Source organism: Pongo abelii, chromosome X, assembly GCF_028885655.2.
Source record: "Pongo abelii isolate AG06213 chromosome X, NHGRI_mPonAbe1-v2.0_pri, whole genome shotgun sequence".
NCBI classification, from domain to species: domain Eukaryota; kingdom Metazoa; phylum Chordata; class Mammalia; order Primates; family Hominidae; genus Pongo; species Pongo abelii.
The window spans coordinates 41,681,464-41,742,411 of NC_072008.2; the positions used below are offsets into that span (position 1 = coordinate 41,681,464).

The 60,948-nt window shown below is 45.3% G+C and overlaps 1 protein-coding gene and 1 pseudogene across 2 annotated transcripts; one reads left to right on the forward strand and one right to left on the reverse strand.

The window, feature by feature from the left end:
- The first annotated feature begins 32,329 nt into the window (after nucleotides 1–32,329).
- Nucleotides 32,330–57,713, forward strand: NYX (nyctalopin). Of its 2 annotated transcripts, none has more exons than XM_009234747.3 (3): nucleotides 32,330–32,503; nucleotides 32,836–32,913; nucleotides 54,490–57,713. In XM_009234747.3, the coding sequence occupies exons 2-3, from the start codon at nucleotides 32,877–32,879 to the stop codon at nucleotides 55,896–55,898; spliced, it is 1,446 nt and encodes a 481-aa protein (XP_009233022.2). In that variant the 5' UTR covers nucleotides 32,330–32,503; nucleotides 32,836–32,876; the 3' UTR covers nucleotides 55,899–57,713. The 2 variants fall into 2 exon arrangements, with proteins under 2 accessions (XP_009233022.2, XP_054400458.1); XM_054544483.1 differs by lacking the exons at nucleotides 32,330–32,503; nucleotides 32,836–32,913 and adding exons at nucleotides 47,432–47,449; nucleotides 48,441–48,444 and having other exon boundaries at nucleotides 54,490–55,938.
- Nucleotides 52,860–53,786, reverse strand: LOC103889038 (gem-associated protein 7-like; annotated as a pseudogene).
- Nucleotides 57,714–60,948: the final 3,235 nt, after the last annotated feature.

Below are 60,948 nucleotides of genomic sequence, written 5' to 3' on the forward strand. Positions count from 1 at the left end.
CCAAAAATATTTTTGCAACATAAATAATTTAAATATTTTGATTTTTCCTACTTGCTTTATTATTATTATTATTTGGTTTTTTTTTTTTTTTTTTTTTTTTTTTTTTTTTTTTTTTTTTTTTTTTTTTTGAGACAGAGTCTTGCTCTGTTGCCCAGGCTGGAGCGCAGTAGCACGATCTCAGCTCACTGCAACCTCCGCCTCCCGGGTTCAAGCAATTCTCATGCCTTAGCCACCTGAATAGCTGGGACTACAGGCCTGTGCCACCACGTCCAGCTTATTTTTGTATTCTTAGTAGAGATGGGGGTTTCGCCATGTTGCCCAGGCTGGTCTCAAACTCCTGATCTCAGGCGACCTGCCCACCTCGGCCTCCCCAAGTGCTGGTATTACAGGCATGAGCCACCTCGCCCAGCCCCTACCTGCTTTAATTTAAATTTTTGATGTAAATATATTTAAAATGTGTCCAATTTTAATAAAATCTAAATTTTATTTTAAAATCCTTTAGATAATTACTATGACCAGATCAGAAATCGTGAAATTTTTTATTGTAGTAGCATAATTAGTGATTGTGTAAAATAAAGACAATAAAATAAGCTTTATGGACTACATATGCTAATATATGAATTAGGTATATCTTTATTTTATTACTCATCCAAACTTCTAGAATACACAGACATGCACAAACGTAACTGATTCCAGTAGTCTTTGATATTTTACTGACTTTCAGCCAGTCATTGTGAAGGTGTACTTGTCAAGATAGGAGAATAGAACACGTTTTATTTATTTAAAAGTTTGTTAGTTTGGTGTATAATCTTAAAATCTTTAAGGCGGGTTGTGGTGGCTCACGCCTGCAATCCCAGCACTTTGAGAGGCTGAGGCAGGTAGATCACTTGAGGCCAGGAGCTCGAGACCAGCCTGGCCAATGTGGTGAAACCCCATCTCTATTAAAAATACAAAAATTAGCTGGACATGGTGGCAGGCACCTGTAATCCCAGCTACTTGGGAGGCTGAGGCAAGAGAATCGCTTGAACCTGGGAGGCAGAGGTTGCAATGAGCCGAGATCGCGCAACTGCGTTCCAGTCTGGGCCACAGAGTGAGACTCTGTCTCAAAAAATAAATTTTAAAAAATCTCATGGGGCGCGGTGGCTCACGCCTGTAATCCCAGCACTTTGGGAGCCCAAGGTGGGACAGATCACTTGAGGTCAGGAGTTTGAGACCAGCCTGGCCAACACGGTGAAACCCATCTCTATCAAAAATACAAAAATTAGCCAGGTGTTGTGGCGGGCGCCTGTAATCCCAGCTACTCAGGAGGCTGAGGCGGGAGAATCACTTGAACCTGGGAAGTGGAGGTGCAGTGAGCTGAGATTGTGCCACTGCACTCCAGCCTGGTCAACAAGAGCGAAACTCCATCTTAAAAAAAAAAAAAAAAAAAAAAAGGCCGGGCGCCATGGCTCACGCCTGTAATCCCAGCACTTTGGGAGGCCGAGGCGGGCAGATCACAAGGTCAGGAGATCGAGACCATCCTGGCTAACACGGTGAAACGCTGTCTCTACTAAAAATACAAAAAATTAGCTGGGCGTGGTGGCGGGCGCCTGTAGTCCCAGCTACTGGGGAGGCTGAGGCAGGAGAATGGCGTGAACACAGGAGGCAGAGCTTGCAGTGAGCCGAGATGCTCCACGGCACTCCAGCTTGGGCGACAGAGCGAGATTCTGTCTCAAAACAACAACAACAACAACAAAACTAACTTTAGATATATGGGTATAGGGGGCCTCCTTTTGTACTCCTGTCCCGGACAGTTTAAAGTTGCCAAATTGAGCAAATAAAAATATGGATGTCCAGTTAAATTTGAATTTCAAATAAACAAGGCATAACTTTTCTAGTGTTAGCATGTTTCATGCAATATTTGAAATACACTAAAAAGTTACTTGTTTATCCGAAATTCAAATTTACTGGGCATCTTCGAATTTATCTGGAAATCTTACCCGGATTCTTCAAATGTAAGGAGCAGACTTATCGGCCGAGAATTCTTACTGTAATTCAACTTTGTGTAACCTGATAGAGTTTTCTTTCAGTCTTCTTCATTGCAAAGTACAAAACAGAGAAGTGTCTAAAACTTACATGTGTTGTTTAACAGATGTTTCTAGAGTGAGCACCCACATCGGCAACATCCAAACCAAGAAATACATCGCCCACACCGTGGAAATCTCCCAGGTGTCCCTCTTGATCACAGTTCCCATCTTTCCTCTAAAAATAATCCCTCTCTCGACTTTTTTTTTTTTTTTGAAACAGAGTCTTGCTCTTGTTACCCAGGCTGGAGTGCAATGGCATGATCTTGGCTCACCACAACCTCCGCCTCCTGGGTTCAAGTGATTCTCCCGCCTCAGCCTCCCGAGTAGCTGGGATTACAGGCGCCTGCCACCATGTTCGACTAATTTTGTATTTTTTAGTAGAGATGGGGTTTCTCCATGTTGGTCAGGCTGGTCTCGAACTCCTGACCTCAGGTGATCCACTCACCTTAGGATTACAGGCGTGAGCCACTGGGCCCAGCATCTCTTGACTTTTATACTTTAACTATTCATGTGTGCATTCTTTGTGTTTGAGTTTTAGAGACATAATTCATACTGTGTGTATTTTTTGGCTTTTTGGGGAGGTCTAAACACTATATGTTGTGTCTTGTAGCTCTAATTTGTTCACTCTCATTGTAGTATAGTATTCCACGTTATGTATACTGCATAATTTTTTTTAAGAGACAAGGTCTTGCTCTATCACTCAGGCTGGAGTGCAATGTCGTGATTATAGCTCACTACAGCCTTGAAATCCCGGGCTCAAGCAATCCTTCTGCCTCAGCCTCCTGAGTAGCTGGGACTGCAGGTGCACACCTCCTCATCCAGCAGATATACATAATTTATTGATCCTTTCTTCTGTTGATGCACAGTTAAGCTATTTCCAGTTTGGAGCACCTATAAATAATGCTTCCATGACTCATGACGGTTTTTTTTTTTTTTGAGATGGAGTCTCACTCTCACCCAGACTGGAGTGCAGTGGCGCGACCTCAGCTCACCACAACCTCCACCTCCCGGGCTCAAGCGATTCTCCTGCCTCAGTGTCCCGAGTAGCTGAGATTATAGGCATGCGCCACTATCGCCAGGCTAATTTTTGTATTTTTAGTAGAGACGGGGCATGTTGGCCAGGCTGGTCTTGAACTCCTGACCTCAAATGATCCACCTGCCTCAGCCTCCTAAGCTGCTGGGATTACAGGGGTGAGCCACCGCACCCGGCCCTACCATGACTGTTTCTGCACGTGTATCCTAGCGCACACATGTCAGGATTTTAATAGGAACACTCTAGATTTTAGATTACCTAACTATGGGGATTAAATAAACATCCAAATAAAATGCATTGTACAAATTGAAAGTCTGTGCTTCAGAGACACATGAATGGAAACAAAAATGAAAAGTTCTAGATTTCATCTTACCTAATTCAGTGCACAAACTATTATTATAGTTTAAACCAGAAAAGTGTCACTTTTATGTATACATGAGAATATACAGTTCCATCCCCTTTTGCTTCCTTTACTTAAGTTTAGATAGCCTATGCTTTTAGTTTGTGGATTTCTGAAGTTCCCAGTCTTAGGAAAAGTGGAATACAAAGTAGTCATCTTCAATTTTCTTGGTCATCCTTTTATCTTGCAAGTTTTGTGACATCCACTTGCTTGTTACGTCAACTCAGCTGAATTCGCCTATAATTATGGTGTCTGCGTGCAGGAAGCAAGGCTGGAAGACAAGGCAGAAACAGCTCCTGCTGACCCAGATCAATTTTTTCCAAGTGAAATCTGCAATTAGGCCAGTAATGGTATTTTCCTGGAGAAAGAATTGAGTGAATTTAGGAAAAGAGTTTTAAAGCTCAACATGCATGTGTCTGGGGGCAATTCAGATGCAAGATAATTGAAGAGTTTGTTTCAGCATTTACTCACCCCTTTCTGTAACAAACTTATTTTCAGTAACACCAACCCTGTCTTTTGGGAGGAGGAGCTCCCCTCAAGAGGGAGGAATAGAAAAGTTTTAGAAAGAAACACAGAGGATATATATATATATGGAAAAGCCTTTTAAAACAAGTTCCAAAACTCAGAATCCACAAAGCAAAAAAATTGGTAGTTTTGATTATATAAAATTTAAAATGTCTATATGACCAAAAGTACCCTAACTAAAGACAAAAGATAAATACAGACCAAAAAGAAAACAAAACAACCTTTGAAATACACATGGTAGTATGTAGACTAGTTTCCTGAGTATAAAAGGAGCTCTTTTTTTTTTTTTTTTTTTTTTTGAGATGGAGTCTCACTCTGTCTCGCAGGCTGGAGTGCAGTGGCCCAATCTCAGCTCATTGCAACCTCTGCCTCCTGGGTTCAAGCGATTCTCCTGCCTTAGTCTCCCAAGTAGCTGGGATTACAGGCACCTGCCACCATGCTTGGCTAATTTTTGTCTTTTTTTGTGGAGACGGGGTTTCGCCATGTTGGCCAGGCTGGTCTTGAACTCCTGACCTCAATTGATCTGCCCACCTCAACCTCCCAAAGTGCTGGGATTACAGGCCTGAACCACCATGCCTGGCGGAGCTCTCTTAATGAGAAAAAGGAACAATAATCCAGCAGAAAATGGGCAAGAGTCAGCGACCAGTAGTTTAAAAAAAGAATGAAATACAAGTGGCTAATAAACATGTGATAAGATGCTAGATACAATTCCTAACTAAATAAATGCAAATTAAAACTCTTTTAGTTTGGCTGGGCAAGGTGACCACGCCTGTAATCCCAGCACTTTGGGAGGTTGAGGCAGGCAGATCATAAGGTCAGGAGATTGAGACCATCCTGGCTAACACGGTGAAACCCTGTCTCTACTAAAAATACAAAAAATTAGTCAGGCTTGGTGGCATGCACCTGTAGTCCCAGCTACTCGGGAGGCTGAGGTGGGAGAATCGCTTGAACCCGGGAGGTGGAAGTTGCAGTGAGCCGAGATCGCGCCATTGCACTCCAGCCTGGACAACAGAATGAGACTCTGTCTCAAAAAATGAAAATAGTTCAAGTATCCATCTATAGGAGACTAGATAAACTGTGGTCTATTCATAAAGGGGAATCATACAATAGAATACTGTATATGTGAATATGAACACCCTATCATGTGAATATGGATATATCATGCAGAGGAATTCATACAATGGAATCCTCGCTATTTAGCAATGAGAATGAATAAACTACGTGCCAACAGCATGGATAATCACACAGATGTAACACTGAGCAAAAGAAACCATCTACAAAAGAAGATGTACAGTTTATTCTATTTATGTACAGAAACTGGCAAACTAATTTGTGGTTTTGGAAGTTAGGATTGTGATTATCTAAGGGACTGGGTGGGATTTGCTGGAAATGGGGTCCACTGGTGCGGGGCAGGGGGGCTTTTGGGGTTAGGGCCACATGGGTCATGCTCATTTTGCAGAAATTCATGGAGCTGTATCTTATGGTGTGTGCCCTTTTCTGTATCCAGATTACACCTCAACAAAAAGTTCAAAACCAAATCCAGTTAATATAAAGAATAAACAAATAGAAGGTGGCCGTTGGCTAGATTGTGCTGGTGGCATTGGGCAGAGCTGGGGCAGGCTGGTGGGCGCCTGTGTTGTCCCGGCCTAATGGTGCCCTGTTGGCAGCAGCTCCCCAACCCCTGCGCCCTGCAACCTCCAAGCAGGTCAGGCCTGGGCACATTTGTGCACTGAAGCTCCAAAAGCTCAAAGCCCTGGTGTGAGCTCCCAAATAAAACCTGAGCAGGGTATGCTCCCCTCACATGCATGACCTTAGCGTCTGCTGCTTAGCATTGCATTAAAAAAAAAAATCTGCATTGACATCTGGAATCTGGAGTGGTGAGCAGGGCTTTCCAGCAGGTACAGGGCCTCCTTGACAGCCAGGACAGCAGTGTCTTTCTATTGCAGGCAAGATGCAGAAGCGCAAGTTCGAACAGGAGCTGCTGGCTTCTTGGCAGAGAGGCTTAATTAGCTTCCTGCAGAAGGCGGTTTCATTTTTAACATTCGAAAAAGTTATCCAAGCAATTCTCTGTAACAAAGAATCTAATGAAATGCAATCTTGTTTAATCCATTTCTATGTAGCAGTGGCTCTAAAGTGTGGTTCATGAAGCTTTGGGGACTCCTGAGACCCTTTTGGGGGGGTCCCATGAGGTTAAAACTACTCTCATAATAATACTAAGATATTGTTTGCCTTTTTCACCATCATTCTCCCTCCAGTATACCATGGCATTTTCCAGGGGGGTATGATGTTTCCTGTCACAACAGACTGAAGGGAGACACACAGAGATAATTCAGCTGTCTTCTATTAAGCCAGACATGAGAGATTTGCAAAAATCAAAAACAGTGCCACTCTTCTGGCTAGTTACTTTTGGTTTGGAGAACATAATTATTTTTTATAAAAATATATTTTTGTTAATATATAATAGATTTATTATTCTTATTTATTTATTTATTTTTTTGAGACCGGGTCTTGCTCTGTTGCCCAGGCTGGAGTGCGGTGGCACGATCATAGCTCACTGCAGCCTCCAACTCCTGGGCTCAAGCAATCCTTCTGCCTTAGCCTCTCAAGGAGCTAGAACTACAGGCACACAACACCGCACCTGGCTAATTTTGTTGTTGTTGTAGAGACAGAGTCCTGCAGTGTTGCCCAGGCTGGTCTCAAACTCCTGGCTGGGCTCAAGAGATCCTCCCTCTTCAGCCTCCCAAAGTGCTGGGATTAGAGGCACGAGCCACTGTACCTGGCATATTCTTACTTTAAATGAATCGATGAGTACATATTTCTGTTTTTTTTTTTTTTTTTTTTTGACAGAATCTTGCTCTGTCGCCCAGGCTGGAGTGCAATGGCACAATCTCGGCTCACTGTGACCTTGCAACCTCTGCCTCCTGGGTTCAAGCAATTCTCCTGGCTCAGCTTCCTGAGTGGCTGGGATTACAGGCGCACTCCACCATACCTGGCTAATTTTTGTATTTTTAGTAGAGGCAGTGGTTTCACCATGTTGGCCAGGCTGGTCTCGAACTCCTGACCTCAGGTGACCCGCCTGCCTCAGCCTCCCAAAGTGCTGGGATTACAGGCATGAGCCACCACACCTGGCCATGAATACATATTTCAAAATTTCTGTTTTAATTTCGAATACAGTAAATATTGATAAGATACAACCCACATAACAAACCTCTTTGGGATCATCAATTATTTCTCAGAGTGTAAAGGGATCCTGAGACCAAAACATTTGTGAACTGCTGCTAGCTATTATCGTTAAAAGGTTTTTTTGGAAAAACTTAAAATCTACAGAGAAGTTGTAGTGATAGTAGAGTTGCTGTATAGCCCTGATTGTGCTTCCCCTCATGTTAACATCTTGCACAGTATACGTGGTACATTCACTGAAATTAAGGAGCCAACAATTGGAACATTACTTTTTTTTTTTTTTTTTTTTTGAAATGGAGTCTCACTCTATTGCCCAGGCTGGAGTGCAGTGGCATGATCTTGGCTCACTGCAACCTCTGCCGCCTAGGTTCAAGTGATTCTCCTGCCTCAGCCTCCCAAGTAGCTGGGACTACAGGCATTCTCCACCATGTCTGGCTAATTTTTGTATTTTTAGTATAGACGGGGTTTTGCCATGTTGGCTAGGCTGGTCTCGAACTCCTGACCTCAGGTGATCCTCCCATCTCGGCCTCCCAAAGTGCTGGGATTACAGGTGTGAGCCACTGTGCCCAGCCTGGCACATTACTATTAACCAAACAATGGACTGGCTAGATTTCCCCAGTTTTTTCCATTAATGTGATTTTTTTGTTCCAGGATACAGTGTGAGCTAGTATTTGCATTTAGAGCATGTAGCTTTTTCAAAATTTTCCACTTTCAGTCACTTTTTACACTTTTTATGACGTATAACGTAGTACAGAAAAATATAATACACATACATATCAGAGGCCCATCGCTTGTTTATTGGTTTTGTTTGTTTTTTGAGATGGAGTCTCAGCCTACTCAATGCGAAGACGATGATGAAACCCTTTATGACGATCCACTTCCACTTGATAAGTAGTAAATATATTTTATCTTCCTTATGATTTTCTTAACATTTTCTTTTCTCTAGCTACTTTATTATAAGAATATTGTATATAATAAGGGGCCAGGCACAGTGGCTCACGCCTGTAATCCCAGCACTGTGGGAGGCCGAGGTGGATGAATCACGAGGTCAGGAGATCGAGACCATCCTGGCTAACACAGTGAAACCCCATCTCCACTAAAAATAGAAAAAATTAGCCGGGCGTGGTGGTGGATGCCTGTAGTTCCAGCTACTAGGGAGGCTGAGGCAGGAGAATGGTGTGAACACAGGAGGCGGAGGTTGCAGTGAGCCGAGATCGTGCTACTGCACTCCAGCCTGGGGGACAGAGCGAGACTCCGTCTCAAAAAAAAAAAAAAATAGTGACTGTAGGCTCGGTGCAGTGGCTCCTGCCTGTGATCCCAATACTTCAGGAGGCTGAGAAGGGAGGATCACTTGAGCCCAGGAGTTTGAGACCAGCGTGGGCAACATAGCAAGACCTTGTCTGTACAAATAATTAAAAAGAAAAAGAATAGTGACTGTAATGAATTGAAATGCATCAAATAAATATATATTTTTAAGTCCATGAGTTTATAATGATACCTTAAAAAGACAAACACTCATTGGTAGACTCTGAGGGTTACTAGGGCATTATTCTGAAAAGTGCTAACTAAAGGAAAATATTCACACGTGTATCTTGCCTTTGCTTTATGGACTATATTTCAGGGTAACCAAATACAGTAGTTGATAAAGGAAAGTTTTTTTTTTGTTGTTTTGTTTTGTTTTTTGAGACAGAGTCTCCCTCTTTTGCCCAGGCTGGAGTGCAGTGGCACAATCTCGCCTCACTACAACCTCTGCCTCCCGGGTTCAAGCAACTCTCCTGCTTCAGCCTCCTGAGTAGCTGGGACTACAGGCACATGCCACCATGCCCGGCTAATTTTTGTATTTTTAGTATTTTTATTAGAGATGAGGTTTCACCATATTGGCCAGGCTGGTCTCGAACTCCTGACCTCGTGATCTGCCTGCCTTGGCCTCCCAAAGTGCTAGAATTACAGGCGTGAGCCACTGCACTTGCCTTTTTTTAAAAACAGTGTCTCTGTTTGTCACTCAGGCTAGAGTGCAGTGGTTCAATCATAGCTCACTGCAGCCTTGACCTCCTGGGCTCAAGTGATCCTCTCGCCTCAGCCTCCTGAGTAGCTGGGACCACAGGCATGCACCACCATGCCTGGCTAACTTTTTGTTCTTTTGTAGAGATGGGAGTCTCCCTATGTTGCTTAGGCTGGTCTTGAACTTCTAGGCTCACGTGATCCTCCTGCCTCAGCCTTCCAGAGTGCTGAGATTACAGGTGTGAACTACTGTGCCCAGCAGAAAGTTTTTCTTTTTTTTTTTTGAGACACTCTCGCTCCATCACCCAGGCTGGAGTGCAGTGGCATGATCTCAGCTCAGTGCAACCTCCACCTCCCAGGTTCAATGGATTCTCATGCCTCAGCCTCCCAAGTAGCTGGGATTACAGGTGCGCACCACCACACTCTGGTTTTTGTATTTTTGGTAGAGACGGGGTTTCACCATGTTGGCCAGGCTGGTCTCGAACTCCTGACCTCAAGTGATCCACCCGCCTCGGCCTCCCAAAGTGCTGGGATTACAGACATGAGCCACCACGCCCAGACAAAAGTTTTTCTTTATAAAAGAATCACAGCTAATAGATGCAGACATGATAGAATGAGGAAATCAGTATGCTGCAATGACATCACAGATCCTATCAATCCACCTTTTAAAAAATTGTATTTTATTTTTTAGAGATGAGGTCTCACTATGTTGCCCAGGCTGTACTCCAACTTAAACGATTCTCCCATCTCAGCCTCCAAAGTAGCAGGGACTACAGGCAGGCACCACTGCAGCCGGCTGTACCAATTAATCTTAACATGCCCCCAAAATGGCACAACCAGACATCATGTGCTCCTAGTGGGATGGCAATTGATAGAAAGTACAGAGCACCACTACTGGAGAAGTATTCATATTAAAAGAAAAAAAGCAAAACAGCTGGGCATGGTGACTCGCGCCTGTAATCCCAGCCCTTTGGGAGGCCGAGGCGGGCAGATCACCTGAGGTCGGGAGTTCGAGACCAGCCTGACCAACATGGAGAAATCCTTTCTCTACTAAAAATACAAAATTAGCTGGGCGTGGTGGCACATACCTGTAATCCCAGCTATTTGGGAGGCTGAGGTAGGAGAATCGCTTGAACCCAGGAGGCGGAGGTTGCGGTGAGCCAAGATTGCGCCATTGCACTCCAGCCTGGGCAACAAGAGTGAAACTCCGTCTCAAAAAAATAAAAAACAAACAAACAAAATTTTAAAAAGCAAAACAGAAAGACTCCAAGGATAATCAAATCTCCAGACCTAACTACCACTTAAAGAAATATGAGGGGCCGGGCATGGTGGCTCACACCTGTAATCCCAGCACTTTGGGAGGCCGAGGCAGGCAGATCACCTAAGGTCAGGAGTTCAAGACCAGCCTGGCTAACATGGTGAAATCCCACTTCTACTAAAAAAAAAAAATACAAAAATTAGCTGGGCGTGGTGACAGGCGCCTGTAATCCCAGCTACTAGGGAGGCTGAGGCAAGAATCGCTTGAACCCAGGAGGCGGAGGTTGCAGTGAGCCCAGATCACACCATTTACACTCTAGCCTGGGTGACAAGAGCAAAACTCCATCTCAAAAAAAAAAAAAAACAAAAAACAAAAAAAAACACCAAAGATACAATCGGCTAAATATAGACAGGAAAGTTCTACAGGGCAAATGATCCAGTTTTTCCAACAAATTAATGGGATGGGGGAGAGGAGGAGGAAGGGGGACTTGTTAAGTAAAAAAGCCTTAAGAGACATCAATCAATGCCATTTCTGGACAATTTTGAAACAATCAGTAGAAACAAAATATATACTGATTATAATCATTATAAGATAACATTAAAGAATTGATTTTCTGTTGGGTGTGATCATGTTATTATGGTTCTGTTTTTAAAGTTCTTATCCATTAGGAAAAAACACAAAGTATTTATAGTGAAATGATGTCTGGAATTTACTTTAAAATGCCCTGATGAAATGAGTGGTAGGGGAGAATTGAAACAAGAATAGCACGCAGTGGAAACTGGGTGATGAATACATGACATCTCTCCATTTTTGTGTGTGCTTGAAATTTTTCATAATAGCTTTTAAATAGTATGCCCCTCAGGCTGGGCTCGGTGGCTCACGCCTGTAATCCCAGCACTTTGGGAGGCCGAGGCGGGTGGCTCATCTGAGGTTGGGAGTTTGAGACCAGCCTGACCAACATGGAGAAACCCCATTTCTATTAAAAATACACAATTAGCTGGGCGTGGTAGCGCATGCCTGTAATCTCAGCTACTCAGGAGGCTGAGGCAGGAGAATTGCTTGAATCCAGGAGACGGAGGTTGTGGTGAGCTGAGATCGCACCACTGCACTCTAGCCTGGGCAACGAGAGCGAAACATGCCCCTCATTTGGTCCCTTTCAGATTATAACTAAATATATTTGGTGCAAAGAAAATTTTCTATTTTTCTCTGCATTTCTTCCCATGCATTCCTATCAACTTTCCTATATTTCCTTCATCTGAAAGTGAAAATGACCTATAAAAAGTGGAATAATTAGCAATCAGTTTTCTTGTTTGTTAAGATAATCTTAGGAGATGGCTCATCATAAGCAATTTCTTATGGACCCCAAATTGTGCTATTTTTGGCTCAGATGTCTAAAGTGTCAAGATAGGAACAAATTTGTGTACTTTATTTAAAGCCTTTGAATGTCAGTTCTTGGTCAAAGAGAAGGAGAAAGGTTCAGCTCACTGTTGAGCTGTGGGGAGGCAGCTTTATTCTCCCAAAAGCCTTTCCCCCAAGATCCTTCTCCTAGCATTTCATTTTCCTCTTTTGTAAAATGGGGCTGTTTTACTTACTAATTAAAGCCTGTGGAAGCACTTTTAAAGAAGATCCTAAGATGTACGATGCTAGAGAAGTGAAAACTATCATTAATATATTTTAATCATCACATTAAATACCCACATAGACACACCCACCTCTTCGCCATTCAAGCAGATTTCGCAAAGGGGTAATTAACAGTAATGATGTCATCACCATCGCTGCTTTCATCCTGAAAGCTGTAAAGTTTCCAAATACTTACTAACCCCTGATTAGGCTTTTAAAACATACCAAATAAGTACAAACTCCCCATATCTGAGTGAAAGCCTGTGGAGAGAGAAATCTTTTTGCTTTGTGAATGGAGTAAATGATCATTAAAAGTGGCCATATTTTTGGTAAGCCTACCAAAAACCCAGAGGGCAGCAGTAATGAAATAAAATGCTGAGATCGAGTGTTTGGAAAACTCAATGTGACTGCCTCCAAAGACTCTCAGAGACCTGTACTTGTCTTTTAAGTCCTCACCAGGAGGTAAGGAGCTACAAGTTTCCTGTCTCCTGGCACCTGATGGGCAATTTTCCAGCCATTAAATGCCAAGCCTTCTGGAAAGTAGCTGACCAGCGCATTGACAATCCAGACTTCAGCTATAGGAATGAAGCTGTTTGAAATTTGAATACAATGAGCTCAAATCCCTTGCAGTGGGAAACCCTGTTCCCTTTTCCAGAATCTGCAGATATTCCACTAGGATAGTGGGATGGGGCACAGGAGAACCTTGCATTTCACCCAGTGACTTCTGGTTCTGATTTCCGGCTTGCTCAGAACTCTCTGTCATCCACATTTCACCTCTTGTTTTCTCTCCACTCCATGTCAACCCTGACATGAATAAAGCTCCCTTTCCTCGATTTCCCTAAACACCACTCACCAAAGCTGATGTGAATGTCTAGCAGACTTTCACTAGGATTTGGAGGCAGCAATGGAGAGCTGCCTCAAAGAAGAGCACGAGGGAGAGTTTAAAACAGAAGAGTAGATCGCCATCAGCCATCCATCCATCTCCCCCCACCCTCCATTCCCACCAGGGACCCTTTACTGGGCATCTCTTCTACTCAGCTCTGCCTCTAGCCACATTGCGAAGCCATTTCCCTCTCATTCACCCCAAATACCTCAATTTAAAAATTTTTTTTTTAATTTTTAATTTTATTATTTTTTTGAGACAGGGTCTCCCTCTCTATTTTTTTGAGACAGGGTGTCATCCAGGCTGGAGTGCAGTGGTGTGACCACTGCTCAATGCAGCCTCGAACTCCCAGGCTCAAATGATCCTCCCACCTCAGCCTCTCAAGTAGCTGGACTACAGGCGAGCTCCAGCATGCCCAGCTAACTTTTTATTTTTATTTTTTTAAGATGCAGGCCAGATGCAGTGGCTCACACCTGTAATCCAGTACTTTGGGAGGCTGAGGCAGGGGGATCACTTAAGACCAGGAGTTCGAGACCAGCCTGGACAACGTGGTGAAACCGTGTCTCTACTAAAAATACAAAAATTAGCCAGGCATGGTGGTGGGTGCCTGTAGTCCCAGATACTCAGGAGGCTGAGGCGCAAGAATCACTTGAACCTGGGAGGCGGAGGTTGCCGTGAGCTCAGATCACGCCACTGTACTCCAGCCTGGGCAACAGAGCGAGACTCCATCTCAAACAAACAAACAAATAAATAAATAAATAATGATGCAGTCTCACTATGTTGCCCAGGCTGGTCTTGAGCTCCTGACCTCAAGCGATCCTCTCACCTTGGCCTCCCAAAGTGCTGGGATTACAGGCATGAGCTACCGTGCCAGGCCTCAGTTTTTCATTGTTTTCTTATGTTGAGCAGTCTAGCTCTCTCTCCACCTCAGCCCGAGGTCCCCTCAGCTCTGCTACAACCACAATGGTCCAACAGTTTTGTTTTCTAACAAAGACAATTATCCCCCAAGAAGAATTCTTTTCTGTCATTCAGCAATGTTTTGGGCAGTAATTGACAGAAAAACCTATCTAATGATGGCTTAAATTAGCAGCTTTCAAACTTTTTTGGTCTCAGGACTCCTTGACGCTCTTAATTATTGAGGATCTTCGGGTATCAACTCCAGAAAAAAAAAAAATTACTGAGGAGCCCAAAGAACTTTTGTTTGTGAGGGTTATGTCCACCAATATTTACTGTATTACCAATTCAAACTGAGAAAATTTAAAAATAAGTATTCATTAATTCATTTTAAGTGTTTTTGTTTGTTTGTTTGTTTGTTTGTTTTTTGAGACCTTGTCTCGCTCTGTTACCCAGGTTGGAGTGCAGTGGTGCCATCTTGGCTTACTGCAACCTCTGCTTTCCAGGTTCAAGCGATTCTTGTGCCTCAGCCTCCTCAGTAGCTGGGATTACAGGTGTGTACCATTGTGCACCACCACGCTTAGCTAATTTTTGTATTTTTAGTAGAGACAGGGTTTCGTCATGTTGGCCAGGCTGGTCTTGAACTCCTGGTCTCAAGTGATTCACCCGCCTTGGCCTCCCACAGTGCTGGGATTACAGGCATGAGCCACTGCAACCAGCCCATTAATTCATTTAAAAATAACATTAATGAGCTCAATAATACATTTTCATGAAAAAAATTCCAAAACAAAAAAATTAGTGAAAAGAATGACATTGTTTTACCTTTTTGCAAATCTCTTTCATGTCTGACTTAATAGAAGACAGCTGGATTCTCTATCTGCTTCTGTCTATTGAAGAGCTATTAAACATATAGCCTCTGGAAAACTCTACAGTATACTTGTGAGAGAATGAGGATGAAAAAATAATGTCAATATTATTATGAAAATGAGGCCAGGCACAGTGGCTCATGCCTGTAATCCCAGCACTTTTGGAGGCTGTGGTGGGCAGATCTCTTTCTTGAGCTCAGGAGTTCAAGACCAGCCCGGGCAACATAGTGAGACCCCACCTCAAAAAAATATATATATACACATTATATATATATGTATATATGTATATATGTATATACATATATACATACAAACATATATACGTATATACATACACATATATATGTGTGTGTATATATATATATATATAAAATCATGAAAATGTTTTGTCCTTGTGGGATCCCTTAAAGGGTTTTAGGGATCCCCAGAGATCTCCAGAATACCCTTTGAGAACTACTATGTTAAAACATAAAGACATTTATTGTGTATTGATAAGAGGTCTGAGGTAGGTGGGTCCAGGTTGGTTTGGGTAATAATCTCCCCAGGTGCTTTCCTACCTTCCATTCGCCCACCACTGCATGTTGGCGTTTCAGCTTCATGCTTGTTGCAAGATGGCAGCCACAGCTCCAGACATTCTGTCTTTGAAGCATATATTCAAAGGAAGGAGGAAGAAGCTGTATCCAGGGAGGCTGTAACTTTCTCTTCATCGCTCTGTTTCTTACCAGGAAGAGAAATTTTTTTCCAGAAGTACTCTAGCGGACTTCTTCTTGAACATTTTTGGCCCTGATGGGTCCATATGGCTACTCTCAACTGCAAAGGAAGATAGGGAGGCAAATCTCTGGCAAAAGAAAGCAAGATGCCTATGATAGGCTGAAACCCAGCCTCCTTCATCCACTGGAGCTGGGCACAAGTTTGCCCAAACAAAATCAGGATTCTGTTAGCCATGTAGATGGGAGATTGGCTCTGTGGTAAGCAACAAACAGTGCCACCTCCAGCTCTTAAACTAATAAAGATTTCTCCTCCTATACCTTTATCCACAATAAGGAAGCAGAATGCGCAATTGACCATTGGCAGAACCTCAGACATGAGGCTTGGGATTTCTAGTAAAAATGTTCTCGTAGAAATCCCTGGTCAACTTGACCTACCAAGTGGGGTGAAAGTGTAGAAAAGCATTGCCATTTTTTTTTTTTTTTTTTTGAGATGGAGTTTCACTCTTGTTGCCCAGACTGGAGTGCAATGGCACGATCTCAGCTCACTGCAACCTCTGCCTCCTGGGTTCGAGCGATTCTCCTGCCTCAGCCTCTCGAGTAGTTGGGATTACAGGCATGTGCCACCAAGCTGGCTAATTTTGTATTTTTAGTAGAGACAGGGTTTCTTCATGTTGGTCAGGCTGGCCTTGAACTCCCGACCTCAGGTGATCCACCCGGCTCAGCCTCCCAAAGTGCTGGGATTACAGGCGTGAGCCACTGTGCCCAGCCACCTTTCTTCAAACATTAAAATGAACATTAAATCAAATGTGAAAATCCTTCATCATATAGATTCTCAAGGCCATCTCTAAAGTCATTTTATGAATATCTTATCAGAAAAGAGTTTTCTGTGGTTTCCTTGGATGTAAGATTTTTGTGGAGACGACAGAATTCCATGCTAAAGATTATCGTAAAGATTAAAGAATATCATTTCACTTAAGTGGATTATCAAGCAAAGCTATGACTCCACATAATTGCAGTGCAATGATGTCCAAAGATGATGAGCCACAAATTTGAAAACGCTTACTCAATCTTTCAGGAAACATTCATTGAGCAGTCTTGGCACATATAAATAAGAGTATTATTATTATTATTTTGAGACAATTTCGCTCTTTCACAGGCTGGAGTGAAGTGGTGCGATCTCGGCTCACTGCAACCTCCACCCGCCCGGGTTCAAGTGTTTCTCCTGCCTCAACCTCCTAAGTAGCTGGGATTATAGGCACCAGCCACCATGTTCCACTAACTTTTGTATATTTAGTAGAGATGGGGTTTCGCCATGTCAGCCAGGCTGGTCTCAAACTCCTGACCTCAGGTGATCCACTCGCCTTGGCCTCCCAAAATGCTAGGATTACAGGTGTGAGCCACCGTGGCCGGCCAAGTATTATTATTTGAAACTTATACCAAAAGGAAGTCTAGTGGCATACAACACAAAAGTAAAATAAAATAAATTGGGCATCTACAGTAAGACTTTTTAAAATCAACTTTTTTCTAACCAAAGTGAAGAAATTGGACAGGAAGGAAAACAGGACAGGAAAAATAGAATGAAGCCTAGGTTAGCGTATAAAATTCATGATATAACATATACTGGGTTTTTTGGGGTTTTGTTGTTGTTGTTTGTTTGTTTGTTTGTTTGAGACAGGGTCTCATTCTGTCACTCAGGCTGGAGTGCAGTGGTGCAGTCCCAGCTCACTGCAAACTCTGCCTCCTGAACTCAAGCAATCTTCCCACCTCAGCCTCCCGAGTAGCTGGGACTCTAGGTGCAGGCCACCATGCCCGGCTAATTTTTGTATTTTTTGTAGAGACAGAGTTTTGCCATGTTGCCCAGGCTGGTCTCAAACGCCTTGCCTCAGGTGATCCACCCACCTCAGCCTCCCAAAGTGCTGGGATTACAGGCATGAGCCACAGCGCCTGGCTAACATGTATTGTTTGTTGTTGTTTTTTTATTTTTCATTGCTATGAAGTATATTTCCTTTGAGTTTGATTGTCATAAATATCTTGCTGGTTAAATCCTGAGTCAAAACTACAACTTTGGCTGGGTGCGGTAGCTCACGCCTGTAACCCCAGCACTTTGGGAGGCCGAGGCCGGCGGATCACCTGAGATCGGGAGTTCGAGACCAGTCTGACCAATATGAAGAAACCTCGCCTCTACTAAAAAAATACAAAATTAGCCAGGCATGGTAGCAGGCACCTGTAATCCCAGCTACTCGGGAGGCTGAGGCAGGAGAATCACTTGAACCCAGGAGGCAGAGGTTGCAGTGAGCCGAGATTGCACCATTGCACTCCAGTCTGGGCAACAAGAATGAAACTCCGTCTCAAACAAAACAAAACAAAACAAAAAACTACAACCTTGGGATTTGACATTTTAAGAGAAAATTTTTGTTTGTGTTTTTTTTTTGGGGGGGGGATGAGCTTTTTAAAATTTCTTCTAAAGAAAACGGGAAAATGTGCAGAACATGCAGGTTTGTTACATAGGTATACGTGTGCTATGGTGGTTTTCTGCACCGAATGACCCATCCTCTAAGTTCCCTCCCCTCACCCCCCACCCCCCAACAGGCCCTGGTGTGTGTTGTTCCCCTCTCTGTGTCCGTGTGTTTTCAATGTTCAGCTCCCACTGATGAGTGAGAACACGCGGTGTTTGGTTTTCTGTTCCCGTGTTTGCGGAGGATGGTGGACATGTACTGTTTTTAGAGGTGTCAAAGAACAAAGTTTCAAGAAACGGAGTTTTAAAGATCTAATTGGTTTTTATTCGCCATTCATGAATTGAGTAATATCCTGTGTACAAAACAGAAGGAGCTTTGCTGGTCTTGGCAGACTGATCAGCTTTTGTAAGGCAGACCCAGCAGGAAAAAGGAAACAACGTAATGCAAAATCGTATTGGTTAACATCGGGTTACTTCAGGTTACTTCACTTGTTCGGGTTAAAGTAGAAGGGATGCCTTCGTCCATTTTGTGCTGTTATAACAGAATACTTGTGCTATGGTTTGAATACTTGTCCTCTCTGAAACTCATATTGAATCTTAATTTCAAATGCAACAGTATTAAGAAGTGGGGCCTTGGCTGGGCACAGTGGCTCACGCCTGTAATCCCAGCACCTTGGGAGGCTGAGGCAGGTGGATCACTTGAGGCCAGGAGTTCGAAACAAGCCTGGCCAACATGGTGAAACCCCATCTCTACCAAAAAATACAAAAATTAGCCAGATGTAGTGGCGTGCACCTATAGTCCCAGCTACTAGGGAGGCTGAGGCACAAAAATTGCCTGAACCCAGGAAGCAGAGGTTGCAGTGAACCAAGATTGCGCCACTACACTCCAGCCTGGATGGCAGACTGAGACTATGGCTCAAAAAAAAAAAAAAGAGGTGGGGCCTTTAAGAGGTGGTTGGATTAATGGATTGATAGGTTATCGCAAGAGTGGATCTGTTATAAAAGCCAATTTGGCTCTCAGAGCCCCTCTTGCCCTATGATGCCTTCTGCCATGTTATGAACCCAGCACAAGGCCCTCACCAGAAGCCGACCAGATGGACTTCTCAGCCTTCAGAACTGTAAGAAATTAATTTGTGTTCTTTATAAATAATCTAGTCTCGGCCGGATGCAGTGGCTCACATCTGTAATCCCAGCACTTTGGGAGGCCAAGGCGGGTGGGTCACCTGAGCCCAGGAGCTGAGGCAGGAGAATCACTTGAACCCGGGAGGCAGAGGCTGCAGTGAGCTGAGATCATGCCATTGCATTCCAGCCTGGGCCACAAGAGCGAAACTCCATCTCAAATAATAATAATAATCATAATCATCATCATCATCATCATCATCTAGTCTCAGATATTCTCTTATAGCAACAGAAAACAGACTAAGGCAGTTTCAGACTGGGTAATTCATAAAAAACAGAAATTTATTTCTCACTTTTCTAGAGGCTGGCAAGTCCAAAATCAAAGCACCTTAACAAGGACTTTCCTTCTGCATCCTTGCATGGCAGAAGGCAGAAGGGCAAGAGAGGGATAACCTCTGTGTCTTCACGTGGCAGAAGAGCAGGAGAGAGCGAACCTACTGCCACAAGCCCTTTTTATAATGACATTTTTCTATTCATGAGGGTGGTGCCCTCTCTGATTTCTTGAAAGACCCTATCTGACAAGTGAACAGCTTAGGTTTTGGTTTGGTGATATGGAAACAGCATGAGTGACTGCATTTTGGGTTGGTCTGTTGGGGTTTTGTGCAGGAGCTCAGTCTAATCAATGGCCTCCATAAATTGTATTTAACAGAGATGACTTTCAAATTTGATGCTTAACAGCCAGCAGCCAATTAAAAGATGGAAATGCAATTAATACACAATTCCACTGTTTCTAAGGAAAATTTTGTCTCCCAGGCCCACACACATACATACATAGAGGCACTGTGATATTTAAAAAACCAAAAACAAACTTTGAAACCCATCTCTATAATAAATAAGGAGGTAAATCGGACTACTTATTAACATCTTCAACATAGGTGGGGGGCATAATGCCAAGGCAAGTTTCCATAAATGTTATACCACAAATGCTCACCCTGATCAGGCACAGGTACACAGCCCTTTGATGGTCCAGCTTAAGCCAAAAGTAAAATTTCAAGACAATAGAGGTTTGCAAACAGCAAGATGCAAATGAGAGATCAGTACATTCTAACATTAATAAAGGACAAGCTTGACAAGAAAAAGTAAAATAAATCAGTAACAATTTTTTAGAAATAATTGGTACAGGTTGAATTTCAATGAGACTATCTAGTAATCATAGATGATGGGGGTGGGCAGAGAACAAAGAAACAGAGGATAAAGTTTTGAAACTATATCTTTAACATCCCCACATGAGAATTCAAAGTATGCTAAGAACAGAAGTAAATACTGGAACAAAACAGTTGTGTAAAAACCTAATAAATAGAAAGGTTAGAAAAAACAAAAATTAGGCCGGGTGCGGTGGCTCATGCCTGTAATCCCAGCACTTTGGGAGGGCGAGGCGGGAGGATCACCTGAGGTCAGGAGTTCGAGACCAGCCTGGCCAACATGGTGAAACCCTGTCTCTACTAAAATTACAAAAATTAGCCAGGTGTGGTGGCTCATGCCTGTAATCCCAGCTACTTAAAAGGCTGAGGCATGAGAATTGCTTGAACTCAGGAGGCGGAGGTTGTAGTTAACTGAGATAGTGCCACTGCACTCCAGCCTGGGGGACAGAGTGAGGCTGTCTCGGAAAGAAAGAAAGAGAGAAAGAGAGAAAGAGAGAAAGAGAGAGAGAGAGAGAGAGAGAGAGAGAAAGAAAAAGGAAGAAAGAGAGAAAGAAAAACAAAATCTTCTGATGTCATTTAAAAGGAAACAAAGGCCGGCGTGGTGACTCACGCCTGTAATCACAGCACTTTGGGAGGCCGAGGCGGGTGGATCACTTGAGGTCAGGAGTTTGAGACCAGCCTGGCTGACATGGCAAAACCTCATCTTTACTAAAAATACACAAATTAGCCAGGTGTAGTGACATACATCTGTAGCCCAAGCTACTCGGTCGGCTGAGGCAGGAGAATTGCTTGAACCTGGGAGGTGGAGTTTGCAGTGAGCCAAGATCATGCCACTGCACTCCAGCCTGATAAATAGAGTGAGACTCTGTCTCAAAAAAGAAAAGAAAAGGAAACAAAAAGTTTTTTTTTTTTTTTTTGAGACGGAGTCTCACTCTGTTGTCCATGCTGGAGTGCAGTGGCCCAGTCTTGGCTGACTGAAACTTCCACCTCCCGGGTTCAAGGGATTCTCCTGTCTCAGCCTCCCAAGTAGCTGGGATTACAGGCGTGTGCTACCATGCCCGGCTAATTTTTTTTTTTTTTTTTTTTTTGTCTTTTTAGTAGAGACGGGGTTTCGCCACGTTGGTCAGGCTGGTCTCGAACTCCTGACCTCAGGTGATCCGCCTGCCTTGGCCTCCCAAAGTGCTCGGATTATAGGCCTGAGCCACCACGCCCAGCCAGAAACAAAAAGTTAAGTAATCTACATAAACTCCATAAACTGAAAGGGAATTAACGAATAAAAATTAAACCTAAAAGGAAACAGGGTATGGTAAAATTTTACCAATTAAAGAATTAAATGTAAACAGACTGAACTCTCCTATTAAAAAATGGCAGCCTACCAACTGCCTACAACAAAATCTAACAACTTGTTGCAAACAAGAGACACACAAACCAAAATCGTCATCAAGAGACTAGCAATGTTTGAGGATATTCCCACGTGAACAGAAGAAAAGCTGGGATTACTATTTTAGTAGCAGATAAAGCAGATGTCATGTCATAGCAAAAGGCAGTACAATAAATAAATAAGGTCATTACATAATGCTCAAATGTATATTACATTATGAAAATTGAAAATACTGAATGTATGTGTTACAAAAACCATTGTAACAAATCCATAAAAGAAAATAGACAAAAAGGCAAGAAGAAGTAAATATGATTTTAATTGGAACCCTCAATATTCCATTTCTGGAAAAAATAGACAAAAACTAAATTGAAAAATACTGTATAATTGAATAATTCATTCAAAAAACTGTTTTCCGGGCTTACTAGGTTTTAAGTCTGTGCTACATGCTAGAAGACAAGTCCATGAACAATATGAATTTAACAGACTTATGGAGAGATTAGAGATGGGACAAGTTAATATTGTCTCTTTTTAAGTGTACATAGATCATACCATCTGCAAACAAACGAACATATAAAAAAACTAAGATCCTATATTGGACAATAAAGACTCATTCTTTCATTAGTTTAGCGCACATTAACCAGTTTATTCAATGTATTAGGTTGTTTTGGTATTCACAGAAAGGCAGAAATACCATCCACCAAATGGTCAAACCACAAGTCAATAAAATTAAAAAAAAATAAAAGCAAGTAGGGCTCGGTGGCTCACGCCTGTAATCCCAACACTGTGGGAGGCCGAGGTAGGCAGATCACCTGAGGTCAGCAGTTTGAGACCAGTCTGGACAATATGGTGAAACCCTGTCTCTACTAAAAATACAAAAATTAGCCGGGCATGGTGATGCACGCCTGTAATCCCAGCCTCTGAGTGGGAGGCTGAGGCAAGAGAATTGCTTGAACCTGGGAGGCGGAGGTTGCAGTGAGCCGAGATCATGCCACTGCACTCCAGTCTGGGTGATAGAGCGAGGCTCAAAAAAAAAAAAAAGTACAATTCAATAGCAGTAGGTACACTTACATTGTTGTGCAACCATCACCACTATCCTTCTCTAGAATGCTTCCCTCATCTCACACTGAAGCTCTATACCCTTTAAACTATAACTCCTGATTCTCCCCTCTCCCCAGGAAATTCACTTTTGAGCTTAAACTGTTTTGAGTTAGATACTTGTACCTTGTAATCAAGAGTCAACTAACACAACTTCGTAAGAGAATATATATATATATAATATATGTATTCTCTCTATATATATTCTCTATCTATTCTATATCTATATATTCTTTATCTATATTCTATATCTATATATTCTATATATATTCTATATCTATATATTCTATATATATTCTATATCTATATATTCTATATATATTCTATATCTATATATTCTATATCTATATTCTATATATTATATATCTATATATCTATATATTCTTATATATTCTATATATATTTTATATATTCTATATATATTCTATATATTCTTATATATATTCTATATTTTCTATATATATTCTTATATATTTTCTATATATATTCTAGATATATATTCTATATATATTCTAGATATCTATTCTACATATTCTATATATATTCTACATATATTCTATATATATTCTCTATATATTCTATATATATTCTATATATATTCTCTATATATATTCTATATATATTCTATATATTCTATACATATATTCTATATATATTCTATATATATATTCTATATTCTATATATATTCTATATGTATATTCTATATATATTCTATATATATATTCTATATATATTCTATATATAATTCTATATATATTCTATATATATATTCTATATATATTCTATATATATATTCTATATATATTCTATATATATTCTATATATATTCTATATATATATTCTATATATATATTCTATATATATTCTATATATATATTCTATATATATATTCTATATATATTCTATATATATTCTATATATATTCTACATATATATTCTACATATATATTCCATATATATTCTACATGTATATTCTATATATATTCTATATATATAGTCTATATATAGACTATATATAGTCTATATATATTCTATATATATTCTATATATATATTCTATATATAGTCTATATATAGACTATATATAGTCTATATATAGTCTATATATAGTCTATATATAGTCTATATATAGTCTATATAGTCTATATATAGTCTATATATATTCTATATATAGTCTATATAGTCTATATATAGTCTATATATATTCTATATAGTCTATATATAGTCTATATATATTCTATATATAGTCTATATAGTCTATATATATTCTATATATATTCTCTCCATATATTCTATATATATTCTCTCTATAGATATTCTATATCTATAGAGAGAGAGAGAGAGACAGAAAGAGAGAAAGAGTCTTACTCTGTCACCCAGGCTAGAGTGCAGTGGCACGAACTCAGCTCACTGCAGCTTCAACCTCCTGTGCACAACTGATCCTCCCACTCCAGCCTCCTGAGTTGTGGGACTACAGGCATGCACCACCATGCCTGGCTAAATTTAAAAAATTTTTTTTGTAGAGACAGTGTCTCACTATGCTGCTCAGGCTGGTCTTGAACTCCTGAACTCAAACTATCCTTTTCCCTTGGCCTCCCAAAGTGCTGGGATTATAGGCATGAGCCACTGTACCCAGCAGAGAATATTTGTTTGCTTGTTTGTTTTGAGATGGAGTTTCACTTTTGTTGCCCAGGCTAGAGTGCCATGGCATGATCTTGGCTCACTGCAACTTCCACGTCCTGGGTTCAAATCATTCTCCTGCCTCTGCCTCCCAAGTAGCTGGGATTAAAGGCATGCACCACCATGCCTGGCTAATTTTGTACTTTTAGTAGAGACGGGGTTTCACCATGTTGGTCAGGCTGTTCTCGAACTCCTGACCTCAGATGATCCATCCACCTTGGCCTCTCAAAGTGCTGGGATTACAGGTGTGAGCCACCTTGCCCGGCCTGTTTTTAAAACAATGAAAACAGAATACGACATATACAATTACATATAACAAGAAGTATAAAAGTATTCAAACTCTTTGTCACAATAATTTTATTCTGGAGAATATAACCCAAAGAAGAACTCTCCACCACCACCATCACCACCACCACCACCACACACACACACACACACACACACACACACACAAACTATATTGAACAAAAGCATTCATAGCAGGCTATTGATAATAATAAATTATGAAAACAACATGATATACATCAATATGAATGACAACTAAGAAAAAAATTGTAATGACATGTGTGCACCATGTACAAACATGAACACGTTTGATATGTTTTGGCTGTGCCCCCACCCAAATCTCAACTTGAATTGCATCTCTAAGAGTTCCCACATGTTATGGGAGGGACCCCGAGGGAAGTAATTGAATCATGGGGACCGGTCTTTCCCATGCTATTTTCATGATAGTGAATAAGTGTCATGAGATCTGATGGGTTTATCAGGGGTTTCTGCTTTTGTTTCCTCCTCATTCTCTCTTGCTGTCGCCATGTAAGAAGTGCCTTTTGCCCTCCACCATGATTGTGAGACCTTCCTCGGCCACGTGGGACTGTAAGTCCAATTAAACCTCTTTCTTTTGTAAATTGCCCAGTCTCGGGTATGTCTTTATCAGCAGCATGAAAACAGACTAATACAATGTTCATATAAAATAATATAAAGTAAAAGAAACAAGAAAAATTGCAGACATGAACTGATTCTAAGTACAAAGGAATGAATGACCTGAATGCACACTTCACAAAAGAGGGTGTTGAATGGCCAACAGGCTTATGTAAAGTTGCTCGATGTCATTAATCATCAGGGAGTTGCAAAGTAAAACCACGATGCAATACCACTTCACACCCACCAGAATGGCTCAAATTAAAAAAGACAATACCAAGTGTTGACAAGTATATAGAATAACCAACACTCCTATACACGGTTGCTGGGAGTGTACATTGGTACAATCATGTTGGAAAACTGTTTGGCAATATCTGTTCCACTCCTGGGCATACACCCAAGAGAAATTCATGTACTTGAATATTCATAGCAGCACTGTTCCTAATAGCCCCAAACTGAAAACTATTCCAATGTGTGTCAGCAGTAGAACGGAGCGAGAAATGTGGATAGTCACACAATAGAATATGCAGGGGTCAGCATTCTATGGCCTGCAGGCCAAATCCAGCCTGCTGCCTGTTTTTTGTAAATAAAGTTTTATTGGAACACAGCTGCACTCATTTGTTTATGTATTGTCTATGACTGCTGTCACCCTACAATTGCAGGGTTAAATAGTTGTGCTAGAAATCACATGTCCCACAAGCCTGAAATATTTACCATCTGGCCTTGAACAGAAAAAGTTTGCTGACCTGGGCTATGTAGCAATGAGAATGAATGAACTACAACTACATGCAATAACTGAATGAATCTCACAAACAGATTGTTGAGGGAAAAAAAAAAGCCAGATCCACAATCGTACATGTTGTATGATTCAATTTAAATAAAGCACAAAACCAGGTGAAACTATTCGGTGCCGTGAAAAGTCAGGATAGTGACTACCCTCGGGGAGGTAGTGTCTGAAATAGGGCATGGCGCAATGGTAATGTTCTGTTTCTTGTTCTGGGTGTTGCGAACAATAACCAGGCCAGGCGAGGTGGCTCACACCTGTAATCCCTGCACTCTGGGAGGCCATGGTGGGCGGATCACTTGAGGCCAGGAGTTCGAGCCCAGCCTGGACAACATGATGAAACCCCGTCTCTACTAACAACACAAAAATTAGCTGGGTGTGGTGGCACACTCCTGTAGTCCCAGCTACTCGGGAGGTTGAGGCAGGAGAATCTCTTGAACCCAGGAGGTGGAGGCTGCAGTGAGCTGAGATCGCAACACTGCACTCCAGCCTGGGCGACAGAGTGAGACTCTGTCTCAAAAAAACGAAAAACAAAAACAAAAACAAAAAAACCACAAAACACACACACATACACAAACAATAACTGGCCAGGCACGGTGGCTCACGCCCGTAATCACAGCACTTTGGGAGGCCGAAGCAGGTGTATCACCAGGTCAGGAGTTCAAAACCAGCCTGGCCAAGATGGCGAAACCCCATCTCTACCAAAAATACCACGCCCGGCCCTTGGTGTAACTTTTATTGAAAAAACAATCCAAGTGTAAGTGGATACGCGAAGTTTAAACCCATATTGTTCAAGGGTCAACTGTATCGGGAAATGGAGAGACCTACTTTGTTTTTTGTTTGACATCTGCTGCAATGGGAGAGAAACCTACTTTGGATGCAATGTAAAGAACGATGATTTCAGAAGAGGCCCCAGGAAGGTGTATTTGTGGGCAGTGAGCAGAGCTTGTTGGTGAGCTAACCCTTCATTTACAGGTGACAAACAGGCCATCCGCGCTACGCGGCCTGGTCAGGAGGACACGGCACTGGGAGACCTTCCCCAGGATGTGACCTTTGGCAGGTTAGGTCCCCACCCTGGCATCCCTTCCAGCCCGGGCATTCTGCGACTCCAGGTGCGTGAGGAACGTTTCTGGCACCAGGCACGCCCTGGGACTTTCCCCAGCCCTGGCCCCCGCCCCCACCGAGTAGGTGCGGGTGCCACGGCGGGGAGCAGACAGAGGCCCCGGGGCCGCCGCCCCACGACTCCCGAACCTCGGTGCCCTCTGGCGGCCACACTGGGCAGGACCGGGCTAATCGGGGGCGTGGCTTGCCCCGGAGGCTCCGCCCCTTCTCCCCAGGGTGGGGCCGGGGTGGTGGTTACCGGCAGAGGCTGCAGAGGTTTCGCAAGGACGTGACCTTTATGGGAAAAAAACCCACTGTGTCACGCACAGTTGCCAGCCGGCGCCAGCGAGCTGAACTAGTTTTCTGAAGCCCGCGGAGGGAGGGGCCAGAGCGGAAACGTCCAGCCCAGTGACTCGCTGCCTGCTGCCCCTCCAGGACCGCGGCGGCGCGCCCTGAGCCCCCGGGCACCAGATGGGGCACGAGCCCGCACCCGACTGTGTCCGGGCCTGCCGTTGGGGCGACGTCACTGTCACTACACTGGGAGTCAGCGGAATGAGGGCACTCTCGCCTCTCTTCCTCCTTCCTCCAATTCCAGAAATGAGGCCCGGGAGCCCAGGCTGATCCAATCCAACCCCACTGAGCTGGGGTTTGGATTGGAAGGGCGGATGTGAAACGACAGAAGTAGGATAGTTTGCGAATAAAGAACAAGGGAGTTGGGTGCTTTAGCCACAGAATAGGTTCAGCCAAGGTCATTTAGAGGTGCCCAGCAAGAGGGGAGTGGCTACCCCTCCCCCATCCTGATCTGAGGTATGCAGCGGGGACGTCGGGGGTGGCCATAGGGGCTGTGTGTGTCCTTATTAGGGCCTGAGGAAAACCCAGGGACTGGGAGGCAGGAGGACTGGGTACCCACTGAGTCCCAGCTCCACCTTCATCTGTCACTCTGGGGAGCAGGTCACTTAACCTCTCTGGGCCTCAATTTCCTCACTTGAAGAATGAGGGGTCTGGACAAGATTATGGAATATGTTTCGAGTACTATCTGAGGCCTAGGAACTGAAAGTCCCTGTCCTGACACCATCCAGTAAGTCAGAGAAAAAGGAAGGGTAAGAGGCCAAGGCTGTCACTCACCCGGTTCTCTTTCTATAGCTCCCTTACAAATTCTCACATGGGCTTCAATTCCCTTCAGCAAACAATTGTGCACTTCTGCCTGTGTGCCAAACCCAGGCTTTGGCCCAACTTTGTGGGGCCTGGGGCAAGAGTACGCACGGAGGACCACACACTGTATGTCTGAATATTTAAAAGCTACACATCAAGCTAACAAACTGTTAAATAAAACATGTTCTATCCTCCTATCTGAGCAGATATACCTTCATAACAATCTGGAAGGTCAAATTCAAGTTTGCAATTCTTGCATTCCTCAGCATTCTGGGCTAGGGTGTGATGGCACAGAGAGTGGCCCCAGCTCAAGGCCATGGCGTAGCTTCCCTCTATTCCCAGGCCAGATCCATCCCATGCTATAACGGATCTTTCCCACACACGTCCTCATATCCAAGCTCTGTCCGCATCTCTGCAACTGTCTACCCCCTAAAGGATCACCTCTCGCGTGTGCACATTGGTGAGACCATCCACCTTCAGGAGACTGGACCTAGAGAAGTGGGTTCAGAACCTGTTGGGCAGTGAATTCCCAGGTCGCAGGTATCCAGAACATGGTTCTGAGTGGGCAAGTGTCTTGGCCCCAATGACTCCTTGCCCTGTGTCTCCCTGCCTCTTGCCCTGTGTCTCCCTGCCTCTTGCCCTGTCTGAAGGCGACACCAGCCAGACATTGTGGGGGTGCAGACTTGGATCAAGCACAGCCCCTCCAAGGAGGCCAGCCATCCAAACACTGTGAACTTTGGGTGCAGTGGCTCAGGCCTGGCGTGGTGGCTCATGCCTGTAATCCCAGCACTTTGGGAGGCCGAGGCGGGCGGATCACTTGAGGTCGGGAGTTTGAGGCCAGCCTGGACAATGTGGTGAAACCCTGTCTCTACTAAAAATACAAAAATTAACCGGACATGGTGGTGCATGCCTGTAATCCCAGCTACTCCGGAGGCTGAGGCAGGAGAATTGTTTGAACCCGGGAGGCGGAGGTTGCTGTGAGCCGAGAGCACACCACTGCACTCCAGCCGGGGCAACAGAGCGAGACTCAGTTTCAAAACAAAGAAACAAACACTGTGAACTTCGAGGCAGATGCCTGCAAGTGAGAAAGGAGGGCAGTGGGAGGGGATTCATTTCTTAGAGGTGGTAGCACTTATGCTAAGCATAGCAGGCGGATTGAGATTTCAGCAGGTGGAGAAGTGGGGAAAGAAGGGAGCAAAGCAAAGGCCCAGGAAGGGCTACCCAGGGTTGGGGTGTCTGTGAATTGTCACTACAGGGCAGAAAGGCTGGAGGGCAAATCTGTGTCCTCCAGATAGCAGGCAAAGCCTCCAGTAGTCGCCGGCTGTCTTAATTAATCGGTAATTCTTACTAATTCCAAGGTGGGGAAGCCTGGCCAAAATGGCGAAACCCCATCTCTGCTAAAAATACAAAAATTAGCCAGGCATGGTGGCCGGCGCCTGTAGTTCCAGCTACTTGGGAGGCTGAGGCAGGAGAATGGCTTGAACCCAGGAGGTGGAGGTTGGCAAAATCATGCATCTTGGGCCATCACTATTTCTCAAGGTCACTTACACACCCCTTCTCCCTCCTCCAGCTCCTTTTATGGGCTACCAACTGCATGATGAGTGAGAGCTAGCATGGGCACAAAACCACCCCAGGAGGGCCAGGTACAGTGGCTCACGCCTGTAATACCAACATTTTGGGAGGCTGAGGTGAGTGGATCATTTGATGTCGGGAGTTCGAGACCAACTTGGCTAGCATGGTGAAACCTCATCTTTACTAAAAATACAAAAAAAATTAGCCGGGTGTGGTGGTACTCCCCTGTAGTCCCAGCTATTCAGGAGGCTGAGGCAGGAGAATTGCTTGAACCTGGGAGGCAGAGGTTGCAGTGAGCCGAGATCACACCACTGCACTCCAGCCTGGGGGACAGAGTAAGGCTCCGTCTGAAAAACAAAAACAAAAAAATCCCTCCCCCAGCAGCCCACGAGTGGCTGGAGTAGGCTCTGAAAGGGCCAGCCTTTCTCCTGTCTTGATCTTTAAGTTTCTCCCAGGGGAAGTCAGTCAATCACATTTCCTGTAACAACCCTGGGCCACCTGCTTTTCTCCCTGCAGCAAGGTTTTGATTAAGGGCTGTTTATCCTCCCAAGCTGGTGGTACCAGCTCACCTGGTGGATGGGCTCCTTCCTTTTTATGCCAAGAGTCTCTGATGCCTCCTTATTTTCCACTTGGGAGAAATGTTTCAGTTCACAGGTGGAGAAGAAGGTCTTCCTTAGTGGGATCCCAGTGCCAGAGCACCAGGCCCACTGGCCTGGAGAAGATTGAAGGCAAGGTTGACCCAATAAGCTACGAACAAAGGTTGTGGGTGCAGACAGGTTGGCTCTTACAGTCAAGATTCAGCCTCTGGACTGCTGCTGGGGGAGTGGGGGCTTCGTTGGGCTAAGGCTTGGCGTGATGGCTACAGGGACACCTCCGACACTGGTGGTCACAATGAGAGGGCTGCCCATTGCTCTCATCTAATAAGTGGGGCAAGTCCAACCCTGGGGATAGAGATGTCAGTTGAGAGGCCTCCCCCACCCACATCCCTACCCCATCCCTAGTATTCTCTTCTTTCCAGCATGTTAGACAAGTTCAGCCACATTTTGGCTTTCAAGGCTCAAATGGAAGAAAACAAATATTCCCCAGGGCACAGTGGCCTGAGATGCCTAGATTCACATCCAGAACCCTTTCTGTGGGAAGGGAACTCCTGGCTTCCTCTCATCAACACTGGCTCACCAAGTCCTGCGTGGCCAGAACTTGGCAGGTTGCCATGGATACCTGGAAGTCCTGTCCCAGCAGACAGCAGAGGCTTGCTGGGGCCAGGAGAATGTGGGGGCACCTGAACTGCTGGCCAGAAGGGCTAGATAAACAGGCCCCTCTGCCACCCTCATTTTGATCAGACTCCCTCCACCAGTCTCCTAAAACAGGGCTTTCCAAACTTTACCAGGCACAGGAATCCCCCTCTCCGCCGACCTAGTTAAAATGCAGATGCTGGCTGGGCGCGGTGGCTCACGCCTGTAATCCCAACACTTTGGGAGGCTGAGGTGGGTGGATCACAAGGTCAAGAGATCAAGATCATCCTGGCTAACATGGTGAAACCCCGTCTCTACTAAAAATACAAAAAATTAGCTGGGCATGGTGTAGTCCCAGCTACTCAGGAAGCTGAGGCAGGGGAATTGCTTGAACCCGGAAGGTGGAGGTTGCAGTGAGCCAAGATTGTGCCACTGCACTCCAGCCTGGGCGATAGAGTGAGACTCCGTCTCAAAAAAAAAAAAAAAAAAAAAAAAAAAATGCAGATGCTGATTCAACAGGTCTGGGGCGGGGACAGAAGGCGCTGAGATTCTGTTTTCCTAACCAGCTCTCAGGTACTGCTGCTGGTCCACCGGCCACACTGAGTAGCCAGGGCCTAAACTGAGTCCTGGAGGGTTTCAGAAACCTCAGCCAGATTCCGAAGGTCCCATTCCTGGACCCACTGCCTTAGGCCACCACTACCAGCCCTAACCCCAATGGGAACCTCTAGCCTTCTTGTAGTGGAAGGACTCTCTCTCCAGTCCGTTTTTGTATCATTCACCATCAACCACTTCAAAGAAAGGAAATCAGCAGCCTGCATTTTGGGGAAACATTTTAAGCTGTCCTGTCCCTTCTCCAGCTCTCCAAGTTATATAATGCGTCCTTGTTGAAAATGCTGATAATGCTATTTGGGTGGCAGGAAGCCAATTTCAGGCTACATATTGCTTGGGGCTGGGGCTGGGGTCAGGGAACGGGGCAGGGTCTGGGGAAGGTTTAAGGAGAGAAAGGGGCCAGGCAGATGGAGAGAGGACAGGAGGGCCAGGGTGGTCAAGGCCCCGGGGATAAATCCGATTGGTATGTCAGCAAAATCTGTCACTGGCTTTAGTGATTCGAAAGGCAGACACATTCTTTCATCTCTGTTAATCCTCATCTGATACAGAGGATTTTCCTGCCATTAAATCTGGAGAAAGAAAAATAAGCACTCAAACCTGCACAAGCAACTATTCCTCTTCACCCCTTGCTCCCATCCCCCAACCCCCACCTTTACTTCTCTCTCAAACCATTTTTAGCATCTGTGGCTGCTTGACTTGGGAGATGGATGGGCTGAGGGAGTGGAGGGGCACCTCAGAGGAGCGGGACCAGGCAGACTCCCAGGACGGTAAGCAACATTTGAGGACCATTCACTAACGCTTCTCTGCAGGGGTTTCCTCTCCATCCATTTCCTTGCTGGGTTGTCAGTGATGCCATCTGAGTTGCTGTCAGGGCTGTAGCCTGACAAAGGGTTTCCTAATAGATCCAAGCTGTCCATTTGCGGGGAGCTTCTGATTGCCTGTTGTTACTGGTTTCTCTTAGCCCAACACTAGGATCATTAAGAAGGAAGGAATGTGAGGAAGAAAGAAAGGCAGGGCATTCAGGAGGAAGTGTGGAGGCATGGGAGGGTTCTCATGGGGCCCTCCTGGGCACTGGGTAACCTGTCCTTTCTCCCCTCAGGTAGGGATCCCACGGCTGGGTGGTCCTAAGCCACTGGGTGGATGAAAGGCCGAGGGATGCTGGTCCTGCTTCTGCATGGTGAGTTCTCCTGCCGGTGGGTGCAGGGGTTGGGAAGAGGGGTGGAAGCCACAGAGCTTCTGCCCAAAGAGTCTTTAAAGTGGCTTCTGGGACAGCGGTATCTGGACACTTCTGATCAGGTTTCACTGACCCTGTGATCGTGGGGGAGGGGATAGAGAAAGCAAGAAAACAGCAGGTGGTGGGGATTTTTGTTTGCTAAAAACAAAACTCCTGAGCCGAATATATGAAATAGTCCTCTTGGTGATTTTCTTATTCTAATTTCAGATATGAATTCATTGGTGTGATAAACAAAAGCTACAGTGCTACGGTGTTTTTTTTTTTTTTTTTTTGAGATGGAGTGTCGCTTTGTCGTCCAGGCTGGAGTACAGTGGCCCGATCTCGGCTCACTGCAAGCTCCACCTCCCGGGTTCATGCCATTCTCCTGCCTTAGCCTCCCGAGTAGCTGGGACTACAGGCGCCTGCCACCACGCCTGGCTAATTTTTTGTATTTTTAGTAGAGACGGGGTTTCACCATGTTAGCCAGGATGGTCTCGATCTCCTGACCTCGTGATCTGCCCACCTCGGCCTCCCAAAGTGCTGGGATTACAGGTGTGAGCCACCATACAGTGGTTTTTTCTTTTCTTTTCTTTTCTTTTTTTTTTGAGACAGAGTCTCACTCTCGCCCAAGCTGGGGTACAGTGGCATGGATCTTGGCTCACTGCAACCTCCGCCTCCCGGGTTCAAGTGATTCTCGTGCCTCAGCCTCCTGAGTAGCTGGAACTATAGGCACCTGCCACCACGCCCAGCTAATTTTTTGTATTGTTAGTAAAGACGGGGTTTCGCCATATTGCCCAGGCTGGTCTTGAACTCCTAACCTCAGGTGATCTGCCTGTCTCGGCCTCCCAAAGTGCTGGGATTGCAGGCATGAACCACCGTGCCCGGCCTACAGTGGTTTCTAATCACATTATTTTAAGCTCATTTAGTTAAAAACAAAAGTCCCTTTAAAAAACCACCTTCCTAAAGGAAAAATAAAAAATGAAAAATGCCTTGGAATTATAGGATTATGGATATTGAAGTTATTTTTCAAAGTTTCTTGCTCTGTTATGTGCACTTTAATATACCAAGAAGACTTATTAGGAAATATTTTCCCCGGCTCTAGCTGTTCCAATCTGACTGAGATAGCCCAAGGAAAAATCCTTTAAATTCTTCAGTAAATGATTCTACACAAAGAATCTGTTTTTTTCTGACCCTCAAGTGAATTTAATTATTTGAGATATGATGATCTATGTAATAGACCTCTGTATGTGATGCTGGTAGAGAACATTTTACCAGATCATCTAAAACGGGAGTAATGGAGTTTTCTTCCTCTTTATTCCACCTTTTCAAAAACCGGAACTTGCTCTGTTCAGTCAACCAACAGGCATACACTGTGTGCCTTCAAAACACTCGAGGGATATTTATGAGGGATATAATAGCATGCTCTTTGTCCTTGAGAAAATTCTTTTATAAGAGATTCAATAAATAAGCAATAAAAAAAATTGGAGCAAGGCACATAGAACACTGTGATAAATAGGACATGACTTCCTACCTCGAGGAGGTTCTAAAGAACAGAGGTTGATATTTATATAATTACTAACAGCCAACTTCTTGCCATTCCTCCTACCTTGAAAAAAATATGAAACTTGATTGACTCATTGGGGCACAATGTTTGCTTCCAACAGCCAGTATCATTTTAAACGTGCACCAAAAGCTCTACCGTTCCTCACAGAAAGCAGACAGTATTCATAGCCTGCACACTTCAAAACAGGAACTGTCCCTGCTACAGAAACCCGAAATATATCCAGACTTCTTGTGACAAGTTGGAGAGCTCAGCGGTGACATCATTTGCTAACAATAGATGCACTTAAAATTAATGACCATCTCCACATCCCCTGGCACTTTAATTTAAAACACACTCTAGCAAGCACAGAGAATATTTCTCTGACTGCGAGTCACAAGCAATACGGACAATATGTTCCCGAGAAGCAGGCAGGGATAGTGCTCTACCTCCTTGGCCAGAAAAAAAAATGACCAAGTGAGCCTCACAAAACAAGACCTTGGAGAAATCAGAAGTGGCTTGCAGCAGGGAAATTTGGGGCAAGAGAAATTCTCCTCTGGACACACAGGGCTCCTGGAAGTGCCCCACTTCTCAGATGCATAAGTGCAAATACCTCCACCTCCTCCCCCCATGTTAACCCCTGGGGTCTTCCCGCTGTTCACAGCATAATATCTGAACCCCTTAACTTCCTTTACAGGGTCTTTCACATGTGACTTCCTCTACACTGAGTCTTCAAAGAGAGTCAGGGGTTGTGTGTTTGTGTTTTTTTTGTGTGTTTCTTTTGAGACAGGGTCTCGCTCTGTTGCCCAGGCTGGAGTGCAGTGGCATGATCTCGGCTCACTGCAACCTCTGCCTCCTGGGTTCAAGTGATTCTCATGCCTCAGTCTCCAGAGTAGTTGGGATGCGCCACCACCACACCTGGCTAATTTTTGTATGTTTAGTAGAGATGGGGTTTCACCATGTTGGCTAGGCTGGTCTTGAACTCATGGCCTCAAGTGATCTGCCTGCCTTGGCCTTCCAAAGTGCTGGGATTACAGGTGTGAGCCACCGTGCCCCACCAAGATTTGCATTTTAAAGGAAGTCTATAGGAAAATAAAATCACAATGAGATGCCACTCACACAACTAGAATGGCTACTTTTTTTTTTTTTTTTGAGACAGGGTCTCCCTCTGTCGACCAGGCTGAAGTGCAGTGGTACTATCTCGACTCACTGCAACCTCTGCCTCCTGGGTTCAAGTGATTCTCGTGCCTCAGCCTCCTGAGTAGCTGGGATTGCTGGCGTGAGCCACCACACCTGGCTAATATATATATATATATATACTTTTTTTTTTTTGGTATTTTTAGTAGAGAGGGGGTTTCGCCATGTTGGCCAGGCTGGTCTTGAACTCCTGACCTCAAGTGATCTGCCCACCTCGGCCTCCCAAAGTGCTGGGATTACAGGTGTGAGCCACTGCGCCCAGTCATAATTTTTGCATTTTTAGTAGAGATGGGGTTTTGCCACGTTGGCCAGGCTGGTCTCAAACTCCTGGCCTCAAGTGACAGGCTCAAGTGAGGCTGCCTCGGCCTCCCAAAGTGCTGGGATTAGAGGTGTGAGCCACGATGCCCAGCCAAGAATGGCTACAATTTAAAACACTGACAACACCAAATGTTGGTGAGGATGTGGAGTAACTGGAACTCCCATACATTGCTGCTGGGAATGTATAATGGTGCAACCATTTTGAAGAACTGTTTGGTAGTTTCTTAGAAAGTGAAATACATACTTATCATATAACTCAGCCATCCCACTACTAGATAAATGAGAAACAAAAACACATGTCACAGCTTTGGTCACGATAGGCTGAAACTAGAAGCAATGCAAATGTCCATCAACAGGTGAGTGAATAAACAAATTGAGGCACCTCTATCCAGGGAAATACTGCTCAGCAATAGAAAGGAATGATCAACTGATATTCATGACCACATGGATGAACTTTACAGAAGGTTGTGCAAAATAAGCATTTGATTTCATTTCCTTTTGAGACAGAGTCTTGCTCTGTTGCCCAGGCTGGAGTGCAGTGGCGTGATCTTGGCTCACTGCAACCTCCGCCTCCCAGGTTCACGTGATTCTCGTGCCTCAGCCTCCTGAGTAGCTGGGATTACAGGTGCCCCCCACCATGCTCTGCTAATTTTTGTATTTTTAATAGGCATGGGGTTTTGTCATGTTGGCCAGGCTGTTTTCGAACTCCTGACCTCAGGTGATCCACCTGTCTTGGCCTCCCAAAGTGCTGGGATTGCAGGCGTGAACCACTGCACCCAGCCTTGATTTCATTTCTGTAAAGTTCTAAAACAGGCAAAACTAATCTATAGTTCAGAAAGCAGGTCAGTGGTTGCCTGGAGCCAGGGGTGGGAAAAGGACTGAAGTCAAAGGAGCCTGAGGAAACTTTCTGGGTGGTAGAAATGTTTTAAGTCTTTTTGCTGTCGCTGTTGTTGTTGTTGTTCTGAGACAGGGTCTTGCTCTGTTGCCCAGGCTGGAGTGTAGTAGTGCGATTATGGCTCACTGCAGCTTCAACCTCCTGGGCTCAAAGGATCCTCCCACCTCAGCTTCCCGAGCAGCTGGGACCAAATGTGCACCACCATGCCTGGCTAATTTTTGTTTTTTGTTGTAGAGATGGGGTTTCGCCATGTTGCCCTGGCTGGTCTCGAACTCGTGACCTCAAACAATTCTCCTGCCTCGGCCTCCCAAAGTGCTGGGTGCCCGGCCAGAAATATTCTAAGTCTTGATTGGGGTGGTGGTTACACAGGCATGTGTACATTTATTATACTTACTGAACTGCATGCTTAAAATGGGTACATTTTATTGTAAGTAAAGTATACCTTAATCAACTTGATTTAAAAGAAAAAAAGAAGGCTGGAGGGAGAGAGTGGCTGTATCAGAAGCAGAAAAAATCCTTCACTGTCCACAGTCAGGCACTGTGGTATGTCAGGCAACATGTATGTGAGATTCATCAACATTATTACGTGGATTAGAGTAGTTTTTTCCTTTTGAATGCCTAGTAATATTCATTTGTACAGATTGAATAGTTAGTTTATCCATTCCCCTATTGTCGGGCATTTGTTTCCAGTTTGAGGTGATTGTTAATATTTAGGCCTGGAGGCCTTTCTGGGGCCTTGCGTTCTTCTCCTTAGATGGGACAGATATTCATCTTCGCGTTTCACCAGGCCTGCGAGGCTACCAGCAGACCACCCCTCTGGAAACATTGATTTCTCCATCCCTTATGACTCGCATTAGCCAGCAAAACTGCAGTTCAAATCCTTTCTTTCCTGTCACAAAAGGTACCTGCATGGGGTGAAAACCAAGTTCTGGGGTCACAGGAGGCCAGAGGCCATGGCATGGTCTCCGCCACCGCACTTCTGTTTCCTCCAGCTAGTCTTGTTTTGAAGATCCAGCATTGGGTTTTGGTCCGAGGAGCCACTTGGTAGCATTTGCCAAGAATGGAAGGAGAATGATTTCTAGAGCCAAGGTAGCTAAATAGATTTTGCTGAAACCAGAAATTTGACCATATTTTCCCTTGCTATTTTTGGTTTCATAAGGCTCAAGTTCTTTTAAAACAATGAGAATAAAGAAACATTCCAATCTCAGTCTGTGGTTGGAAACACCAAGTAGCTGTTCTCCTAGCAAACCTCAAGGTGGGAAAGCACATATTTGAAAAGCCGAGGGCTTAGGAAAGAGAAACTGCTCAGATGGTCTGCATTAGACCTCATTATGTGGGTGCCTAAGGCTGGCCATCCCTGCCTCCTTGCAGCTCAGGGGCTGGCCAGGACACCCGATAGGGACACACAAGCAGGGAGCCATTTCTGGTGTTTATTTTCCCAGATTCAGGGACACCTTGTAACATTTTTAAAAAACTGAAGGAAAATTCACACAAGATAAAATTAACCATTAACTATCTTATTTTCTTCTTTTTTTTGAGATAGAGTCTTGCTCTGTCGCCCAGGCTGGAGTGCAGTGGTGCGATCTCTGTTCACTGCAACCTCCGCCTCCCAGGTTCAAGCTATTCTCATGCCTCAGCCTCCCGAGTAGCTGGGACTACAGGCATGCACCGCCATGCCCAGCTAATTTTTATATTTTTAGTAGAGACAGGGTTTTGCCATGTTGGCCAGGCTGGTCTCAAACTCCTGACCTCAGGTGATCCACCCGCCTTGGCCTCCCAAAGTGCTGGGATTACAGGCATGGGCCACTGCACCCAGCCCATTAACCATCTTAAAATGTACAATTTGGTGGCATCTGGCACATTGTCAGTGTTGTGCAACCATCGCCTCTACCTAGTTCCAAGACATTTTAGTCTCCCCAAAAGGAAACCCAATGTCTATTAAGCAGTCACTCCCCATTCTTCCCTCTCCTCAGCCCCTGACAACCATTAATCTACTTTGTGTCTTTATGGATTGGCATATTCAGGACATTTCCTATAAAGGGAATCATAAAGTATGTGGCATTGTATGACTGGCTTCTGTCACTCAGTATGTTTCGGAGATCCATCCATGTTGTAGCATGTGTCAGTCCTTCATTCCTTTTTTTGTTTGTTTTTGAGACAGGGTCTCGCTTTGTCACCCAAGCTGGAATGCGGTGGCAAGATCACAGCTCACTGCAGCCTGGACCTCCCAGGCTCAAGAGATTCTCCTGCCTCAACCCCCCAAGTAGCTGGGACTACAGGCACACTCCGCCAAGCCCAGCTAACTTTTATATTTTTAGTAGAGATGGGGTTTCACCATGTTGCCAAAGCTGGTCTTGAACCCCTGGACTCAAGCAATCTGCCTGCCTTGGCCTCTCAAACTGTTGGGATTATAGGCGTGAGCCACCGTGCCAGGCCTTCATTCCTTTTTAAGTCCAAATAATATTCCGTTGTATAGTTATGCCACATTTGCTTATCCATCCATTGGCTGATGGACATTTGTTTTTCTACCTTGGGCTGTTGTGAATAATGCTGCTGTGAACGTGCATGTGCAACTGTCTCTTTGAGACGTTGCTGTCAATTCCTTTAGGCATATGCCTAGGCATGGAATTGCTAGGTCATATAGTAACTCTACATTACACTTTGTAACTCTTTATATCACACAGATGAATCCCATTTTTATAAAACTGGTGCATCTAGACCCTTGATTTTTGGCTTTGGCTGCATATTGTAATCACCTGTGGAGCTTTAAACATACCAATGCCTGATCCCACCCCTGAAGATTCTGATGTAATTGATCTGATGTATGGCCTGGGCACTGTGAGTTTTCAAAGCTCCACAAGGTGATTCTAATGTTCAGCCCTGGAAATGAACCATCCTAGACTCCAGACTCCTCTTTACAGCCTATCCCTAGTAATAACTTCAGTATTCTGACAACTGGTGTCTTGTTTTCCATTCTAGGGCAGATTTCTACATGGTCCCTTTTTTTTTTTTTTGGAGATGGAGTCTCACTCTGTCGCCCGAGCTGGAGTGCAGTGGCGTGATCTCAGCTCACTGCAACCTCCACCTCCCGGGTTCAAGCAATTCTTCTGCCTCAGCCTCCGGAGTAGTTGGCACTACAGGTGCATGCCACCATGCCTGAATAATTTTTTGTATTTTCAGTAGAGACAGGGTTCACCATATTGGCCAGGCTGGTCTTGAACTCCTTACCTTGTGATCCACCCACCTCAGCCTCCCAAAGTGCTGGGATTACAGGTGTGAGCCACCGCGCCCGGCTGATCCTTTTTTTTTAAGATGGGGTCTCACTCTGTCACCTAGGCTGGAGCGCAGTGGCACAGGCACAGCTCACTGTAGCCTCGACCTCCTCGGCTCAAGCAATCCTCCCACCTCAGCCTCCCAAGTAGCTAGGAGTACAGGTTGTGCATCACCACGCCTGGCTAATTTTTGTATTTTTTGTAGAGATGAGATCTGGCCATGTTGCCCAGGCTCATCCTGAACTTCTGGGCTCAAGTGATCCTCCCACCTTGGCTTCCCAAAGTGCTGGGATCACAGGCATGAGCCACTGCACCTGGCCTCCACATGGTCTTTGAAGGATTTGTGCCTTAGTGAGGTTTAATCCTGTGACAAGAATGGTTCATAAGAGCCCACACCTAGCTTGGGCCAGTGTTTTCACAGCTATGTCAAGCAACGAGACACATCTGTCCCCCATAACTGTCTACAAATTACAGATGAGGAAACTGAGAGACAGAGATTGTCTGAGGTTTTTTTTTTTTTTTTTTTTTTTTTTCTTTTGAGAGAGTCTCACTCAGTTGCCCAGGCTGGAGTAAAGTGTTGCAATCTCAGCTCACTACAACCTCCGCCTCCTGGGTTCAAGTGATTCTCCTGCCTCAGCCTCCTGAGTAGCTGGGATTACAGGCGCCCACCACCATGCCTGGCTAATTTTTTGTATTTTTAGTGGAGACAGGGTTTCACCATGTTGGTCAGGCTGGTCTCAAACTCCTGACCTCAGGTGATCCGCCTGCCTCGGCCTCCCAAAGTGCTGGGATTACAGGCATGAGTCACTGCGCCCAGCCTGAGGATTTTTTTTTTTTAAAGCAGTATGACAGAACAGGGATGAGAGTGTCCTCAGAGTTTATGAGAGAACTAGGTCAAGAGGCTGTGCCCTCGGGGTGAGTATTTTAAGACCGAATGTTCTGGAAAGCCTTGCATGTGAATCCCAGGGTGATGACAGAGGTTGGCTGAGTAGGGACCTGTCATGAGCCCAGGGCAGTCCTGCTACATTTATTTCTCATCTTCCCCTCCCTACCTCAGACTGGGAAAAAAAAGCACTGAAGCCTTTTTCCGATTTCCAGATGGATCCTTCCCCAAAATACCGGTGCAAGAAGAGAAATTGCTAAGCAACTGCCAAATGAGTTTCACCTTCTCTTTTCACAAACTGTAATCTTTATTTTTAATTTGGTAAATGTTTTTCTGGCCAAGGTATTCCCATGGAACCCAGCTCTGAATAGCCAAGGAGATTCGTTTTTGGAATGATCACTGCTGATTCCGGGAGAGGCTATTTTTTCATTTGGATTCAGCAAAACCAGGGATGTCCTAAACAGTCTTTGATTTGATGTTATATATTTCCTGTCAGTGAATGGGGAGCAGTTTCCTTTTGGTTGAGGGGTGCTGTATGGTCCTGAATTTGAGTTGTTTTCTCTGCCAAGGTGAAGAGGTCACTGGCTGGGTGCGGTGGCTCATGCCTGTAATCCCAGCACTTCGGGAGGCTGAGGAGAGCGGATCACTTGACCAGGCGGTTCAAGACCAGCCTGGTCAACATGGTGGAACCCCGTTTCTACTAAAAATACAAAAATTAGTTAGGCGTGATGGTGCGTGCCAGTAGTCCCAGCTACTTGGGAGACTAGGCAGGAGAATCGCTTGAACCTGGGAGGCAGAGGTTGCAGTGAGCTGAGATCCTGCCATTGCATCACGTGGTTCTTCAGGAAAAGGAGGAGAGGCCAGGCAGAGATTGCAGTGAGCTGAGATCCTGCCATTGCATCACGTGGTTCTTCAGGAAAAGGAGGAGAGGCCAGGAAGAGGGAGATGGTTCTAGAGAGATTAAGGGAGCCTGTCTGATTCAGGATATTGCTCACGACTCTTGTTGCAAAGCATCTACTCTAGGTCGTTGAAGCCAAGAAGGAGTTTACTTAGGGACATTAGGTATTCTCAGGCTTCCTACTAGAGGCCACACTGCCCAGAGCAATGCCTAAACCAGGACGTGCGCAGCTCCAGCAAAAATCCTGTGGCCACTGCCATTGGTGGCCACACCTGGCAGCTCCAGGGAATCATGTTGGGTACTGGGTGCCAGAAATGCAAGCCTAAAAGCCTCTGCCATCATTCTGGCCAGACATTGGTTTCTGCCTGGTGCCTACTTCTGAATCCAAGTCTTACTGGGTGTCTGATTGACAAAGTTATGTCACATGCCTGAGCCCTAACTGTAAAGGGAGTTGAGAAAGAGAGTTTCCGGCTTCCATCTTGAGGAGGCAGGACTTATGATGTTGGAAATTCTCTAAATGTAGAAAGAGTGCTTAAAAGGTACTCGGGAGCCAGAACACATGCTATGGTCTGAATGTTTCTGACCCCCATTCCCCACCCAATTCATATATTGAACCCAACTCCCCAAGATGATGGTATTAGGAGGTGGCGCCTTTAGGAGGGGATTAGGTCCTGAGAGTGGAGCCCTCATGAATGGAATTAGTACCCTCATAAAAGAGGCCTCAGAAGCCAGGTGTGGTGGCTCATGCCTGTAATCCCAGCACTTTGGGAGGCTGAGGCGGGTGGATCACCTGAGCTCAGGAGTTCATACCAGCATGGGCAACATGGTGAAACCACATCTCTATTAAAAATACAAAATTACCTGGGCATGGTGGTGCATGCCTGTAATCCCAGCTACTTGGGAGGCTGAGGCAGGAGAATTGCTTGAACCCGGGAGGCGGAGGTTGCAGTGAGCCGAGATCATGCCATTGCACTCCAGGCTTGGGCAACAAGAATGAAACTCCATCTCAAAAAAAAAAAAAAAAAGGCCTCTGAGAGCTCCCTTGCCCCTTCTACCATGTGAGAACACAGTGAGAAGACAACTGTCTATGAACCAAGAAGTGGGCCCTTGGCAGACGCAGAATCTGCCTTGCTCTTGGATTTTCCAGCCTCCAGAACTGTGAGAAATCAATTTCTGTTGTTTGTAAGCCACCGAGTCTACAGTAGTGTGTTATGGCAGCCTGAACTGATTAAGACAATACACCAGCTTCTTCACCTTGCCCTTGGCTCCTGCTCCCCCATAACTTTGACCTGCACATGGCTTTGGTACAAACTCCAGCCTCAAAGCTAGACAGGTTGGTGCTCACATGACCTTACTGACTAGTCATTCAGTGCCTATTCCATTTTCACGGAGAAATAATGAATCTGATTAGCTCTGTTTAGGTCAAAGTGTTCATCTGCGGTGCAAACAGCTGTGGTTGGGAGGAGATGGCAGAGACACATGGGGCTCTGAGTAGGGTATTTTTTTCTTAGAGGCAGTGGCTGGCAATACCTGCTGTCAGACCGTGGAAAATGAAAGCTACAAGGGCTCTCAAAGACCAGGATGTGCAGTGTCTTAGTCTATTTCGTGCTGCTGTAACAATACTAGAGACTGGGCAATTTATAAAGAACAGATATTTATATCTTACATTTCTGGAGGTTGGGAAGTCCAGGATTGAGGGACTCACATCAAGTAAAAGCCTTCCTGCGGCGCCATCCCATGGTAGAAGGTGGAAGTGTGAGAGAGCAAGATGGGGCTGAACCTGCTTTTATAACAAATCTACTTTTGCAATAATGACATTAATCCATTCATGAGAGCAGAGGCCTCACGACCTAACCACCTCTTAAAGAGCCCACCTCTCAACACTACTGCAGTGGGGTTTAAGTCTCCAACACGTGAACTTAGGAGGACATATTCAAACCATAGCATGCAGTTTCTTCAGTTTACAGTTAAAGCAATGAAAGCTCAGAAAGGCTAGGTGTGTGGGGTGGGAGATAGTACAGTATAGTGAAAAACAAACAAAGGTTGGCATCATTTAACCATCCTGAACCTCAGTTTCCTCTTTCATGAGAAGAGAAGAATAATCCTTATCTTGCATGGCTGTCATATTAAATGGAATAATGTCTATGGCAAGCGTAGCCCTGAGCAAATTCTTTTTGAAACGGAGTCTCACTCTATTGCCCAGGCTGGTATGCAGTTGTATGATCTTGGCTCACTGCAGCCTCTGCCACCCGGGTTCAAGTGATTCTCCTACCTCAGCCCCTCTCCCCTTGAGTAGCTGGGACTACAGGTGCGTGCCACCATGCTCAGCTAATTTTTGTATTTTTAGTAGAGATGAGGTTTCACCATGTTGGCCAGGCTGGTCTCAAACTCCTGACCTCAAGTGATCCACCCACCTCGGCCTCCCAAAGTGCTGGGATTACAGGCATGAGCCACCACACCCGGCCCTGAGCAAATTCTTATTAAAAGCTGGTTGTTGGCCAGGCGCAGTGGCTCACGTGTGTAATCCCAGCACTTTGGGAGACCAAAGTGGGCGGATCACTTGAGGTCAGGAGTTTGAGACCAGCCTGGCCAACATGGTGAAACCCCGCCTCTACCAAAAATACACAAAAAGTTAGCCGGGTGTGGTGGCAGGTGCCTGTAGTCCCAGCTACTTGGGAGGCTGAGGCAGGAGAATCACTTGAACCCAGGAGGTGGAGGTTGCAGTGAGCTGAGATGGCGCCACTGCACTCCAGCCTGGGCAACAGAGGGAGACTCCATCTCAAACAACAACAACAAAGTTCGTTGTTTTAAGAGCAAAAGAAAACCATACAATTTAATTAATTTGAGTAGCGTTATACATGTTCATATTACCCAGATAACATATGTTACCACAGTACCTAAACTATGTCCTGTAGATATCTGCTGTCATTTGGGGGTGCTTCCATCTGTAGGTCTTGTTCTGTTGAGCTGCCCCGAGCCACTCCCAGCAGCTCTGTTCTAGGACTGCACGTAAAAGTCATCATATAGGCTGGGTGTGGTGGCTTATGCCTGTAATCCCAGCACTCTGGGAGGCCGAGGCAGGTGGATCTCCTGAGGTCAGGAGTTGGAGATCAGCCTGACCAACATGGTGAAACTCCATCTCTACTAAAAATACAAAAATTATCTGGGTGTGGTGGTGGGTGCCTGTAATCCCAGCTACTCGGGAGGCTGAGGCAGAAGAATCACTTGAACCCAGGAGGCGGAGGTTGCAGTGAGCCGAGATCACGCCACTGCACTCCAGCCTGGGCAACAGAGCAAGACTCCGTCTTGGGGGGAAAAAAAAGAAAAGAAAAAAGAAAAAAAAAGTCATCGTATAGTATGTTTCTTTTGTGTCAAGTTTCTGTTAACATGTTTTTATTGCTTGTATCAGTAGTTTGTTCCTTTTATTGCTGAGTAGTATTCTACTGTACAAATAAATTATAATTTATTTCTCCATTCTACTGTTGGGTAATTTCTACTTTTTATCAATTATAAATTAACCTCTATGAACATTCTTCTATAGTCTTTTTGTGGACTTTTTTTTTTTCATTTCTCTTGGGCAAATACCTAGGAGTGGAATTGCTGAGTCACACGATAGGCATATGTTTAGCTTTAATAGATATTGCCAAAGTTTTACAAAGCTATTGAGCTATTTTACACTCCCATTGAGTATGTGAAAGAATCTAGTTGTTCTCCATCCTCATCAACATATGGGGTTATCAGTCTTTTGAATTTTAGCAGAAAATCTCACTGTAGTTTTAATTTGCATTTCTCTGATGGCTAATGATGCTGAGCACCTTTTCATGTGCTTAATGGCCATGTAATATATTCTTTTTCTTTTTTTTTTTTTTTTTGAGACAAGGTTTCACTTTGTCACCCAGGCTGGAGTGCTGTGGTGCCATCTCAGCTCACTTCAGCCTCTGCCTCCTGGGTTCAAGCGATTCTCCTGCCTCAGCCTCTTGAGTAGCTGGGATTACAGGCACCCGCTACCACATCCGGCTAATTTTTGTATTTTTAGTGGAGACAGGGTTTTGCCATGTTGGCGGGGCTGTTCTTGAACCCCTGACCTCAAGTGATCCGCCCACCTCGGCCTCCCAAAGTGCTGGGATTCCAGGCGTGAGCCACTGCACCCAGCCTATTCTTTTGTTAAGCATTCAAGTCTTTTATCCATTTTAAAAAAATAAATTTTTAAAAATTTTATTCTTTTTATTTGCTGGCAAAGTGAAAGCAATCACCCATTTTTACTTAGTTGTCTTTTCATTATTCATTTGTAGGCGTTATTTTTACATTCTGTATAGTCATATATATAACACATACATACATACATACAATTCATATTTAAAGTGTATCCTCATGAAACCATCACCACAATCAAGATAATGAACATATCCATCACCCCCAAGAATCATGCCCCATTATAATCTTTCCCTCCTGCCCTTCTTTGCCTCCCTACTCATCCCCAGGCAACCCCTGATCTTTCTGTTACTATAGATTAGTTTACAGTTTCTAGAATTTTATATAAGTGGAGTCACACAGTATGTATTCTTTTTTTTTTTCGGTCTGGCTCCTTTCACTCAGCAGAATTATCTATCACGTGATTCATCCATGTTGCAGGTATCAATAGTCATTCCTTTTTTTTTTGGCAATTTTAACATTATTTTTTTCTCTTTCATTTTTTAAAATTTCCATAGGTTTCTGGGGAACAGGAGGTATTTGGTTACATGAGTAAGTTCTTTAGTGGTGATTTGTGATATTTTGGTGCACTCATCACCTGAGCAACAAACACTGAACCCAAATTATAGTCTTTTATCCCTCACCCCCCTCCCACCTTTTCCCTCTGAGTCCCCAAAATCCATTGTATCATTCTCATGCCTTTGCATCCTTATAGCTTAGCTCCCACTTATGAGTGAGAACGCATGATATTTGGTTTTCCATTCCTGAGTTACTTCACTTAGAATAATAGTCTCCAATCCCACCCAGGTTGCTGTGAATGCCATTAATTTATTCCTTTTTATGGCTGAGTAGTATTCTGTCATATATATACACATATATATACACACATATATACACATATATACATATATACATATATACACATATATACATATATACATATATACACATATATACATATATACACACATATATACACACATATATACATATATACACACATATATACATATATACACATATACATATATACATATATACATATACACATATATACACATATATACATATATACATATATACACATATATACATATATATGTGTATATATATATATATATACACACCAAAGTTTCTTTATCCACTTGTTAACTGATGGGCATTTGGGCTGGTTCCATATTTTTGCAATTGCGAATTGTGCTGCTATAAACGTGTGTGCAAGTATCTTTTTCATATAATGACTTCTTTTCCTCTGAGTAGATACCCAGTAGTAGGATTGCTGGATCAAATGGTAGTTCTACTTTTAGTTCTTTAAGGGATCTCCACACTGTTTTCCATAGTGGTTGTACTAGTTTACATTCCCACCAGCAGTGTAGACGTGTTCCCTGTTCACCACATCCACACCAACATCTATTATTTTTTGATTTTTTGATTATGGCCATTCTTGCGGGAGTAAGGTTGTTTTGCACTGTGGTTTTGATTTGCATTTCTCTGATCATTAATGACGGTGAGTGTTTTTTCTTTTTTCTTTTTTTCCTGAGACACAGTCTCACTCTGTCGTCCAGGCTGGAGTGCAGTGGTGCGATCTCGGCTCACTGCAACCTCTGCCTCCTGGGTTCAAGCAATTCTCCTGCCTCAGCCTCCTGAGTAGCTGGGATTACAGGCACGGGCCACCACGCCTGGCTAATTTTTGTATTTTTAGCAGAGACGGGATTTCACCATATTGGCCAGGCTAGTCTTGAACTCCTGACCTCGTGATCCACCCGCCTCAGCCTCCCGAAGTGCTGGAATTACAGGCATGAGCCTCTGTACCTGGCCAAGCATTTTTTCATGTTTCTTGGCCATTCGTATATCTTCTTTTGTGAATTATCCAATAGTCATTGCTTTTGATTGCTGAGTAATATTCCACTGTATGGCTATATCATTTGTTTGCCCATTCAACTCTTGATGGACGTTTGCACTGTTTCCAGTTTTGGGCTATTAAGAATAAAGCTGCCAAAGTCTTTGTATAGACATACGCTTTTATTTCCCTAGGAGTAGAATGGCTGGATTATAAGGTAGGCATATGTTTAACTTTTAAAGAAACAACCTCATTGTTTCCAATGTGGAAGTCCCATTTTACATTCCACCGGCAGTGTGAGAGAGTCCCACCTGTTCCACATGTTCTCCAACACTTGGCACCTGTTTTAGTCCCTTCAGGCTATTGTATCAAAGTTCCATAAACTGGGTGGCTTATAAGCAACAGAAATGTATTTATCACAATTCTGGAGGCTGGAAGTCCAAGACTGGGGTGCCAGCATGGTTGGGTTCTGGTGATGGCTCTTTTCTGGGCTGCAGGCTGCTGTCTTCCTATAGTATGGCCAGTCTTTCTAATTTTAGCCATTCTAATAGGTGGCTACTTTAATTTGCATCTCCCTAACAACTAATGATGTTGAGCATCTTTTCATGTGCTTATTTATCTTCTGTCTATCTTTTTTTGGTGAAATGTTTCTTCAAATATTTTGCCCATTTATTAATTGGATTATTTTCTTATTGAGTTTTGGGAGTTCTTCATATATTTTAAATACAAGTCTTTAATGAGATATGTGACTTACAAATATTTTCTCAGTCTATTGCCCGTCTTTTCATTCACTTTGCAGTGTCTTTGAAAGAGAAGAAGTTTTAAATTTTGATGAAGTCTAGTTTATTATTACTATTTTTAATTTTATGGTTATTGCTTTTTCTTCTCTCTCTCTCTTTTTTTTTTTTTGTCCCAAGAAATCTTTACCTACCTCTAGGTAACAAAGATACTCTCCTGTGTTATCTCCACGAAGCTTTATAAGTTTTAGCTTTTACATTTAGGTTTATGGTCCATCTAAAATGAATTTTACGTATGGTGTGAGGTAGGTGTTGAGAGTCTTTTTACTTTCCAGGGATTACATTATGCATCCTTGTCGTGGTCTACCTTGAATTAATCTTGTATTGCTTCAAGTATAATGTAAGATCCTTATGAGAGTACAATTCAATTCACCTCCCTTCTCATCCTTCATGTAATTGTTGTCATAGTTTTCATTTACATGTTTTGAACTCCACAATACATTGTTATTTTTGCTTTAAATAGTCACTTGTCTTTTAAGCACTTAAGGTGAGAAATAGTAGTCTTTTTTTTTTTTTTTTTTTTTTTTTCTGAGATGGAGTTTTGCTCTTGTTGCCCAGGCTGGAGTGCAGTGGTGCGATCTCGGCTCACTGCAACCTCTGCCTCCTGGGTTCAAGCGATTCTCCTGCCTCAGCTTCCCGAGTGGCTGGGACTACAGGCACGTGCCACCACACCCAGCTAATTTTTGTATTTTTAGTAGAGACGGGGTTTCACCATGTTGGCCAGGATAGTCTTGATCTCTTGACCTAGTGATCTGCACGCCTTGGCCTCCCAAAATGCTGGGATTACAGGCATGAGGCACCATGCCTGGCCAGCAAACAATTTTTAAAATAAATGGAGGAATCCTTGCATAGGAAGGCATCATTTAATTCTACAAACATTTATTGAGCCATACAGTGCGCCTGGAACAGTGTTAGCTATTGTGGGGTATAAACATAAGTCATATGACTGAGTGTACTTTTCTTAATTAGAAAGGAGAAGAGAGTAGAATGAAGGACTATTTGTAAAGAAACCTGATGCCTGATGCTTGACCTAGTTGGAAGGGTTGATAGAAAAAGGTTCCGCCTCTTTCCAGCTGAGGCCTGCAGTTAAGGTTATATTATTGGCCCTGTCTCCCTAGCAGGGTGTCTCCCCAGCCCAGCAGCAGCCCTGTTTACAGCCAGGCTCAGCACAGAGCCCAAGAACCTTGCTGGAAGCTTGGTGTCTATCTCAGTTTTTAGGGAGATGGAAAAGCTAAGTCAGGCATCCTCAACATCAGAATGTTGAAGTGGCTCCAGTTTACAACTGAGGGGCTGTTCAAAGGCCTGAGTTCTCTTCAGCTATGTCTGAGAGGGCTGGATCCACTTCTCAGCTGCTTAGAAAACATGGAGTGTCCATAACAGATAACCTGAAAAGACATTGGAAACCAAGCAGAGCTACAGAGGTGGCAGCGAGTGTATTCTACATATCCCTTTTGGGGCCACATCTTCAGGTTCCTGCAGGGACTTGGGTAGGCAAGGCCGGGTAATGTGTACAGAACGGGAGGTTGTGAGTGGCAGGCCAGGGGTATTTGCTAGGAATTCGGGAGTACTGATGAGAAGGGGTAGAAATTATGAATCAGTGGGCATATTTACATCTGGGTACTGTTTGCTCTCTTGCAGGAATTTCAGATAGAGCTGCCCCTGACCATGAAATAAACATTGTGCATCTACCATGCTGCCTTTTCCAATGGTCCTCAAGATTGGGCTTGGGGCCTCTGGCTTCCACAGGGTAGCAGGCCACGATGACATTCTACTTTTTTTTTTTTTTTTTTTTTGAGACAGAGTCTCACTCTGTCACCCAGGCTAGAGTGTAGTGGTGCAATCTCGGCTCACTGCAACCTTCGCCTCCTGGGTTCAAGCAATTCTCTTGCCTCAGCCTCCCGAGTAGCTGGGATTATAGGTGCATGCCACCACACCTGGCTAATTTTTGTACTTTCAGTAGAGACAGGGTTTCACCATGTTGGCCAGGCTAGTCTCGAACACCTGACCTTAGGTGATCCACCCGCCTCTGTCTCCCAAAGTGCTGGGATTACAGGCATGAGCCACTGTGCCCAGCCTCATGACATTCTACTTTGCTGCAGGTGGCAAGCCTACTTGTGGCCTTTTGAAGTCTTTATCTGATCCTCCATTCAAATGCTCAAAATGAAAGTAATTTATAAGCAACTTACTCTCCCATGATGATGTAAAAAAGTTTCTAACAGGCAAGGACTGGTGAATGGAACTTAACTGCAGAGTGTCTATAATTAATTCTTTTGAGATGTGCAAGAAGGTCATTGATTTTATTTAGTATGCTGTCCTTTTGGCTTAATTTTAGTGACTGTTAAAGAAAAAAAAATTGATTGACAGGCTTTTCTTTCATTCCGAATCTCCTGCTCCCTAATTCTCCCTCCTCCTTGAGGCATAATTCACTCAATGGGAGTGTTCAGGAATTGAATTCTTCTGGTGAGAGGAACTATAGTAGCACCAACAGAAATATAACACAAGCCGCATGTTTAAAAATTCTGAGTAGTCACATTAAAAAACGTAAAAAGAAACAGTTAACATTAATTTTAATATTTTATTTAACCCAATATATCTAAAATACCATTGTAACATGTAATCAGTATAAAAATCATCGATGCAGCTGGGTGTGGTGGCTCACACCTGTAATCCCAGCACTTCGGGAGGCCGAGGCGGGCAGATCAACTGAGGTCAGGTGTTTGAGACCAGCCTGGCCAATATGGCAAAACTCTGTCTCTACTAAAAATACAAAAATTAGCCGGGTGTGGTGGCACATGCCTGTAATCCCAGCTACTCGGGTGGCTGAGGCAGAAGAATCACTTGAACCTGGGAGGCAGAGGTTGCAGTGAGCCGAGATAGCGCCATTGCACTCCAGCCTGGCAACAGAGTGAGGACTCTGTCTCAAAAAAAAAAAAAAAATCATTGATGCAGTATTTTACTCTTTTTAAGTCTTTGAAATCTTCTATATGCATAGCACATCTCAATTTGGGTTGGCCACATTTCAAATGCTCAGTAGCCCATGGGGCTAGTGGCTACTGTATTGGACAGCGCAGGTCTAGAGTGTAGGCTACAGCGATGCCCTTGGAGCTCCCCCAGGGCCTGCAGACAACAAACCCTCAAGGCCACATTCTAGTGTTCCCCGACCAAACTGAGGGTGGGGCTGCTATTTCCCACGGCCCAATAATGAGATGCAGATGAACTGGGAAAGGAGGGAGTTTTTATTTCTGTAACTGGTTACAGGGAAAAGGCCTGGAAAATATCTCTAGACCAACTCAAAATTAGGAAGTTTTCCAGAGCTTATATACCTTCTTTTTTTTTTTTTTGAGATGGAGTTTCACTCTTTTCACCCAGGCTGGAGTGCAATGGCACTATCTCAGCTCACTGCAATCTCCACTTCCCGGGTTCAAGCAATTCTCCTGCCTCAGCTTTCTGAGTAGTTGGGATTACAGGTACCCACCACCATGCCCGGCTAATTTTTGTATTTTTAGTAGAGGCGGGGTTTCACCGTGTTGGCCAGGCTAGTCTTGAACTCCTTACCTCAAGTGATCTGCCCGCCTCGGCCTCTCGAAGTGCTGGGATTACAGGTGTGAGCCACCGCACCTGGCCCAGAGTTTATATACCTTCTAAGCTATATGTCTACGTGTAAGTGTGCATTCATCTAAAGACATGTGATTAACTTATTTTAATCTATAACTAAAATCTGAGTTTTGAAGACCTTCCTCTGGAGCCTCAGTAAATTTACTTAATCTAGATGGGTCCAGGTGCTGGGGTGATTACCCTTATTTTGTCTCCTGCTAAATCATGGAGGTTTGGGGAGTTCCTCCAGATCCCCAATAAACTTGTTTGTGGAGGTCTGGGGAGTTTAGACCCCCAGTAAAACTTGTTTAATCCTAAATGGGTCCTGTTAAGAATTATTTCATAATCTTGTCATGCTTTAAGGCCCAGGAAAGGCTTGGGCAAAACTCTTGGTGGGCTTTTGTTACCTTCCAGCCTTTGTATAAGGGCACTGGCTTATATATGTATATATACACATATATATATAATTTTTTTTTTCCTGGGGTAACTGGTTCTTTAGCAGGAGGGGAGCACTGGGGAGTATCTTCAGGGTGGCTGAACTTTGCAACCTCTTTAATAAACAACTTCCCCCTGTGCAGTTTGTCCTCCTTTATCACCACACCCCGATGCCCCGGTATTCAGGAAATGGCATCAGGCCCATATTTCCGTAGAGTTCAGAGTTCTGTGAGGTAGAGCATTCCTTCCAATGGGATCTTAGAATTCTTAGAGTTGCAGAATTTTACTGACTAGATTCAGGAGGTCTCAGGAGTCCAGACTTCCTTAAAGCTTGGCTCAAAATTCCAAGGGAGCTCATAACTCCATGGGGCCCAGAGTTCCTGGCTCGGGAACATTGGGAGGCCTGGGATACAGTGGCTTAGCCTCAAGCAAAAAGGTGAACAATATCTTTATGGCTTGAAGGTATACGAAATAATGTCACTACATCGGAGCAGTGCCTCTGCTTGCACACCTATGGGAGTCTGTAGCTGTGACATGTAGAAGTTGGCCACATCCATGTCGGTGGCTCCAAAGTGGGTAGCCACACGCACACCCTCGTGCAATGTGAAGCTCACCTGATGACTCACCATGGCCAGCAGGCTGCGGAGGTAACGCTACCGAAGGGCGGCTCGGGCCCGCTGCTCCCGGGATTCCAAGGATTCTTGAGCTATGGGACACTCCTGGATTTCAAGAACCTCTGGCTACAGGGGGGCTCTGCGTCCATCAGGGGCAAAGCCACGGCTGAGACCATCAGGGCCTCAGGGCAGCCAGAGCACAGGCACGGGAAAGGTCACTGGAGCCTGCAATGTCTTGGCGAGGTCCGTGGCTACTGTGGGCGCCCCCTCTTCCGCCGGCAGCCCGCAGTAGAGGCCGGCCCCGAGCCGCGGAGCCTGGGTTCCGCCTGCGCCACCGCCACCAACCCACGTGGTCACGGGCAATTTTATTTATTTATTTATTTATTTATTTTTGATACGGAGTCTCACTCTGTCGCCCAGGCTAGAGTGCTGTGGCGTGATCTCAGCTCACTGGAACCTCCGCCTCCCGGGTTCAAGGGATTCTCGTGCTTCAGCCTCCCAAGTAGGTGGGATTACAGGACCCCGTCACCACGCCCAGCTAATTTTTGTATTTTTAGTAGAGACAGAGTTTCACCATGTTGCTCAGGCTGGTGTGAACTCCTGAGCTCAGGTGATCCGCCCGCCTCGGCCTCCCAAAGTGCTGGGATTACACACGTGAGCCACTGCGACCGGCCAGCTTTTAATATTTAACTTAACCATTCAGTCAGTGCCGAAACGGTAGTTATGGAGGCCTGCGTTAGTGAGTCCTGGCCTGCCACACTAGGAGCACACAAGTGGTGGTACAGGCAGGAGGGAGTTTAGAACGGGGTCAGCTGCAGGGATTGCAGCTGGGTTTTGCTGATTAAGGTAACCGGAAAGCAAAGGAGCGGGTGTCTTAGGCGGATAAACCCGTGTGAGGCCGCGGAGGTGGGAAGAGGTCATGTGCCTGACACAAGATAACTCAGTGGAGGGCCTGCATCCTGCTGCCCCGGCAGGCAGGATTTTTCCTGGGGTGACCTTTGGCTGACGGTTGCTCCTTTTTTCTCTTTCTGCTCCTTCCCGACTCCCCACCACCCTGTCCCCGCAGCGGTGGTCCTCGGCCTGCCCAGCGCCCGGGCCGTGGGGGCCTGCGCCCGCGCTTGTCCCGCCGCCTGCGCCTGCAGCACCGTGGAGCGCGGCTGCTCGGTGCGCTGCGACCGCGCGGGCCTCCTGCGGGTGCCGGCCGAGCTCCCGTGCGAGGCGGTCTCCATCGACCTGGACCGGAACGGCCTGCGCTTCCTGGGCGAGCGGGCCTTCGGCACGCTGCCGTCCCTGCGCCGCCTGTCGCTGCGCCACAACAACCTGTCCTTCATCACGCCCGGCGCCTTCAAGGGCCTGCCGCGCCTGGCTGAGCTGCGCCTGGCGCACAACGGCGACCTGCGCTACCTGCACGCGCGCACCTTCGCGGCGCTCGGCCGCCTGCGCCGCCTGGACCTAGCCGCCTGCCGCCTCTTCAGCGTGCCCGAGCGCCTCCTGGCGGAACTGCCGGCCCTGCGCGAGCTCGCCGCCTTCGACAACCTGTTCCGCCGCGTGCCGGGCGCGCTGCGCGGCCTGGCCAACCTGACGCACGCGCACCTGGAGCGCGGCCGCATCGAGGCGGTGGCCTCCAGCTCGCTGCAGGGCCTGCGCCGCCTGCGCTCGCTCAGCCTGCAGGCCAACCGCGTCCGTGTCGTGCACGCTGGCGCCTTCGGAGACTGTGGCGTCCTGGAGCATCTGCTGCTCAACGACAACCTGCTGGCCGAGCTCCCGGCCGACGCCTTCCGCGGCCTGCGGCGCCTGCGCTCGCTCAACCTGGGTGGCAACGCGCTGGACCGCGTGGCGCGCGCCTGGTTCGCTGACCTGGCCGAGCTCGAGCTGCTCTACTTGGACCGCAACAGCATCGCCTTCGTGGAGGAGGGCGCCTTCCAGAACCTCTCGGGCCTCCTCGCCCTGCACCTGAACGGCAACCGCCTCACCGTGCTCGCCTGGGCCGCCTTCCAGCCCGGCTTCTTCCTGGGCCGCCTCTTCCTCTTCCGCAACCCGTGGTGCTGCGACTGCCGCCTGGAGTGGCTGAGGGACTGGATGGAGGGCTCCGGACGTGTCACCGACGTGCCGTGCGCCTCCCCCGGCTCCGTGGCCGGCCTGGACCTCAGCCAGGTGACCTTCGGGCGCTCCTCCAATGGCCTCTGTGTGGACCCCGAGGAGCTGAACCTCACCACGTCCAGTCCAGGCCCGTCCCCAGAACCAGCGGCCACCACCGTGAGCAGGTTCAGCAGCCTCCTCTCCAAGCTGCTGGCCCCGAGGGTCGCGGTGGAGGAGGCGGCCAACACCACTGGGGGGCTGGCCAACGCCTCCCTGTCCGACAGCCTCTCCTCCCGTGGGGTGGGAGGCGCGAGCCGGCAGCCCTGGTTTCTCCTCGCCTCTTGTCTCCTGCCCAGCGTGGCCCAGCACGTGGTGTTTGGCCTGCAGATGGACTGACCTGGCCAGAGGGGGGAAAGTTTGCATAACTGGGCTTGAGTGTGTTTGTGGTAAGGGGAGAGGAGCCGGGATGGGGAGCAGAGGTGAAAATCCCAGTGGAGGGTGGAAGGAACCGTTTGCCTCCAGTGGTGGCCCCAGGGAGAAAACAGGGACCTGCCACTTGAGGGGGAGGATGGTATGGATTTCTGCTTTTGTCACACGGGCATCCATTGGAAAAGAGAAGCAAGAATGAACGTGGGCCCTCGGGTGGGAAGACTAAGAATCGGAAGCTTCTAGGGCTTCACATCCCTTCCCCTCCCCTCCCCTTCCCCTTCCCCTCATCTTCCAGGCAACAGTGCCTGCAAGGCCTGAATTAGAGAGACTTCCATTGGCTAAGTAGTTAAGAGCCGTCCCATTTCTCCTGGCGGGGTAACCCATTATACCGAAGTCCTTTGTTTTCTACCATAATCCTCCTCCTCCAATCCAGGGGCCTGAAAACACTAGGATTCAGGAAGGTAGGGAGGACGTGAGAGAAGGGAGATGGGAGAGAGACTTAAGACAAAGGGTGGCGGTGGTTCCTGGGGTCTGAGATGTGTTAAGAGGCGTTTAAAACAAAGATCCAGTTCATTTATTCCACAATTATTCCCAGGGCTGGCCCTAGCCACAAAGGAACTTTAGGGCAGGGTAGGGAAAAAAGGGGCAGCAGGGGGTGTGTTTGTGGACAAATAAATTTGTAAAGTCCGAGGATTTAAAAAAAAAAGGTTAAACCGGTTTCTCTACTGCTGGACTTTTCAGAGTCTTTCATATGCTAACATTCATTGTGAATCTCCCAAGAGGCCACACAATCCTTTTTTCTTAGCGTTTTGTGGGATGAATGTCCGGAAGACACAGAGAGCGGGGCAGGGAGGCTCCAGCTTGGATGATTCCATTAGGTGTGGAAATTATTATGGGCTGCACACTTCGGGGCTAACGGCCAAGAGGGAAGGAGGCAGCCAGTAGCTGGGAAAGGGGATTTAGAGATTTCTCAGGTTGGGAGTTGGCCAGCTATATTCCCCCAGGCTTAACTGCAAGGGCAAAGGCGAGCCAGGCCTGCAGCAAGCATGCATGGCTCTGGGTGTGCTGTGCCTGAGGGCGGGGCTACCAAATCCCACCTAGGGGCCCTACCAAACCCAGCTTTTCTCAGGGTTGCGGTGGGAACAAACGGTGTTTGTTCTGTCTGCCTCAGGATCAGCAGCTCGTTTAGCATATGCTGCAAGAATAAGGCTTTGCAGGCTGAGTTGCAAATGCTGGCTCTGCTGGCCTGCAGTGGCCATCTCTGTGGTTTGCAGCAGAACCGTCCTAAGCTGGTCACAACAGGCAGGGATTCCTGACAGACTATAAGGCAGTCAAGTCAAGAAAAGTGCATATGCTGCTCACCACTTACACAAGAACCCAAACTGTTCTCTGCACTGCATGCTATGACTGCATTTGTCAACATTCTGGAAATTGTCATCTTTTTAATGTCCTCTCTGTATTTGAAGAGGTGGGTTTTGAAAACCCACATGAAGGCCAGGCGTGGTGGCTCACACCTGTAATCCCAGCACTTTGGGAGGTTGAGGCAGGTGGATCACGAGGTCAGGAGCTCGAGACCAGCGTGGCCAACAAAGTGAAACCCCATCTCTACTAAAAATACAAAAATTAGCCAGGCATGGTGGCATGCACCTGTAGTCCCAGCTACTTGGGAGCCTGAGGCAGGAGAATTGCTTGAACCTGGGAGGCGTAGGTTGTGGTGAGCTGAGATTGCGCCACTGCACTCCAGCCTGGGCAACAGAGCAAGACTCCGTCTCAAAAAAAAAAAAAAAACCCCAAATGAATTCAGGGTGCACCAAGCTGTCACTTCTTTTTTTTTTGAGACGGAGTTTCATTCTTGTTGCCCAGGTTGGAGTGCAGTGGCGCGATCTTGGCTCACCATAACCTCCACCTCCTGGGTTCAAGCGATTCTCCTGCCTCAGCCTCCAGAGTAGTTGGGATTACAGGCACGTGCCGCCACGCCTGGCTAATTTTGTATTTTTAGTAGAGACAGGGTTTCTCCACGTTGATCAGGCTGGTCTCGAACTCCTGACCTCAGGAGATCTGCCTGCCTCAGCCTCCCAAACTGCTGGGATTACAGGCGTGAGCCCCCATGCCCGGCCAAGCAGTCACTTCTTCATGGGGACACTCCTGTGTCTCTGTGTGATACTAAGTATTGGAAGTGTCGCACAAAGTACTGCTGAGGACAGGTGTATTCAAATGTTTCAACCACTAATGGTCATTAAGTCAATGGGTTTTAAATTTTTAAAAAACCAGACCGGGTACAGTGGCTCATGGCTGTAATCCCAGCACTTTGGGAAGCTGAGTCAGGAGGATCGCTTGAACCCAGTAGTTTGACACCAGTGTGGGCAACATGGTGAGACCCCATCTCTACAAAAAAATAAAAAATTAGCTTGGCATGGTGTCGAGCACCAGTAGTCCCAGCTATGCAGGAGACTGAGGTGGGAGGATGTCTTGAGCCCAGGAAGTTGAGGCTGCAATGAACTGTGTTCATACCACTGCACTCCAGCCTGGGTGACAGAGCAAGGCCCTGTCTGAAAAAAAAAAAAAAAAAAAAAAAAAAATTAACCAGCATTAAAAAAAAAAATTATAGAATAGAAAAGTCACAGAGTATCACGTAATATTATAAAACTAAGTATTGTTTTGTGAAACTTTTTTTTTTTGAGACAGAGTCTCGCTATGTTGCCCAGGCTGGAGTGCAGTGGCGTGATCTCGGCTCGCTGCAACCTCCGCCTCCTGGGTTCAAGCGATTCTCCTGCCTCAGCCTCCCGAGTAGCTGGGACTACAGGCACCCCCCCCACCATGCCCAGCTAATTTTTGTAATTTTAGTACAGATGGGGTTTCATTGTGTTGGCCAGGCTGGTCTCGAACTCCCGATCTTGTGGTTCACCCGCCTCAGCCTCCCAAAGTGCTGAGATTATCAGGTATGAAACACCGCACCCGGCAAAACTTTTTATTTAATATATATGTATTTGTTCAAATTATACATGTATGTGTGTGTGTACTGGGTTACTGTGTACAATTTATATTTTATTATGGGTTATGTTAAAATTTGAAAGCTACTGATCTGGAGCATGTGTGATTTTTTATTTTGAAAAATTTCAAGCCTACAGAAAAGTTGCAAGAATGAACACTTTGGCCATTTACCTAGGTTTTCCAGTTGTTAACATTTTACCATATTTGCTTTTTCTCTCTCTCTCTCCATATTATTTCTTACTAACAGTTTGAGTTAGTTGCAAATATCATGACCTTTTGAGCCCAGGAGTTTGAGGTTATAGTGAGCTGTGATTGCGCCACTGTGCTCCAGCCTGGGGAACAGAACAAGACCTCTTCTCTTAAAAAAAAAAAAAAAAAAAAAAAAAAGATTCACTCTATATTGAACTTTTAAGAGTTATCAAAATTATTAAGCAGTCATGTTTTTTTCCTATGGGTGAAAAATGAGGTTTCTAGGTCATGGCTTGCTTTGGTTTGGTCACAATACTCAAAACTAGAAACCTGTTGATTGATTGTAATATTTCCAAGTGAATTTGTTCTCCAAATGTGTTACTTTTGAAAAGTGAGAAGCAGATGAGGGCAGAATTGTTGTTTGCTTAAACCGAGTGTTGTGGCCATGGCAACTGAGTGAAGATCACGAGGATCCTGGAGACCAGATCTCTGCATTGAGGTATCCATGGAAGTCCGTGGCAGACATGCAGCCTGGGTTACTGAGGAACAAGGTGCTGCCTTGAGAGGAATGTCCTTCCTTTCATTTGGAGCGGGTTTCTGAGAGTCAGCCTCAAAATGCTGCTCCGGCTCTGCCTGGGTGGTTAGATGGCCAGCTTTTTAATGGACATTTGCTTGGCTGAATGTTTTTGAAGGAGTATCAGCATTAAAATAGCCTCCAGGGAAACAGGTTTTTACAGAGCTACTCAGCCCAGTAGAATTCTGGGAACGTGGGAGCTACTTACTGCCAAACAGACCCAGAGTTGCTTGGAATGAGTTGCCAGTGAATTTGTGGCCGTTATGAGCTCTCATGAGAAAACAGGGAGTGAAGACTTTCCATTTTGAGTTCATTTAGTCTCTCACCCCATCACTGGCTACATGGTACCTTAAGTACATAGTAGGTACTGTATATTCTGTTAAGCAAAACTATGTGTACCAATCAGGATGGGCCATGTTATGCTGCGGTAACAGATAACTCCCAAAGCTCAGTGGCTTACGAGGTTTATTTCTTGTTCATGCTACCTGTCCATTGCAGGGTCATTAGCAGGGCTCTGCTCATTGTAGCCATTCACGGACCCAGGTTGACAAAGAATACACCATCTTAGGACATTGTTATCCAAACACGAAGCTCTAGGGTTTGCCACAGAAGAGGAGAGCTTGGGAGAGTTGTGCATCACTCTTTTTTTTTTTTTTTTTTTTTTGAGATGGAGTCTCACTCTGTCGCCCAGGCTGGAGTGCAGTGGTGTGATCTCGGCTCACTGCAAGCTCCACCTCCCGGGTTCATGCCATTCTCCTGCCTCAGCCTCCGGAGTAGCTGGGAGTACAGGCGCCCGCCACCACGCCTGGCTAATTTTTTGTATTTTTAGTAGAGACGGGGTTTCACCGTGTTAGCCAGGATGGTCTTGATCTCTTGACCTTGTAATCTGCCCGCCTCAGCCTCCCAAAGTGCTGGGATTACAGGCGTGAGCCACCGTGCCCGGCCTTTTTTTTTTTTTTTTTTTGATGTGGAGTCTCGCTCTGTCACCCAGACTGGAGTACAATGGTGCCATCTTGGCTCACTGCAACCTCCCCATCCTGGGTTCAAGCAATTCTCCCACCTCAGCCTCCCAAGTAGCTGGGAGGGCACCCGCCATCATGCCCAGCTCATTTTTGTGTTTTTGTAGAGGTGGGGTTTCACCATGTTGGCCAGGCTGGTCTTGAACTCCTGACCTCAAGTGATCTGCCCGCCTCAGCCTTCTAAAGTGCTGGGATTACAGGTGTGAGCCACCGCACCCTTCCTGTGCACCACTCTTAAATGCTT

Coding starts and splice junctions, on each gene's coding strand:
- NYX (XM_009234747.3), top strand. CDS start 32,877: ATGAAAGGCCGAGGGATGCTGGTCCTGCTTCTGCATG. Junction 32,914..54,489: donor GCTGGTCCTGCTTCTGCATG/GTGAGTTCTCCT, acceptor CTGTCCCCGCAG/CGGTGGTCCTCGGCCTGCCC.